Source organism: Saccostrea cucullata, unplaced genomic scaffold (assembly GCF_032062105.1).
Source record: "Saccostrea cucullata isolate Sc308-1 unplaced genomic scaffold, CSIRO_AGI_Scuc_v1 ctg406, whole genome shotgun sequence".
NCBI lineage: Eukaryota > Metazoa > Mollusca > Bivalvia > Ostreida > Ostreidae > Saccostrea > Saccostrea cuccullata.
Window position 1 is genome coordinate 576,760 of NW_026930103.1, and position 72,089 is coordinate 648,848.

Sequence of the window (72,089 nt, forward strand, 5' to 3'; positions counted from 1 at the left end):
TTTACAGATTGAAGTGTAAATTTTACAGATTAGAGTGTAAATTTTACAGAATAAAGTGTAAATTTTACAGATTTAAGTGTAAATTTTACAGATTTAAGTGTAAATTTTACATTTTAAAGTGTACAATTCACACTTTAAAGTATAAAATTTACAGATTAATGTGTAAAATTTACAGATTAAAGTGTAAATTTTACAGATTAAAGTGTAAAATTTACACTTTAAAGTATAAAATTTACAGATTAAAGTGTATAAATTTAAAAAAAAGTGAAGTGTCCAAGTGGCACTTATACGCTTCCGTACATAATATTTGATTTATTTAATTATCAGTTTAAAGTACCGGTAAACGCCATTGAATTTCGACGTGACTTTAATTCACAGTCGCGGTGTTAAGGATTTGCGCGTTTCAAGATTGTCAATCATTTGTCGCTTAAAGTTTTTATTTAAAGATGCCATTCCCAAATCGCTGAGAATTTCTTCAGTACGACATTTTTTCTCCCGACATTTTTATAGTGCTTACGGATAGCGGAAAATACGTTATGCTCATATATATAAAGGCCGAGGATACCCGTGTTCGCATATCGTATAATATTTAGCGAATCAGACTGGTATGACCACAGATACTTGTGGACAGGACCCCCCCCCCCCCCGATATTCAACCCCAGGGCTTATTTGACATTTTTTAACACAATTTATATTTAGTACACTTATTCAACAAGTTTGCAATAGGAACAAATCGCCACCCCCCCCCCCCCCCCCCCCCCCCAAATAATCGCTCCTCAAAAAATACCCCACTATACATTAACATTATAAGAGAGATACCTTTCTCTCTTATAAAAATTGCTGTTTACCTCATGACAAATATCTTATTGAGTAATAAAGAAGTTCATCAGATACACGTTATTGACAAACAAGTTGATGAAACAAGAATTTCAGCAGTCTAGTTTAAAGTCATTATTCTGTAATTTCTAGACCGATACAATGACTTAACTGTCAGCAAATACAAGTCTTTAAAATAATATGCCAAAATGCAACCGTAAGTCTTAAATATCTCTCAATAATTAAACTAACCCTATTGGAAATAAAATGCGAAGAAAACTTGATTAACCAGATGAATAACAAGTTATATAATTTAAATATTTTGTAAAAAGATTTTTGAAAATTTATATTTTATAGATTCCACTTATTCTGAATCCTTAGCTGAATAAACCTTTTTATGCAAATTCAAACTTTACAAATTCACATAATCCAAAGACTTTATAAATTCAATTAAAATTTTCACGAAAAACTAAGATCAATATCAGTGATTAAAATACATTAAGAAAGATACAACCTATCTTTGTACTCTTCTTGAATTGTTTTGCAGTTATCTCTCTTTACATTTCTAGAGCAGGTTTAATTAAAAACATAGCGTTGCAAAACAAAAGCAATATACAATTCTCTCTTTTTACAAAATCTTATGTTGACTTATTTAAATAAAATTTTCAATAGGATACAATAATACTGAATTTTTGGTTAATTTTTTTTTTAAAAAAGTCATTCTGACATATAAGTGATTACAGTTAAAAAAGTTCTTGAATTCATAAGTACCCAAGAGACTTGTCTTTAGCGATATAAGGAATGAAGATGAAAAATTTGAATCTAACAGATGGTAATAAATACAAAATATACAATAATTGTATCTTTGACACGTTGACACATTGTCAGAATGGATTAAATGTATCAGATCCATGCTAAAATCACGTATTGAAAGATTGAGTGGCAATATGAAAAACCATCTATCCTTCCGTATTCAATAATCCAGAAGTAAAAAAGAATTAGATAGATTACATTATCAGTACGAACTGGTCCCTGCGGACAAAACAGGTAACAACATTTTCTTCGTTTGTAAGGCTCATTACATAAATTGTACTTAAGAAGAACTTGGATTTAATTCTACAAGTGGCAATCCAATCTATACTCATATTTCCCTTTCAAAGGAAAAAATTCTTCAATATCATATATCAGTTTCGAATATTTTTAATATCACTAAGAACTGAAGTGAATTTTAAATATCATTTATATATTGAATTCGAAAGTTTCATAAGAATCCTTACAAACAAAGACACATAGCGGGTTCCAGTAAATGTTCAACCAAACCTCTTTCTTTACTCCTTACGAAGATATCAATAGTAGGGGAGGAGAAACTTCAAGAGTACTGTGCAACAATATATTTACGAAACAGCGTAAATCAAATTTGGATACTTAAAAAATCCTAGGAACTTTTCGACAATTTGAAATCACAATATTTCACTGAAATCAACAGCTTGAAAACTTATGACTTTTCAACTTTATACACAATCATTCCCCACGTTAAATTAAAGTCCAGATTCTTTGATATCATTGACAGTTGCTTTTTCAATAAAAATAGAACTCGTAAATTTACTTACCTTATCATTGGTCATTTGCAAAATTATTTTGTTAAAAAACATTCTGAAGTTGACATCAAAAAGAAGCTTGAGTTTCTGATTGACATTATCTATGTTGTTTTTGGAGACCAGGTCTTCCAACAATCCATTGGAATTCCTATGAGAACCAATTGCGCCCCCCTCTTATCAGACCTATTTTTGTATTCCAATGAAGCAGAATTTGTGCAAAATCTTATGCGTGAAAAGAAGAAAACACTTGCAGTGGCTTCATCTCGACATTTAAATATATCGACGACATGTTGTCATTTAACATTGGTAATTTTCATTCTCATGTCGATACGACATATCTTAGTGAGCTTGAGTTAAAGGATAAGAGTTTGACACATCAGTTTCATATTTGGATATTTTACTTGAAAAAGACGTTAATGGTAATCTAACAACCAAGCTCTATGATAAATGTGATGACTTAAACTTTTGTATCGTCAACTTCCCTTACGTATGCAGCAATATACCTTCATCACCTGCATACGGAGTTTATATATCTCTGTTGATTCAACACGCAAGAGCATGCTCTACGTATAAACAATTTCTAAAAGGAGGTACATTATTGACAAACAAGTTGATAAAACAAGAATTTCAGCAGTCTCGTTTAAAGTCATCATTTTGTAAGTTCTATGGTCGATACAATGACCTTGTCAGCTAATATAATTTATCACTGAGTCAAATGCTGACTGTTTTTTCATACTATTTTTTTAGTCCATTACTTATTCACAGAATTGACGACGGATTTTTCCCTTATTTGACAAGGAGCACACGGCGGGTGTGACCGGTCGGCAGGGGATGCTCACCCATCCATGGCACCTGATCCTACCTCCGATGATTTGGAGGTCCGCATTTGATCTGCTCATATTTTGTTTTGTTTTATAGATTTTTGATCTTGAATACTGCTCGTTCTCTCCATGTGTTTCATCCTTGTGATAAAAGAAATATGCTAAAAAGAATTTCAAGTTATATTATTGTTGAAGTATTATTAAGAAATGACTTCGAAGTTTTTATAAGAAGATGTCGTTTAAAATATTCCAAGAAAACAGATCTCATTTCCATTCCTTTTTTGTTGTTGTATACTTTAGTCTCCTTATTTAAAATGGAAATATTATGAAAATTCAAACAAGAAAACTACATTAACAGCAATAAATGTCGTTATTTGTTCATTATTGTTTAAATTGTATATTCTAAATTATGTTGCTAAATTTTTGTAAACTAGGTCAAAATGTGTTAACATAATTGATTTTCTTTAATGTTTTCATTAGCATGATTGAGAGCGTATCAACGGTTTAGATTGATTATTTTCGATGTTAAAAGTCCATTTTCATCTCATGCTTCATTCGTCTTTGGGTATCAAGAAGCAGCCTGTGAATTAATGTATTCGTGCAACATTCATCAATCATCAAATTAATTAATTATTTATTTTAACAGAATAAATCTTTAAAACTTAATTAATCTTAATATCATTTTTGAAGGTATTATAAAAGCAGTCTTTAATTAATAATAAAAAAAAAATACCCTGGTATGTACAATGATCTGTTTGTAAACAATAATTCTGAATAGATTGATAGTTCATATCAAAAAGATACAATTACAGAAGTATCCATTTTCGTTCTTAAAGCTATTTCTTTAATGAATATATATATTTTTTGCTAATAAATAGTCTTATCAGCCATATTTACTGATATATCTGATGATCCTTTTGAATGATACTCAGTATTATATGCTTACTAGTTTCAAAAGATATATATTTTCTTGCTCATTTTTAGGCCCCTGACACTTTGGTAAGTATAATCAGAGGATTGGATAACCACAAAATATTAATTACCATTTGTAAAGTGTATAAATAGTTAACAAGTTGTTATTTCTTTGAAAACTTAGAAAAATATGTAACTGCGCCATTTTTTGTTCTAATTTATGTAGATATTCCTTGCTTACAGCACTGAAGGATCTATTACGACTCACAAAGATGTTTATGTTATAAAATATTGCATATTTGAAAATTTATATTATTGCAAAAGCACTGTTTCTGTGCCTTCTTTGGGTCAAAAACATCGATCATTTAAATCAAAGCCATGCGATTCTAGTTATGTTTAAAATAATTATTGCTTGATGCAGAATGGATAAAGCTGAGAAGGGTATTTTTTCTTTTTACATTTCAATTAACTTATTTATAGAATGCAAAAAAAAAATTCTGTTTTTTAGTTCTCCTGCCAAACGACTGAGCTTGTTTTTTTGGTTAAAAGCAGGTAAAAACAAATAACATGTAAAAGTGAGATAAATTTCTGTTGATCTAAAAAATTATTTCTATAAAAATGCACAGTCCGTCTTATTATCAACCAATAAGACGACTTTGTCGAAAAAGCGTGGATAACCTAATATACTTAAATCATTTTTAATTTTATACTGTCTACGTGAAATGTGTTTGAGTTTCATTCGCACATTGAAACATTCTAACATTCGCACATTGAAATTATAAAACTTTCACAAAAATATCTACTAAAAGAATATCCTCATTTTCTGTCTTTTTGTGGATGTAAATCCATATACAAGATCCATTCCAGCATTGAAAGCCGACAGTTGTTAAAGAGAGCCAAAAAAATATTATTCCGGTGCATAGAATGTTTTATGATTTATCTTACAACTAAAACAACCTCAAAGTAAATTTTTATCTCTCAGAACATTGGATATGAATTTATCCGCTCTTGATTATTATTTTTAGATTTCTTGTATCTTTGTGCGGTAGCTTAAAAGCATTCAGTCATATAAAGCGTTTAAGAATTATACATGTATTCTCTGACACGACTGTTATTAATTTGACCACTTGAATCTTCCAAGGTCTAGGGTACCTGGCCAGCATTTACTGGGCCAATGCTTTTAAATACTGTCTCTTTGATATAGTTCATATAAATTTCATTCATTTGAATCGTGGATGGAATATTTGATGATTACGTAAATTGGTATTATTTTTGCAGTGTCTGGCCTTTGTTCTTGGCAGTCATCAATTGTTTTGCCAAAGAGACAAACAGCATAGATAACCTTCTATTCACAGATAGTATTCTATTTCATTTGTTTGTTAAAAGTCTTCTTTGGGAATTTGTCACTCATATTGAATTGCCACCAATTTCTTATGAAAGGCTGTCAATAAAGACCTAGGCCAGGAACAGCGGCCAGCAGCCACTTTTTTGTGCCAGCACCTAATAAGCCACAAGAGATCGGTTTAAATGTCAACCTTACACGATGGACCAGCCTCCTTGTCACTCAGTGAATTCAAAATGGCGACGTTAGGATCACTTCCTTACTCTGCAACTCTATAGTAAACTTTCTATCTAACCACTATGTCACATGGACGCCCACTTATTAACTTGTACTTGTCTTTTGGTCGCTTGCCACAATGAATAATCTGAAACAATTGCCTTGTAAAGTATGCCCTTAACTGAGAAACCATATGAACCATGTCTCAAAAGACTTACTCCCCTACACTCTAAGTTACAGCAAAGCGGAAGGAAGCGTATTACAATTGATATTTTTTGTCTAATCGATCTTGATCTGAAATCTGCATGTAGCAATATGAGCAAAAACTTTTACGTCATTAGCACGCGTCAGTTTGAAATTTAAATCAAAGCTTTGATATAATGTTGATGAAAAGACTGAGATGTCGCAAACAAATAACCTGTAACCACAAAAATGTTCATTGATTTTTTCCAAAAATAATTCATTGATCTTGTGTTTTATAGTGTTGAGGTTGAAATCCTTTTAGGTTTATTGTGGCTTTAAAAAAAGTCTTTGGATAAAAAAGTATAAGTGAGCCTTGTTAGTTTATTTCTTAAAATATAAATATGACCAGAAGCAAACCATTTCCTAGTAGAGTGTGATATCATGTTAGAGGTCACGTGCTCTAAAATGTTGTTTTTTACCTTAAAGTTAACCATGTCCATTAATTTTTTGAAATCAAATATTTTATGTGCATACAGGTTTTAAAAATAAGAATCATTTAAATCAACTTAAAACAAAAAATAACCAGATAGATAAAAATGAGGAAGAAATAAGTACAAAAATATTCAAATTACTATCTTTCTTTGAAATTGTCAGCGCGTTGACTGTAATCTCTTTTCTGTTCAGAATTACGAAGTAAGAGATTCAAACAAGGATGTAAAAGCTGAAATTGATTAAAATCGTTTTCTTTCTGTTCATTATTCTTTAAGTTCATATATGGACTTAAAACAAGTTCTAAAAAAATTAAGGAGAAGACATTTTATTGAAATTTAGGAAAGGTTTGATTAGGTTTAGAACGCGAAAAATGTATTTTAGTATCATGCCGATTTAGCTCCAAAAGAGAAAAAACGTCAAAATAATGAGCTTTCAAATGTTTAAACTCTTTTTGGAATAGTCTAGTATATGATTTTAATCTATATATTTAGAAAACATAGGCAAAATTTGAAAATAACGATCCAAACTTTACACTTTTTTAATACTTAATATAATGTAAATTTGCTGTTTTTTCAACCTAACTGAATTGTTGAGTAAGACTTAACATTTTCTCTTATAACTGTATTGTCTTGATATTTCAAACGAGTGCGAAGAAGTTGAAATAAAAATGTACAAATGTATCTTAAAGTTTAAAATTACAGGTAGGCGTTATTCTTGTTTCTGATATGGTCAGGTCGGTTAACCGAGTCATCTTGTTCTAAATACAGATTTTTTTCTCCTTTACCAAGTACTTGGAAAAGAAATATTGAAAACAAAAAGCCAAAGAACCGCAGACTTTGAAATCTTTTGATCAATTCAAAGTTCAAAGAACTTATTATTTCTGTGCACTCTGTTTTGAAAGATAATTTCAACTTCATACAATTAATTATTATAAACCTTTATTTGTAAAATGAATCAAATTACCATAACGAAAAATGAATGCAAATAAATATCTAATTTTATTTTTGGTAGCTTAAATAATCAAAACACCATTGAAATAAAAAATGGAAAAAAAAATTAATGGAATGTATAAACAAGTTGTTGTTGCCAAGAAAAAATAATTAATATGTAATAAGTGTGAAAGGCATTCCTCTTGCAAAGTACTATGAAGTCCAACTTTTGGAAAATCTGAGAACAAAAGAAATCATTCTAAACTATTGTGCCTTTATGTCGCATCGGAAAAGGATATGGGAAATTTGCATTTTCATTGAAATCTCGCGGTTTTTTGTCATCAAATTTGATCTCGTACATGTCTGTTATCACACAAACTGCAAAACTGTTACGTCAAAAAGTGTTCATTGTTAAATGATGAAATAAATCAAGTCTCCAATGAAATGATGATCAAATGATTGATTTTAGTATCATCAACAAACAATGGAACCGCAGGAATGTTTATTGAAATTTGCTTAAAATAGAATTACCTTTACAGAAGAGACACTTTTTTTATCGTGGGTATCTTATTAATAAAAGAAGTACAAGTCACTAAATATTCACGTGATTGTTTGAAGTATATGTGTATTTTAACTTTAAGATTTTACCACAAGCGTTAGTAATTTGCAAAATTAATAAGGGGGGGGGGGGGTCATCATTAAAATCAAAATTTATCAAAAAATGATTTTACTCATTCTGTCTTCTAAATCAAATCGTTTTTTGTTACTAGAAAAGCAAATACACCCTTTTCCTGGCGAAAAAAACAACAAAATGTACATGGATTTAGGGTTTTTTGACACATAAAACAAGATACCGTTGAAAGTAGGATATGTATTTTATGCATATATACTAGTTTAATCTACATTTAGATCAAAGACAAACATTTAAATTTTATATTCACATAATACTTGGCCAAAACACTGCACATGATATAAAACAAATTCTCAATTTAAGACTCAAAACAAATGATACATGTAATTCAATATTAAATATTAAAATAAAAAAAGAGTATACTTGACAAATGAAATGTCATTATACAGAAAAAATGGTCTGTTTATGCGACAAGGAAAAGATTAAATAATGTCAATATACATAAAACAAATAAATATTTTTATTGAAAGAAGACAATCGAATTCGTATTAAATCAATCGATGTCCTTAATACTGCACTAAAAATACACCATAATATGAAAACACATATGCATGGGAAAATGTCATACAATTAAAAAAAAGTTTTGTTTTTCAGCATATTTGTTTCAAATACAATTACACAAATAGGTTTACAAAGTCATTCAGGTTTTAACGCAAACCTGTACCAATTATTAAACTACTGCACTTAAAAACCTGTCAAATTGAAGTACCAATATTGTCTAAAGTGCTTCAAGCCCGAAATACTACTTGATAAATGAAAAGGTAAAAATAAAATTGACTAAAAATTAAATTTGAATAAATCGCAAACAATAAATGAATAGAAATAGACAAGAGGCACAAATGGGTACACTAGATAGTGCTTTGATTCATTTCTTTCTATATTATTATTCGTAAACAAAAGCAAACTACCATAAAAAACAGGTCATCCAAAAAAAAAAAAAAAAAAGAAAAGAAAAGAAAAAAGAACAAAAATGCAAAAACAGACCTAGGTCCTTTTTTATGATTTAAGTAGAAAAATACAAAAGCAAACTATATTTTTAGTGTATTCACATTTTCAATTTTATTTTTAAAAAACTTACAAATTACTAGTATCTGAGTTACTTTAATCTTTTATTTGCAAAGTAGGTTCTTATATAAAAAATTATATCCACATAAAATATCATTTAATAAATCTTAAACTGGTTTAAGTGATTTAACACTTTTAATGCCATATTAGATACCATTTGTATGATAGTTATGATAAGTGCTTAGTATTTGTATCGTTAATCGTTATATTAAGTATCAGATGTAGCAATTGCTTTTTTAAGTAAATGAAGAATGACCTTAGCCTAATGAGGAACCATTCATCATTTATGTAATTTAATGCAGATTTTACAATATTAGCTACACATACTTTTGATAGTATTTGATTGATGTTTAACTTGCATGTGGTTATAACTTATGTCTATGCATGTTTTCTGAATAATTACAACATGTTGAACGAATAATCGTTATTTATATTTCCTATGATGTTCTTTACACAGAAGAATAAATTTTTTACTTTGATGCAATTTGAATGATTAATTTATTTCGCTGTATTCTCTTTTAAATATGTACGTTTTATTTGAAACTTTTTTATGCATTCAAACATTCATCCATCTCCCGATGAAGGTCTTCAAATTTAACCTATATTCGGCACTCTGAGATATCGAACACTGAGGGGTTTTAAGTGCAAACGCCTACCATGACACGGTACATCTGTTTTTAAGATTTTACAAAAAAGATTCGTGAGATTCAACTCTAATACCTGGTGCTTTGTGAAAAAACATCATTAATTCATGTTAATATATATTTCTTAATTCTCTTAAAGAATAAGAATCGATTCCGGATTTGAAAGAAAACATATCTTAAATCTATCCAGCCCGTTCTCAATCCCTATGTAAGATTTCTAAGCATCTCCTTGATAGTATCCAAATTTGAAAAAAAAACTAGCAGCACTTATATCTAATTTTTAAAACCAAAAATGCATGTAAAAACTGATTTTCGGTTACCTTGTGCAAAAAAGGCAAGCTTTGAATAAACTAACGGTTGAATGAAATATATGGAGATAACAACCAGTGATCAAGCTCAAAATCCCGTTTAACAATACAAAACAGGAGTAGAGCAAACTACGGACCTCCAAAACATCAGGAGTTGAATCAGTTGCCATGGAGGAGTTAGCATCCCCTGCCAAAAGGTCACATCCGCCGTTTGCTTCTTGTCATGATCGGGAAATAACGGAAAAATTCGTCGACAATTCATTCCGTATATAATGGCCAAACAAATTGTATGAAATACGTCAGTCAGCATTTTACTTATTTTTTTAAAGAAATTGTATTTGCTGACAAGGTCATTGTATCGACCATAGAACCTACGAAATGATGACTTTACACGAAATTGTTGATATTCTTGTTTAAGCAACTTTGGAATAAATTACCTCGTTTTAAAAGTTGTTCATTCTTAGAGCATGCTCTTGCATATCGAGTCAACTGAGAGATATAAATTCTGTATGCAGGTGATGAAGGTATTCTTTCATAAGTAAGGGACGCTGACGATTGCAAGAGTAAGAGTCATCTCGTTTATCAAAAACCTTGGTTGTTAGATTACCATTAACGTCTTTTTCAAGTAAAATATATAAATACATGTATTAAACAAATGTATTAGACCCTTTGGTATCTTTTATTTCTAGCTCACTTTGGTATATTGTATCGACATTCGAATGGAAATAACCATTGTTAATTGAAAATACGTCAATATATTTAACAGTCGAATTGAAGGTCAAAGTAAGTTTTTTCTTCATTTCACATATAAGATAACAATCTGCTTCATATGAATACAAAAATAGGTCTGCTAATAATGAGGGCGCTTGAACGTATATATGTATGTATGGCCAGTTCGTTAGAGCGTTCAAGGTATATTAGGATGAAATATGTTGTCACTTGTAAGACTGTATAACTGGATTTCGTTTTAGAATAGGCCATTGAGGTATTTTACCTGCAAACATCTACTGAGATATGAAATAATACGGATCCAGATGAATCACATTACAAAATACCAAAAGTTTAAAATGTCAATATATTTGTGTTGTTCTATTTTTCGATTTATTTCCTGCACTACAGGATAAAATTTTTGATATTGCAACGGTTTTTCCTTTTTCTATTTTAAGACAAAACGTCATGCTTAAATTAAAGTGATAAATGCTCTAAATGAAGTCTTCTCTTTTCAATCTTGCGAACTGAAAATAATTTCAAACTGTCTCCAAATATTTTGAAAGTCTATGATGATTAAAATCCATTCTTCACATTAAAAATAATAAGATTGAATTAGTAATCAACTCGTTCATGTATTTCTTTGCAACACAATATTTGTTTTAATTTCAAATCAGAGGCAACTCTGGCATTCTCACAAAATCCTCTCATTTGCATTTTATTCAACAGGATACAAAATTCCGAAAAAATATGCATGATATTACTGAGTATCCTTTTTTTATTTAATCACATTCCATTATCCAACAGCTGCACCTTTCATTGATGAGAATATTTTTGAAAGGTTTGTGTACTAAGTTTAACACAGAACACAATATTAACCAGTTTCCTTACAGCAAAGTAATTACCAACACAATGTGATGTCGACAAGGAAAAATAACAAAGAAATAGGAAAGAAAAATCTAATTAATCTTATATTAAATGTCATAAATGAATAAACAACTTACTCCCCTGCTATTAGATGTGCTAAACTGTAATAGTCTGATGTTTTTAATAAGTTCTCTTCTGTTCTGTTGAAGTGACGCAAAAAATGATACGTTATACGGTATTGAATGCCTTGTTTCATATTTGTTTATTTTTGTTTTAGTTGTTGAGTTCTAAGGACTAAAGAAATAGAATTAACACATCATATCCTTTGATACTAACACAGAATTTGATCAAAGTAACACTTCGTTCAAAAGGCGCATCAGAAGTCTGGCTAATCAAATCTTTAAAAACAAGTTGATGGTAGATTCATTATTGTATTCTGTAACCATACCTTTTCATGAGCTGAATCTTAATATTCAAACGCAGAGACATGTAAACAAAATAGGTGGATGGATTCTAATATTTATTGCAATGCAGGATACATACAGCTATGCGTTTTCGTAAGATTTAAAGGCAAGAAGGATATCGTAGAAGATGTTTTTGAAAACACACAAACCAGTCTGGCTGGCGTTTTTCCTGAACCATATCAAGTAAACATATTTAAGAATTTCTTTTACTTCCGATAGAATATTAAAAAAAAGATATGAAGTGAAAATTGCACATTTGAGCTTGAGACTGGAGCAAAAAGTACTTTGGAAACATAAAATGTTGTCTCAGGTGCCAGAAATCGTAAGCATTGCTGCATTTATTGTCGACAGGTCACATCTACCATTTGTCTTGATCGCTTAATCTGAGCAATCCATAGAACAATTTTACAATATATGAAAATAAAACAACTATCACTAGACCTATTAATTGGGTTTATTCATAAATAGTTTTTTTATTACTGTAATACGGTAAGCAAAATTTGATGGAATTGTTAACCCTTGCAACATAAACTTTTATGTCAGTTGCCATTTTAAATATGAATTAATGCAGAGTATACATTAAGTATCAAATCAAATGAAAGATTTAAAAGGGATATAAATTAAATAATAAGTACATAATTAAAAGAAAGTAATAGAAAATTTAAATCACCAGGTTTATCAATACACAATAATCGTAAGACTGCCATAAATGCCTCTTCCTAGTAAAACATTTTAATATGAAATAGCTGTGTTAGACTCTGTGATTTCATCTAGTACGTGTTAACTTACATATATCGAATCATAATTATAAGTTGATGAAGTACAGCTTAAACAGAATATCTGAATGTAAAAATGAAGGTCCCAACAAGACATTTCTTTCTTTTGTCAGGAATCTATACTGTGAAAAAATAAGCCTTTATTTTTATAATAAAGTAAAAATTATAAGTTCCTTTTGAAGTTTACAGTTTATTTTCAAATAAATATGGTAAATCAATGAAATATAAAATTATTTTTACATCACCCAGATATACTTATAAAACACGTCCTTTCATTTCCTGCACAGATATACTATTTGATGATGAAATGTTCTATCACCTCCGTGTGCAATTAACGGTAGCTGATGACCACGTTTGCAATTAATTCCGCATCAAGCGAGAAAACGCAATGATTTATGGCATTTTTAACCATCAATCAATTAAATCAAATGAAGTTCCATGTTTGCACTTTACGCCCAATCATACGGTTAACGAACATTTCTTGACTGTAGACGAATCTATGTTAAAAGCAGACAAAGTTTATGCCCAAAGTGGGAAGGAATCAAGGTCATTTAAATATTAAAATTTGCTGAGTCAAATGACACATATTAATAGGGAAGGATAATACTTTAATATTTCTAGCCGAACGTTTAAAAAACTTTAATAATTTTAACGTTGATTTTTATTCCTTTTATCTTTCAAAAACCGCTTTGCACCTTATTGCCCATGGAAGAGACGAAAAGATAGCTTGCTATGTCTATAAGGTACAAGCCAATTTTAATGCACTTTATTCTGAGAAATGGCAACAATCATTGTTGACTTTTGATCCATTAATGATCCTTTTTAATAATGAATGTGCTTTCAGAATGTAAAGAAAATTACTACATTATGGAACAGCTGGCTTTCATTTTCTCTCAGGATTTTCCAAAGGCAATTGATCGAATACCATAATCGTAAGAACATGTCTTCAGGTCTATGATGAGTTTAACCTTTGGTGATATATGACGTCATAATGATCGTCGATAGTTAGATTTCATAATTAAATACGAGCCTCCAAGCATTAATATTTGCATAATGAGGAAAATGAGGGAGTTTTTGAGCTTCTCCTTATTTGTCATGTCAAGGACTTTTGTGTGATACCATGACATACTAGAAAACACATTAGATCATTAATTCTGTAACTTTGTGATGAAGTACCTGAACTTGTAATTAGTTTGAAAGAGATAGAGAAGGAGATATCTTTATGTGGATAGCAAAATAATATGCATTTAATCATTATCTACTTACATTATTTGAACTACATCTTGTTCAAAGGGGAAAATCTATATGATAACTGAATATTGATGGTCATAAGTATTATTTTGTCAACGTACAAACAATTTTTGGAATATTGATATAAAAAATGATTTAATAAAAGAAACGTTTTTTATGGTTTTATCGAAGGAATCCTATCAAAACTATTGATTGATTGTTACTAAGTAATATACGTCACTCCCTCGAGATGTTTCACTCATATACTGTAGAGACATCATTCTCTATTTTATTTATTATTTGTTATATCTTTAATTCATTTAGAATTTTATCAAGATTGAAAAGTAATCCATAAAATAAAATATTTTGATAAAATTTAGATAAAATGCTTATAAAATTGTATTAAACCTCTTAAGATTACATTAAGCTAAATTAGGTATTCACAAGTAAATCCATGTAAATCCAAACCAAAAATCAGACTATAATTGCTATCAAAACACACTTCACACCTATTGTTCTATACCTAATTATCAAATGTGTGCAGTTATGGCAATTTGAGCAGTGAGGGTTCTTTAGCACAGCAACGCCTATCGGAACGCAGGATCTCGGTTTTAAAAAAATCTTTTCCGAAAGATCTATGACTTCCACTTCTACTATAAGGTATTTGACGAAGAAACAGTCACTATCAATGTTTATGTCTTAGGTTTGACGTGAAGTCAGGTACGAATATCCAACCTGGGTCTCCTAATCACGAGAATACAGCCTTAACAGGTTACTATGACATAAAAGTAAGGACTGGAGTGTACTTCATCTAAAACATATAGAAAAGATATATACACAGATGTTATCATCAATATATTTTCTTGTCAATGTGTTTATCAAACATTCTTCCTCTGTGAAATGTTAAAAGAGACACGAAAGAGAATAGTGCTTTGCAAACTTAATATCATTGAAAGTTTTGAATTCACAATATCCGATACACATACACAATAGTGTATAATATTGTATAATACATACGTATGTCTTATCAACGATTAAACCCAATTCAATGACGAAGAACTTTTTTTTCTTTTTTATTCATTAAAAACAGATTTTTGTTATACGCTCATCATGTGATTGATGATAGAAAAATATTTACAAATTACATGTAAAAAATTGATAAAATAGATGATTCTTTTAGCCCGTTAGTGTTTAACATACCCACAAATATGTTTGTTCATTCGGTGTTGTTTTGTGGAAATTATCTATCAAACATAAAAAGAAATCGAAAATCGAAAGCAGAATACATCATCACCTGTTTCACAAACTTAAAAAATTTAAAGCAAACCATAACACATGTAAAATTCTTTTTTTTTTTTTTAAAGAAAACTACAGATAATTCAATTTTATTTAATCTTAAAATAGCTTGAATGGCCGCTAGAGTAAAAGTATTATACGATCGCTTAAAACGTAATCAGTGAGACAGTTATTTTTCTTAAAATGAATCCTATATTAAGAGTATGTCAAAATGAAAGACAGTAAAATGATTTAAAGAACGAGTTTGATTTATGCTGGTGTGTTCACATTCGATGTGAAAATCAAAATAAATTTACTTCAAACTTTTTTATTATAATGAAAGTTAGATTCAGACGTTGTAAATTGATACCTATTTATTTGACATTTCATTTCCTTTTTTTCGAATAATTGATTAGCACAAAGCTTTTGATAAGATCTAGGTATACGGTAATATACCACTTCCGAAATATGTCTCTACAGACAAATCATGCGTTTTACATTATGTCTATACGAAACATAAGACCTGCATTAATTGAGCAATATAAAAAATAAGATAATGTATTACATTGATCAATAATTGTCAACTGTTAATAAGAGCACTCTATTATTATAATTTTGACAAATTAAAATTCATTATCTGTAACAAACATATATGTATTCTTGTTGCTTTTTTTCCCTTTTATTTGTCGCGATACTTATATTGTCTACGTAAATGAACATTTAATAATAAAGAAAAATATTTATTAATTAGCTATTCAAAAATACATAAACACATACAATTTAACAGTTTGAAGAAGAAGATACACGTGTATAAAGTACAAACTTCATAAAAAAATTAATGACATGACATGTCGATTAGAGAAATTGTAATTTAAAAAGTCATTAAGTAACCAGGACAAAAAAGCTGACATGTCTTAAATCATTGTGATATTTTTTTGTTTAGCTGACTAACGACTTTACGCCTAGAAATATGAAGCCACAATCAATGCTACGATGCACATACAACTTTGAAACCACAAATGGCCAGGAAACGTCCTTCTAGGAGATATATGTCTGGATTTTCAAATCACATAAAAATAACCATGAAATAAAATATGTTTCTGCACACAGCAATACCAATTAATTTGTTAAGGATACATAATAGTAGTACTACATGTTAACAGGGATCCATTGTATTCATTACAATTTAAGTAAAAACACAACGGTAACGACCATCAATGACTTATATAGTCTTAAACAACGATATCACAATTTGAAACGCACAAAAGAGGAAACCGGAAGTGATAAGACAGATGAGTAAAACCAGGAATATAGTCCAAAAAATCTGCTAACAGCTTTTAAAACCGTCCCCAATTTGCAATGAAACATACAGGAATTGAGGTCTGTGACAGAAGCAATAATTTAGAAGGAAACTACATATATATTGAGAGCAAACTTTGGGTTTCCAGACAGAATATAAACCTGTAAGTAAAAAATATTTCAGTAGACATATTAGAAAGAAGGTAAGATATTCATTCGCTACAATTACATTGCATGGACAGCTGAAGTTATTTTTACAGTTTTTGTAGGAAGAAATTAAAAGTCACTTTAAGTGTTAAAAAGAATAGCTTGTTACAAAATACCAATAATTGATATGAATATATATAATACAATGAAAATAAGCAAATACAATCAATCATAATTGTATTTCAACATTGCTTCGAAGGACTTCCGAGTCTGCTTCATTAATAAACAAGTAAATCTGTAAGGGTATTTTTCATTTAACTGCCTATTACCTAGAATTGCATGTGATATATTGTTTTTCGTGATTTTTATAAAACAAATTAAACGTATCTTTAAAGACCATTAAAAGAATTAACCTTTTAAATATTTTATACCGTTCCATTAATTACTAGTATACAGAGCCTTAGAAGAATCTTTCATCCTCATCTACAAATCATTTTATTGAAAAAATATTCCTTTTTCTTTTTTTCTTTGAAAAAACAATTTTTACTTTTGAAAATAGAATGAAGATAAAATTCCGTGCTCAAAAGACATTAAACAGTATTTTTATCTTTATCAGCTTATAGAGTGAGGAAATCAGAACCAAACTCGCAACAAAAGTTGAAAAATAATTTTAAGGAGATGGGATTTTTTTTAGAAATAACAGTCCCAAAGAAAAAAAACGGAGGTCAAAATTAGGATCCTTAGGAAGTATTAGCCTTTATTATTTGTTTTCTTTCCTTTAATTGCAGAATCCTATGCAACAAGTCGTTTTATGCATTTAGGAAGTTTTTGACGCTATTTTATTCGATTTATTGTAGTCAAAAGTAAATGAATAATCCTAAGTTTAACAAATGGAAATACTTCAATAATATTTTTTATATCAATTATCTCGCACAGGTAAATTTAGCTACGACATCACGAAAATTCCCACATATGCTAATGGCTGTCACGTGATAACTGATATATTTAGCATTTTGCCAATATGTGCTGTACTTAAGCTGTTCCGTATCTTCAAGAAACTCCATTGTGAAATTAACGACTTAAGAAGAATTATGTCATACAACAAAAACTATTACTTATAATTTGGAAACTTAACTTTAAAACTTAAAAAAAGTGTCAGAAGAATCTTTGGAGACTTTAAACATCGAAAAGATTTTATTGAAATTTTTTTCCTTGACGACTTAAATATATTTTTTATAGAATTTCGCACGGATTCATTATGCCGTCTTTATATTTATTTTCAAAATGTGTTTTATTAATCTTTTGTTCTTTATTTGGGGAAGTAATTACAGATGGTAAGTTTACCAAGTATCATGCAAAAGATTTAATTTAATTTGTGCTTTACACTCAAGAAATTAAAAACATTGGTATGTATATGATTTTTTTTTTAATTGCAGAAAGCGATCCTTCAGATATCGTTATCATTGAAGAACTAGAATCCGAAACAGAAATCCAGAAAGCAGGTGAAATGCCTTCAGCTCTGGGCTTCAACGTCCGTCTTGTACATGGTGAGTCTCCAGTTCATCTGAAACTGAAGAGAAATTCCATTGGATACGAAAAACAGAAGATGGTCTCTATTCGTCAAAATGCTACCACTGGAGAAATCTATTTCAAGGAAGAAAATATACCACCATTGAAGGTAAGATATTAATCAAATCATAATAAATTAAATTCTTATTCGATTTTTCTTTAAATGTAATGTTTTATGTTAAAAAAGAGAATTATATTTCAATTTGCTAAAATGAGAAGATTTTATGCTTTAATGACTCTGCAAAACGAGACTGACATTTATACAAGTCACTGTTCAAGTTTTTTTCTTCAATGAATTTAAAAATGCACCATCAGGTATCGTAAAGATTTCTTAAATTTATCAAGCATAACTTCAAATTTAACTTAGGTATGTAAAAGAATGTGTTATTATGACATATTAATGGGTTTTTTTTTTATCAAATCATAATTTACCATTGATATTTTAGATGGGTGTGTTCATTTGTTTTTTCTGCAAGAAAGAAATTAATTAGAACTGTATTTTTTGGACAATTTACACACATGTGTTACTTGTGTCACGGTTCAATGCGCACCTGCCACAAATGACATTGTTCTTGCAGTGTTTAAATTAATTATGAAAATATTATAAATCAGAGAACATTTCCTATAGTAAGGTCATAAGGTTTTGCTAATTATAGAATATATACGTTCTCATTGAAACATAAGATTATCATTATCTACAGTATTAACACATTTTCATTTTCATTTATTTATTGTCTTCGAACATTCAACATAATTTTGACTTTCATAGACACTTTTCATTTTTCTAAAACTGTGACATAAATAATTCTTAAGTTATACAAATTAAAAAAAATCAAACCCCATTATACTGGGTTTTTGCCTTCAAGATGATTGATAGATATGACACTTCGATTTATTCATTTGGAATCAAATGTCAATTGAAGAAGTGAATCATAATTTTAATGAATCGACAACAATCACTTTCTTTCAGGCCAGTTCGAAATGTTTAATGGCAAGATAACTTTGTTACTATTTCAAATGAATCATAGAGGTTAACCACACGACAATTAACAGTGCTGAAAAATTATGTTCATTGCATTATACATAAACCTAATAACCTCAATTAATTAATTTTCTATCTTTAAACAACAATTTGATTTAGTAAACTGTCCTCCCTTTGCTTTCTTGACATGCTAGAAACATTATGAATAGAGAGTGCAAAAAAGGAATATGCATTAAATCGAGTGAACAATTTTAAAATTTAGTCTGATAGAGACCATTCCAATTAAAAAAATATTTTAAAGAAAAGATTGTAATTTCTTCTACCATTTTTTAAATACTCCATTATTTACTTTTTTGATTATTTAAAGTTGCATATTTAAGCAAACGTATTAAAACGGTATTTGGCATACTATTTAAATCTTTTATGTACTGTCAGTTGAAATAGTATGCTAATATCTATAAAATTTTAGAAGTTGTTTCTATACACGTGCTGGGCATACATTATTCCCATGCAATTACATTTCACTTAAATGTGAATTCCCAAAGATAATTATATAAATATAAGGTTAGGATAAAGAACCGAAATCAATTCAAAGATATAAATCACTACCTTTCCCTTTGAAATAGTAGTTAAATAACATCCTGTGTGATTTAACTTGTCCAAGAAATTAAAACAATTGAGATGACTTATTATACATGACACAAATAAATGTCACATGATAGGCAAATGATCTAGTCGTATAGTTGTTTAAAAAGAAACTATTATTCTAATGCTATAATATTTTATAATGTCAGGCTAACAATTAATTTTATAATTACAGAACGTAGCCCTTTACCAGGATAACGAAACTCAGGCTGCCTTTACAGTGACCTGTGGTGAAGATTCGGAGGGGCACTGTATCTTGGTAATGTCTTCAATATTGAAATGTACTCGCTCTCTAAAAGAAATGCATCAGAAACTCCATAGAACACTCTGTAAATATTAACAGGTAATTGATTATGTACGTTTTCCATTTTTATAGATTGGAAGTTTGAATGTAAATGGTGAAGAGTATGATATAACACCTATGGAGAAAAATCCTGGAACAAGAAGAAAAAAGAGACATGCAAGAAGATATGGTGAACCGAGACAATCGCGCAATAGTTTGTTCGGAGAATATAATAACCCTTATGCCCAAGCCAACAATAACAATATAGTCCATTCCAGAATCAGCAATAACAATCGTGCCCAGCCCACTCAAAATGCTCATTATAATCGCCACGTTCAGACTCATAAAGTTCATCACAACCATTACATTCAATCAAATCAACCAATCCGAGAAACTATCCAGCAAGAATTTAATCCATTTGCAACCAATCAAATCGATCATGATCTAGAAAAGCGATTACTGGAGTATCCAGGGGAACCTGTTGTGGGGGCTGCAACTGGAGACTTTCAAGGGAATGAGATATACCCACCAAATCCACCTCCCAAACGAAGACAACTGTATGCAGCTTTTAGGAAAGATCCCAAGAAAAAAATTAAAGGAGACTGTGTCGGTCGAAGTACGTCTGTAGCCAATTTAAGCATATTTTGATATCATGTTTAGAAAAATAAACAATAAATACACCTTAAGTAGTAAATTATCAATAACATATTTTTTTTAAAGTTCTTTACAATACAATATTCTGTTTTGAATTTTACAAATCTTAAAATTGAAGTACACTAGCACGGTGCTTTTTTATTTTAGATTCCCTTCTGGAAAACGTTCCATTTCAAACTCTGGCCAGACGAGAAAAACAGAGGGAGGCAACATTTCTTCAGGGAGGTTTCAATCAGCAAGTCGGCCAGCACAATAGGGATAAAACAAGAGAGGCCTTCAGATCGTTCTCAGGATCTGCAAGTGACTACTACTTAACGCTAGTAGTAGTGGTTGACTATAGCATCTATATGAGGTAGGGCTGGACACTTTCTGAAGCTTTCCAAATAATTCATCGTGGTTGTAAAGTTTATGAAGAACTTTGTTCATTAAGAAAGTTTACCTTTTCTGCAACAGGTTTTACAATGCAAGTACAGAGACGAATGTAAGAGCAAGGGACAGAGATGCCAAATCTAAGATCAGAATGTATTTTGCTCACATTGTGAATGGGGTAAGGTTTAATGTACTTATATTTATGAAAGGTTGATCATGCTAACAGTTTTACTACAGTAAACAAAAATAGCATTTCTGATATATTTGTTTCAATTATAGATTGACCTTCGTTATGAGAACATCAGGGATCCTACTTTTGCCATCAAGGTCACAGTAACGGAATATGTTATTGCTGATGTAAGTTTTGTTTACCTTTTCTGTATGAACAAAATATTAATGTATTTTATGAATGCAGTTATTGACATTTGATTGTCATTTGTAGCATCCTAATTTTTCCCCTTGGACAAACACTTACGTTAACCCCGAGTACAAATACGTAGCAGTTTGGGATGCTCTCAACAGATTGGTTGACTGGAGAGAGACCATGATTAAACATCTTCCTGAACACGACCATCTGATGTTATTTACCGGGTATTTACATATTAAATTTAACTTTAAAACATCTAAAAGGCCAGGCATGTCGACTTATCATTATTTATGATGTCAAATAGCTCATTTTGAAATACATTATAAATGTATAGCATCGTCCTATCGTGGAGTATGATAAAAACCGCAGTTTATCATTTTCACAAATATCTGTCCATTTTGCATCAAATTAGACGACTTGACACACTTAACATTAAATTGTACTTAACATTTTTTATTTCCTGTTTTTTTTTTCAGAGAAGATTTATATGAAACACGTTCTGACGATCCAACGGTGACAGGTGGGGACTTTAACATCTTAACATCTAACATTACAGTTTTGTTTTAGAATAATTTTGAACATGCTTTAAAGCTCCTTTGAATTCTAGATTTTCAAAATGTAAAGGGTCTAATTGCATTTGATAAGCAATCAGGAGAAAAGTTCATGCTGTTTTGCTAATCTATTTTGTGCAGGAAAGCATTTTATGCTATTATATGCTATTATACATATTGCTAACCGATTTTATGTGGTTCTCTATACAGGCTATGCCCATGTCCGCACTGTATGTACAAAGAAAAGTGCTTCTATCAATGAAGATCATGGAGGATTTGGAGGGATCATAACTGCCACCCATGAACTGGCTCACAGGTATGGCGGCGCATTTGATTTTGGACAAAACATGTTCATTATTTTCATGTGTTCTGCTCTCAAACTTTAAAATGCACCATCATGATTTCAATTTGTAAGAGCAGCTTGTTCAAAACCATTTTTTAACTTCCTAACTACGATAATTGTATTCTTCGATTAAAAAATCTGATAGATCAATCATTTTCTCCCATATGTCATATAGATATATTATTTTAATTATTCATTCTTTTGAAGTGTATAATTGCCTTACTTATATATTGTAATCACACAATGGGACTATTGTTTTCTGACAGTTTGGGTGCTAATCATGACGGGGAACAGAACCATTGTCGTCCGGAGGATCAATTCATAATGACAGCCATGGGAGGGGACACCAACCAGGCCACAAAACTCAACCCCTGGAAGTTCTCTGAATGCTCCGTGGAATACTTTAGGGACTATATTCAAGAGCTGTACGTCTTTATATTTTAAAACTACACCACTGGTTTGATGCAAAATGAAAACTAAAAGGATATGTTGATATTTGATAAGCAAGTGCCCTTTCTGTGTAATTTATCTTTAAATTATAAATCTCTTTTCACTACATTTATTATTTTTTTAAAATTTGGATCTCAGTAGGTTTCAATGGACAATTTCTATAATAAGAAATTCAAAAATATGCAAGATTTTATTTAGATTTTTATGTCCTCTGTTTTTTATTGCTTATATTTTCATTTCCTTCACTAAATATGGATATATTTGTTCATTTTATATCCTTAGTGAAGATTTTTTATGATATAAATATAAATTTATCAATCATCCAATATAAATGAAAAGCTTAAATATATACAAAAAAATGCTCTAAATTTTGGAAATATTTAAATAACAAAACTTTGATAAGGTCATCATTCACATTACATTTAGATTTACTTCGCCATAATATAAAGATAATTTGTCATTCTGTCAGCTTAGAAAGTTATCAATTGCCCTGCGACAATACGTTCAATATACTTGCATAATTAGAAAACCGCGAAATCATGGGCGGGTAATAAATTTTCATGACAAATTGATCACGAAATTTCGAATGGCCATAGAAAAAAAGAAATTTTAAAGATGCAATTTATGTATATTTAAATTTTTTTAATTGAAAATCGAGAAAAATGATGCATACTAGTATTTAAAATTACGCTATAAGAAAAATTTAGGTATGTGTACGTTATTTCCATTATCTTTACAGGAATAACAAAGGAGAAAACTGTATGCTCGAAAGACCTATGGACATTGATCCAAACTTTCGCGAAGCTATTAAAGACATGCCTGGACAAATCTTAGGACCTAATGAACAGTGCAAAGAAAAACTTGGTCAAGGGTCATATTATGGCTGGGTATGTTTTCTGAAAGCATTTTGAATGTAGAGTTCGAATGATTGATTGTATGTTTTGCATCCCATTCTGTAGTATTTAATATGCAAAAGTATGTATGATGGTAATTTACATAAAAACAATATTATTTTTTGATAGGCTGGTGGTCTTGGAAGATATCAAGACATTTGTACAAACATGGCTTGCAAAAACCCAAAGAAGAAAGTGAGTTTCCATCTTTACAACGCGGCAAGAGGAACTTCATGTGGAAATAAAAAGGTACTTTATGAGTTACATGACAGAATTTAAAAAAATCAATCAATTTTGAAGAGTTAAATGTTTATGCAAGAAAATATGTTTCATACTTTGGATTTATTTTTAGTGGTGTATAAATGGAGAATGTGTGTTCGACAGAAAAGCACCGAAAAAAGACGGTGAGCACAATTTACAATTTCTCTGAATGAATAATGTTGCATGCATTTATTCAGATATTTGTATTCCTTGCTTTGATTTTATTTTTTTTAGAAAAATGTGTTCATGGGGATTCTTTGAAGCCGTTTCCAAATAACGCTACATGCAGTGAGCTTATAAATGGTAGACCTTCTAGATGCTACACAAAAGAATACAGAGAATTCTGCTGTGAATCATGCAGCAAGAAATTCACCGGGAAAAAGCGTAAGTATCACTCTTGTCACGCATATCATCTAAAATGAAACTATTTTTAATAACGTTTTCTGTAATAGAGTGCTTTTCATCTCAAATTATTTGTTTCATTTATTTGTAGGTTGTGAATATGGAGACAAAATAGCCTCATGTGTTTTAGTTAAGTCACGACCTTATCTCTGCTATGATAACAAAAATAGCCAGCTTTGTTGTATTGGATGTGCAGGATTACATACTGGGATACAAGGTACATTAACTGAAAAACTGTTTATCTCTTGATAAAATTAAGTAAGAAATTTATGAGAGGGATTCTAATCAAACATTTGTCCATTTTCATAGGATGCGAATATGGAGATCGTAAATCAGGTTGTGACAAAAGACTATGTCACACTCGAGATCATCAATTGAACTGCTGTGGAACTTGTGGTAAGGGTAATCCAACCACGAAATCAACAACTGTACATTCTCAACCATCTCCCATACCAACTAGACCCGAGCTCAGGCCAACACCCAGACATATCACAAGAGAGAGAACCCAACCAGAACCAACCAGACAGACTGTCAATTTCAGACCCGCTCAACACGTCAACAGACACTCAATTCTTCCCACTACAACGCATATGATTCCATTCTCATCTACGAGATTTAGTCTGAAGATCGGAGGAAACAGACAGGAGGGTGTACCATCTCAAAATAAGCAAGAAGGGTTCGGAGGAGCACCTCAAGATATTGTTCCAACAGAGGATTTGATCCCAGATCCTTTTGCACCTGGATTTTGTGTGAAGAAGAATGCATTTTATAGACCTGACGTTCCTTGCGAATTTTTATCCAAATGGTTGTCGTTATGTACAGAGACAAGATTCAAAAGTGCATGTTGCCAGACATGTAATATTGATCGATCCAAAAATGTTAAAAGTAAGCCTCTTTTATGAGTATATCTTAATCATTGTTGTATACTTCTGTTATTTTGTATCTACGATTATCAATAAATGAAATATTCATGTAGAAAATATAAGTCAGATTGAAGCCTTGATATTCTTTTGAATGTGCTCCTTTCTGTCAGCAAAAAGCTATCAAAAGACAACAAGACAACACAGCGTTGTGAAAATCAATTTTTTGGCGATCACCTTACATTTAATACCAATACATAACGAAATACATGAAGCAACATTTCTGCTCATTCCATTTACTTGAATGAAAAACGTCAAAAAATATGTTGAACAATTCTTTATTATTCTTTACACTCGCTTATTATACACAAAACATTAAAGGGTCAAAATCATTTGAAACTGTATAACATTATTTCTAGTTTGTATATTTTATTATCATTCACGCCCAGAAAAATTAACATCATAATTGTCATATATATCTTTCTTATGTAAATATTTATCTTTTTATTTTACTTTTGTAATTACTTAATTGGAATGATTGTGTTTGTTGCAGCTGGGTGTGTAGACAGTCAGTTCTGTACAGCTCGAACAGGTGCAGATTGCTACAAAAAAGCAACGAGAGATAACTGCTGTGCCACTTGTAGCAAGTTTGAAACCGGATTCATGTGTAAGTATTTATAACTAACAAAAATCTCACCTATTGCATGGATCCTTCATCTATCTTGCTTTCAGTTTGACCTAAATATCTATTCAGCTTGCATTATAAATCATTAATTCTTTCGTTTCAGTGTGTCCATATGGAGATAAAGACGCTAGATGTGGTCTAATGATGAGACTGAATAAGAAATTTTATTGTGAAAATTACGGGTCCACATGCTGCGAATCTTGTTTCAAACTTTCTCGACGACAAGAAGTCACGACACCATTTCCCGTTGTAATGAGTGCACGAAGACCAGACACAACAGCTTCAAGAAGCAGAAGTCAAACTCAGTCTCGATCAGAACCGAGAGCCGCAGCATCAAGGAGTGCTACCTCATCAACAAACAACCTTGAAAGAGTGAGAACAAATTTAAAACGATTCGTTACCTTCATTAACCAAATTTTCTCTAAAAGCAAGAGTATAGGATGAGGAAAAGTATTTATTATTACTTTGGTTTTTGTTCTTTTAATTAGATTGAATTTTGATATCGGAGTTTATGTCCCATGCTTCTGTATTCTTTCTCAACTGGGAAAGTTGTCTTGGACAGAAATGATGCATCTTTCATAACATTCTGAAAGAAATTGCGAAGTCTGATCATGGAGATGCTAGATGCTTGACGTCAGTATTCAGTGATACCTTTTCTCCTAATGAAAGAAAAGTGTGTTATAGATGATGTCACATGTATTACCTGTCTCTCAGGCATGTAATAATTTTTTTTTAAATTCACCCCTTAGATATTTATTTTGTATCTATATCTTTAAAAGTATTTGATAAAAAGAACATTTCATGTGCAATTCCGGCGACCTCTCAGAACGATGCACTTTATGACTGTACCATCGGTCCGTTACTTTCCTCCATAGTCCCATTAATTTGATATGTACTTTCTTTGACATATTGATTGTTTTATGTGTTCCATATTCAATACCTGTCTCTCGGAGTTTGATATTTATTTCATAACTTTGCATGTAATAATTTTTTTTTAAATTCTGACCCCTTAGATATTTCAACCTTGTATCCATATCTTTAAAAGTATTTGATAAAAAGAACATTTCATGTGCGACTTGTCTTTAGAAATGTATGTTTCCGGCGACATTGCATCTACATTGTCAGTAAGCACTAATGCATTATTCGATTTTTTTCAGAACTAAACATTGTGGATCTGTAAGATTTTATTTATTAATTTATCAAATTTACTGTAGTTAAATAGAACTAGTATTTATTACAATTTTTGTTGCTTTCTGAAGTTCATTTGTTTTGTTGATCTTGTTGATCTTGTTTTTTTCTTTTTATTCAGTTTGATTACCTTATTTATTTGTCACATTTATGCATATTATTGTTCCCTTCTTGTTTTACATACAATAAAAATTATTTTATTAATTGTCTCTTGTATATTAGTATCGTCATTAATATGTGCTTTTTTCCACAAAGTTGAAAAATTACTACCTGATTTTTTTTATGAAATCAAAATACCTCAAAGCTTATAAAATTTTAATTCAAATCCTCTTGAGAGGGATGTTAAATAGTATACAATCAATCAAATCCTAATTTTTTTGTAAATTGAGGAAATTCAGATGTATTGGAAAAATTATTTTAAAAATCCTTTTAAATCTATTCCAGCCCTGGTGAAATTGCATGTGCATTTTTTCTGTTTTATGCTTGTCACGTAGCTTTATCATTTTATTTCTTTTGACAAATATGTATCTTAATTATAATTCACAGGCATGGGAAGAAGAGCATTCCCCTCATTAATCAAAAAACCAAAGATTCATGAATAAATAAATAACTTAAACACATTTACAAAAAAAATGGCAAATTAGAATATACCTGCGAATTTCCAGTTTTAAAAGTAGATACTCAAAATACTCAAATATGGATTCCAATGAATTGATTTTGTTCAATTGCACAGATACATGTAAAAGCCATGTCAGTGCCTGATCTTTGTTTTGTCATGTTCCTATTTTCAAAAGGGAATAAGGAACAGGTGACAACAGAAGGAACTCCATTTTATAAATCATCCTTATATAATTATGCTAATATAATATATTTTTAATAATAGTATGTTCAACATTTAATATCTATTTTGCTGTTTTATTGTGCTCAAAATTACACACTCTGTATGATTAGTAAATTAAGTCATCATATTTCTTTGCAATATTCCAAAAGAGATAAATTGTTGTGTTACTAGTTTAATGAGCTGATATGACATTGATGCTAATTGTTAGAAATTGACTGATAATATTAAATATGCAAAATTGTAATGAATACGTAATATATATTGTTCTAATAAAATTTGAAAAATGGTACACTGAAGACTTATTTTTATCTATACATTTAAGTATCTTATGAAATCTGCCTTTGGCGCTTTTAGGAATTGGTGATTTCTCACTAAGAAAACTGTGTCTTGTTTCCAGTTGACACTCTGCATGTCTACTGTTAATTGAATTTATTCAACATTCAAATTTGAATATAAAGTAAATTCTATTTTTATTTATACATTAATCTTTCGTCCATGTTGTGACCTGTTTTCATTCAGAATGTGTCTGCTAAAGTGAATCAAAAATACCGTGAAATCACAAATATTCTTTGGGGTTGAAATTTCATTGCTTTTGAATCTATGACCATCAAGAAATTTAAAATTTCTTATGCATTTTCAGTAATCCTTCTCCAATCTCGAAATCAAGTCTTTAAACCTCGAAAATTTGACTCCACTAATATATGTGATTTTACAGTATCTTTTACCAAGGCACTACTTTTATACAGTTCATTCATTTACAATCCAAAGAAAAAACGTGTTTTCCTGTCTTAAACACTTTAAAAAGCTAGATCCACAACGATTTGTAAGCCTTGGTTACATATGATCCTTGTTGACCTAGTATTAATTTCGTTAGAAAGATATAATGTCTTCATCTGCTACTGAGATGCTATCTTCCATAACAACAGCAGAGCTTCTGAAATATAGAAAATGGAAAACATTAACAATTTTAAGATGAAATACATGGAAATAACGAACAGTACTCAAAATCAATGGTCCATGAAACAGTACAAAATAGGAGAAGAGCAAACAAGGACCTCCAAATCATCGGAGGTGGGATCAGGTGCCATGGAGGAGTATCCCCTGCCGACCGCTCACACCCATAGTGTGCTCAATGTCATAAATGGGAAAATCCGTCGTCAATTCAGTGTATAAATAATGGACTAACAAATAGTATGAAAAAGTCAGTCAGCATTTAACTCAATGATAAATTGTATTTGCTGATAAGGTCACTGTAGAGACCATAGAACTTACGAAATGATGACTTTAAACTAAACTGCTGAATTTCTTGTTTCATCAACTTGTTTGTCAATAATTTACCTCGCTTTAGATATTGTTCATACGTAGAGCATGCTCTTGCGTATCGAATCAACTGAGAGGTTTTATATGGGTTGATTAATTGTATGTTGTTTTAAGTCCCATGCGAGAATTTTTCACTCATATAGAGACATCCCATATACCGGTGAAGGGCTCAAAATTTTGACCTTTACTCGTCACTCAGGGCCATTGAGAAGTGAGGGATCTTTATCTTGCCAATTCCTGCTGTGATATGGTTCACTGGTTTTTAAGGTCTTATCCAAAGAACCCGCAACTTTCACTTCAAAGTGCCGAGTGTATGGCGAAGGAACAATTGCTACACATTTTTTTATCCACTTAGGTCAGTCGCGGCCGAGATTCGAACTCACGATCCCCCAATCATGGAGCGAACGCTGTACCGACTGAGCTACCGTGAACGGTGGTTTTATGTAAAGGGTGTTAAGAAAGTTCGTTCCCCATTTTTCTTTCATTTTCGACAAGAAATACGATGAAAAGATATTTACAATTTGTGATATTTCATGTTTAAAGAGTCCATTCTTGCTAGTGGTAAGGTTTTAACTGTCTTTTGTTGAATCAATAAGGGTAGGGTAGGTATTAAAACAGATGATGTATGTTCAGAAAAATTAGGGATGAAGCATATTTGTGACATATATTAAGCGCAAAGGTCTAAACATCTTTTTAAATATTATGCAAAAATTATCAAATCTGTTAAAAATTTCAAAATGACATACTATTTTTTTTTGGAACGTGATCTATTGTTCTTATACATATGCTCATCACCTTGTCTGATGCAAGATAATCTATGAAGAAACAAAAGTAAATTATCCTTTATTTTCACTCAAAATAACCAGCATTTCTATCATTCGGGTGTTGTAAAGATGTTATATATATTTCCATATGGAAGAAAAATCCAATATCTTCCTGCTAGGAATGAATTGCTATAAATCCAAAGCACACTCCTGTAATTTTATCAGACTTGAAAATTCATCTCTTTACTTAAGCACTACTTTGATATTTTTGAAAATATTTCATCATGGAACGAACTTTCTTAACACCCCTTAGAACCAGATAAGCTTGAAGTCTTAACATACCATTTAAACAATTTTTTTCTGAGTTTCACACCCGATGGTCTTACCAATTTGCACTTTCGTCTATATACATGTAGTATACTTGTGGGCAGCGACCTATATGAAAATTTGGCAACCACTGCTGAAGAAAGAGCGATGTTGTTATTGAAGAACCGATTAAATGTTAATCCGGACGCTTAATTATGTTACATTAATCCGGACGATTTATTCATCCGGAAATATAATTTTATACGGATTGCTTAGCCATTTAGTTACACACTTGAATCGTTTACGGATTTTCCAGTCTGTCCGAAATTGACAAGAAATACACGGCGGTGTGGTCGGTTGACAGGGAATGCACACTCCTACGTGACACCTTATTCCACTTCTGATGTCTAGAAGTTCGTGTTTGCTCTTGTTGTGTTAAAATTGACTTCTGAGCTTATTTGCTTCATCGATAAAACAAGCGTCCGGATAACCAACCTTCCATTTTTAAATAAATCTCAATACTTCGTCAATACATCATACATTTAATAATAATTTAAAGCCCTTTCTAAAACAAAATTGAAAGGTAAGTTTAACACAAGGTTTTGACAATGATGCCTGAAATATATGGGAACAGAAGGATTCGTATATCGTCTCTGTTCAAACAAGGATTGGTTTTCATTTATTTATTGCAAATAAGAAAATTCCGTTCATTTATACTTATATGGCAAAGGACAAGGTAGGATAACGGTCAAAGCTGGCCTCTTATGACGTAAAAATCAGAACATTGGTAAAATTTTGATTGTTTGTATTCATATAAAATACAGTTTGTATATTAAGAGCTTAAAATGCCCAAATATCGCTTATAATTCAAGACAGTTATCATGTATTTTGTTTATCCTGCAACATATTAAAAATTTTCTTACATTTAAACGTCCAAAACTAGCTGTTTTTGACATATTTAGACACATCTCTGCAGATGAAACTATGACGCCATCAACAGCAATATATTTCACAATGCATGGAATACAAAGAGGCTTTATTAGGGCAGTGACCGGATAAAGCTATGGTTTATTAGGTTACCTTTATTAGGTCAATGCTAGGGGTAGTTGCAGGATAAAAGAGCTTAAAATGATGCTTGCTTTAAAACCAGTGCGAATTTGGATTCAAAGCTTACATGGAAGCCACTAGGGAGTGCAGAAGTAGCGCAATTCTGGTAGAATTTCATTATATTTGAAATACTTTAATCTTCGGAAAATATAGAACACAAGCTTGCCTTTCTGAGATTTTTACATATAAACTGCATCTGATACTAGTTGATAAATTACATAAATTTGGTAGCTATAGATAGGCAAGCTTGTGCTCTATGTTTTCCGAAGCGAAATGTGCTGTAAAGTCAATGAAAAATTGCATAAAAATGAGAAAATTCGAAAATTGATCTATTTTCTGACCTCTCTGTGACCTCTGCGTATTTCAAAACCTAGACTCATTTTGTGGCAGGCATGACAACATGTTTCTTTGGATAAACTGTTGTATCATTCTGAAAGACTCCCAAAGTCAGGCACCAAAAACGGGTCTTACCCTATTATGACCTTTCTTTGTCATGATTTACGATAAACTTGTCGAAAATGTACATGTACTAAGAGTAGAAAGACCTGGTCAAAATTTACAAAATAAATTGAATTTGAAGCCCTGGTCAAAATTTACAAAAAAGGGTTTTTACTTATTTTTAAAATTACACACGACATACCATAAATGTATTTGAAGATTATTTTGGGAATGACTCTAATTTTTGTCCAAATTATTCGAGTATAACCTGGTTTGGGTCAGTCTACCATAATTCTCGAACCTGGTTTGGATCAGTTTACGCTTTCTAATCCGCATGGCGGATAATAAGAAAGCGTAAACTGACCCAAACCAGGTTATACTCGAATCATTTGGCCAAGAATTAGAGTCATTCCTTATGATTTAATTTTAAAATCATTATTAATCAACTGTGTGTGTAAAATTTCGTTGCTTTTTATTAGTTCAAATTTGCCGCTCTATAATACAACCATAGTAATTGAAGTGATGGGAAGCGAGGGGAAGTAAAAACTGATTCATAGGCCAAGCAGCCATGTTGTTTGTTTACGTGTGGTAAGATCGAGTTACTGTTTGAAGTAAAATGTACATTAATTGAATCTAGAATTTTCCAAGAATTCCGATGATTGGAAATGAGAGGATTTCATGGTTACAGATGACTCAGCTAGTTGTCAGGAGGGGGGGGGGGCCAATACTAAACGAGGTTATACAGAAATAATTTGCGTTCCTTTTTGGATATTACCAATCAGAGGCTAGGATACAAACAAAATTGAATAATTCAAAGTTAGGCAACAATTTTTTCATTTTTTGGGGGTTTTTTTACATTCCTCTCCAAATTTTTTTTCACTCATTTTAAAAGTTTTGAAAGAAGAGTGAGGAAAAAAATTTCAGACTGAGGGCTGCATATTTAGACCTACATGTATACTCGGCACTGAGGGTAACTGGGCAATGAGGGATCTTTTTCTTGCCAGTAACTTCTTCGAGACGGAAGCTTGATCTTATCCGAATGTTCGATATCCACTTCGATCACATGACATTACTATATTAACAATAGAATACTGAAATGAAGTACATCCCATGGCATCATACAAGTTCTCTGAAGGACATTTGTGTTGAAAATGAAAACACCGACCCACATAAAGGCAACAACCGAAGAGGAGAAATAAAGTAAACACGCATTTTATACTATAATAGAGGAAACGTTTCTTTTATCATAAATGGCTTTTTTGGTACATAAAACTGTCAAAGATGTGACACATTTCAATCATTATACTCCCAAAAAGATGGCCTCGTGTTGATGTCTCCAACTTACAATCACAAAATGTCATCCTGCCCTCCTGTGTTACTGACAACCTCATCTTTTTATGAATAAAAATTAAGCAATTTTTTTTAGTATACTACGTAAAAAAGATTTGGAAACAAGTGTTTGTGCTTCAATAACCTTCAAAAATTTCTTTTAACTTACAAAGCCTTAAATTGATAATTCAATAAGCAGACCTCGCCAATATATCAATGTTTATGTATATTACGTACATTACAGAAATAACAAATAAATGTACAAATTAGCACAATAAATGTCAAGCAGTATTATGTCACTTTATATAGAGACATTCGATATTTTTTCAAAATTATATCTAATCTGGTGACATGCATTGAATTTTGTCATTTCAATCTGTTATGTTTTTTTTATTATAATGTTATGATTAAATCAATCACATTTTAAGAATTTCAAAGTTCCTTTTAATGTGGACTCAGATGTACTTACATGATTAATTTTTAAAATTGCAATAATTTTACATAATATACATACCTGCTTTTGAATATTTTTATTTAGGTTTAATTAATAAATAACTTTTTGTAAGGGTAAAACTCGTAAAAATATAACTTTTTTTGGCAAATAAACAATGAAATAATTATATTTTTAAAGATAAATTCAATAGCTTATTTAGAAAGTTAACTTACCCAGTTCTCTCTAGATTTTATTCACTGTCGTGTCCTGCTTGTCAACACAATCTGACTCTTCGTTAGCAACTCTTCACTGCAATGTTAATTTCCTATTCTGAAACATACTTACGCTACATGTGTCATAATTTTAGACATTCGTAGGCAGTAATTTGTTTCTCTACCAAGCTTATGATAGTCATGTGAATAATTCATCACGAGATATTAAAACTGAAAAGCGTTGCAAAGGTATTTCTGTTGGAGTCAGGAAACAATTTTTGAAATGCGTTTTGGGCGTCAATAGTTTTCAGTTTTCATAATTTCATTCATTCTGTATATCTCGGAAGTAAATCACATTCATTTCAAAACGAAAATATTTTTTTCTGTTAAATTTAATCGATCCACATGCATCTGATTGATGGTTATTTTAACCGATATAATAATTTAATTTATGGTTATAAACAGGCGTCTCTTGGTCTCAAAAGCAACTTCTGGATAACGTTCTCTTATTACGATGGTTTGTAAATATAATACAGCGATGCATTTAATACTTCGTTGCTTATACTAATGATATATCATGTAATATTATTGATAATAATATGTTTTATGCATACATATGTAATTTTCCATTTCTGTGGTTAGAATGTAGTGATTGTAGTATATTTTATGTATATCTCAGGTTTCAGAGATAGGACGTTATGTAATGCATAGTCTCAGGTTTTGGGGCTTTGCGTTGATTAGTCGTTAGCTAACGTCAGAGATATCACGTGATTGTTATCGCTGGTGGATGCTGCAAGTGTTTGTACACACCATTTTTTTGTAAGAAAAACATAACGATTTCGGATTATTCATCTTGATCAATGCTTAAGAATCAGTGGATTAGCAGTGCATAGGACTTTATGCACAGTTGATATCATACATGTATGTAAGTGGTGATATTTCGGATTCGCTTTGTGACTGTTTTTCGACTCCATCGGAGCCTGGGTACATGCAGGGTGTTTCAAAATGGCGGACATGACGAGGGTTGCGCTAATCGGCCATTCGTACATTAGAAGGATGGACAAGTATATGAAAGACAATATGTGATACAAAAATCTTTGTTTTGACCGAAATAGATTCTCATTGTTGATCCGTGGCCAAGGTGGGTTAACCGTTAAGGGTTTGGCGACATCGTGAACACTATGTACTTTCTCCACAGCCCCTGACATTTGCCTTTTTCAAATCGGTGGTAACGAACTTTCCTTCGACCCCCCCCCCCCCCCAAAGATTGTAAGGTATATCATTTCTTTTACGAACTTCCTGATTCATGGTACGAGTGTGAAACATGTAATTGTTATGCAACTTCTCCGACGGGATCCTCACAACTTGCCACCGGGATGCAAAAAAGTTGTTATTGAGATTAATCAGCTTCCAAACTCTGTGTCTGAATCCTTACCATATGTCATTTTGGAAACACCGGTGTTTTGGGAGAATTATGGTTAGAACGGTACCTAGTGAAAATGGCACCTGGTGAAAACGGCACCTGGAATATGCAAAACGGCACTTGGTTAAAACGGCACTTAGAGGAAAAAATATATAATTGTGTTAAGATATATATTTGACATAAACATGATAAATTCTTTTTTAATTCAAAATTTAATTTATTGACTTTAGAATTTTTTTTTGCTTCAATTTTGCTTTATTTTCAATCTTTTTTTAAAGTTAGTATTTATAAGCTATAACGCAACAATATGTGGGATTAAGAATAATTATATTTGTAGTGTAGTGTTGATACTATAAAAAAAGAAATGGTGTAAATGATTTTTTTTTTAAATATTTACAGTGAGAGTCACTTTATCTCACATTTCTATCTAATTCTGTAGAAATTATTTTAACAATATCAACATTGTATCATCTTCATTATAAAAAAACAAATGTTTTGTTCTTTTAAGCACATTGTTATTATATTGTTAAATGCTGTATGGCTATTCATATTTTATGTACAGGTGGGAGAGGAATATCTAAGTTTTTCTAACTTGTTTACAATCCTTTTGACATTTTGTCTAGAAATACACAATAGTAGCTGTATATGATTGCAAATTGATGATCAGCAGATTATTGAAGGGGAGGTGTGAAATGGTCTTTTGTTTCCTATTCCTACAAGTGTATTCTAAATAAACATACTCTAACTGGCTTCTAATTAGTCAACTGTGACTGGCAACCCCCAAAACAGAGTAGTATACATATTTGAAACACTATAAATTTTTAAATTTCAAAGGATCATATAGTATAACTGGGATTTGATCTCTTTTGTAGAAAATAATATTAGATATATAATTTAAAATAGAAATACATTTAAAAAATCTAACCACTGTACAAAAGTACAATAATTTTCAAATGAATCAGTTTAATTTTTCTCCTAAAATATTTTTAAAACATTTTTATCAATAATAATATACACATTTATTACTATATATGTAATATAAAGATCCAATTTCTGTATAAACAATATCAAATTCTCAAAATAAAAGAAGTGCCGTTTTGACTTTTCTAAAGTGCCGTTTTGACTACTCTCAAGTGCCGTTTTGCATATTTCCTAAGTGCCGTTTTCACCAGGTGCCGTTTTGACTTGTACCCTTAGACTAACCTACATTACCTGATGGAGTTCACCTATCTACAAAATCATGCAGTACCGATCCAGTACCTATGGTCAAAACCTCAATAGTATATCAAAGATGCAGTGGTCAACACTTGCAGGAGGCAAAGGCCAGTATAAATTAATTTGAAGTTTGATATAATGATATACATGATATATGAGCATAAATCATGGAAATTAATAGATGCATATGTATAGGACAAGAGTCAAATATCTAGTAAGATATTCAGAAAGATTTCTGTTCTAAACATTCAAGTAAAAAAAAAAATTATATACTTCTTTTAAATATATATTACTCCATGAAAACCTGCAGAACATGATGTCAAATTTTCCATGCTAATGTCTCAAAGTTATTGTTCGCAGGGTAAACTTACAGTATACATATGTCAAAGTTTTCCATGTTAATTGCTGTATTAAAGTCATTGGTTCGCAATGTAAACTGGCAGCATACATGATGTCAAAGTTTTCCATGTTGCTGTATCAAAGTTTTTGGTTTGCAATGTGAACTAGCAGTATACATGATGTCAAAGTTTTCCATGTTACTGTCTCAAAGTTATTGGTTCGCTATGTGAACTAGCAGTATACATGACGTCAAAGTTTTCCATGTTACTGTCTCAAAGTTATTGGTTCGCTATGTGAACTAGCAGTATACATGATGTCAAAGTTTTCCATGTTGCTGTATCAAAGTTTTTGGTTTGCAATGTGAACTAGCAGTATACATGATGTCAAAGTTTTCCATGTTACTGTCTCAAAGTTATTGGTTCGCTATGTGAACTAGCAGTATACATGACGTCAAAGTTTTCCATGTTACTGTCTCAAAGTTATTGGTTCGCTATGTGAACTAGCAGTATACATGATGTCAAAGTTTTCCATGTTGCTGTATCAAAGTTGGTTCTCAGTGAGTACTGGGTAATTCATGTGGCTGTCTCAAGGTATAACTAAACTGTTATCTATTCAATACAAGATCAAAAGCAAGTCTTTATAAAAAAAAACAAACCATGCCTTGATTTATCAGTAAAATGTAACAGTTATGAAGCCACTGTTGTTGAAATCTTCATCATTTTATTATCAAAGTATGCAATTATGAAAGGTCATTACCTAAAATGTTGGTGATACCTTTCAACATAACAGCAGAAAATACATGAAGTAGTTTGCTTAAAATATATAGTCATGAATTATATTCTAGATAGAATTCTTTCAGCTTTAATCATGCCAAAGAGACGACCAGCCACAGACGAAACCTGGAGTAGAGGAAAGAGTCTAAAAAATCAGAGTGAAGTGTAAAAACTGGTGGAGCATCCATCCGCGCAGATTGGTAATGGAAACAAGCAGACAAAATTCTTAAGTAACAAGGTAGTGGCGGAACCTTTTTGAGATGCTACAAGCAATATATCAGAATTACTCAATCAGTTATTAAGTTCAGGTGAGCCAGCAACCCCAAAAATGGCACATAGCATATCAACATTGATGGGATTCCGCTCGATGCAACAGTAGCACAACGCATAAAGCAAAAAATCTGGGAAGATCAGTATTTAGATTTGCGTGTGCTGCTGCAGCAGCAAGAGGATCCAGTATCTTTTTAATATTGCTGCTGGATAAGTTACAATACAGTTAAATGCAACAAAGCCGAGGGCGTCTCTGTCCATTAATCAGTGGACAGATGCATCTTTGATTTTGATATTCACAACAATCTATTTGAAAAATTCCCAAGTGAAGCCCAAAATTTGTTAAAATATTGTTTTTTTATGAGCAAAATGCATAAAATTCATTTAACAACCAAAGCGTCAACAACCACTGGGGGGTCTTCGACTTCCAACACCAGTCAACCCAAACAAATTAAGTGAATTTCTAGTTCATTATGATAGATCTCTTTCAAATTATTTAGTGCAGGGTTTTAACATGTTTAAATAGGATTTTCGCCTGGGTTGTGTTGCAAACCCCATCATATCCGATATAGTAAGTAATCATAAATCAGCAAGGGAGCACCCAAATATTATCAATGATCATACAGGAAACAGGTCTGCAAAAGGTAGAATTGCTGGACCATTACTTGCACCCCCATTAGATCACTTTATTGTATGCTATCACCCCTACTGTGGCCCTGAGTTTTTTGTCAAAAGGTAATTCAGGTAATTTCGGAATAATTCATGACCTGTCTTTTCCAAAAGACCAGTCCGTGAATGCCAACACTCCAAAAGAGCTCTCTGCTGTACACTGTGATTGGATTGTTAATGTTTGAGGTTTGGTTAAAAAATTTTGGTCAAGATATTTTAATAGCAAAGTCTGACATCAAAGAGGCCTATAGAATAGTTCCAATTCACCCTCTAGATCACCATCTATTAGGTTTTCATTAAAAAAAATCATTTTTAATATTATGATATGTTAACCAATGGGAGCAAGTAGCAGTTGTCAAATTTTGAAACATTAAGTTGTGCACTACAGTGGACAACGGAAATATTTTTAAAGCAGCAGGGGTCTCTCATATCCTGGACGATTTTTTCTTTGTGGGCCCACCAAATCCATCAAAGTGTAGGTATGTTCTAGCCAGTTTCTATTCGTATGTAGGCAAATTGGGGTTCCTTTTAAGATGCAATAAACGCAGACACCTACAACTAAAATAATTATCTATTGGATAGAAGTAGATACTGGGATAATGGAATACAGACATCCATATGAAAAAATTTTCAGAAGTGCAAAAAGCTCTCATTGAAAGAATTGCAGTCAGCACATAAGTCTTCTTGACTTCACATGTGGGGTAGCTAGTAGTACCTGGTAGGGCCTTCTTAAGGCGTTTAATCAATCTCACATTTGGTTTGATGATTCTAAACGATATGCTAAGATAGAGGGGAAGCGAGAGCTGATTTAGCTACCTGGTCATATTTCCTGGTCATATACCATAAATCATTTTCATGGAAAATCTGTCTTCCTAAATAAAGAATGGATGTCCTCAGAACATCTAAATCTGCAAACTGATTCCTCAGGGTCACACAGTTTTGCTGTAGTTTTGGGTTCAAAATGGTTTGTGGATGGATGGCCTGATGCCCTTATACAATGTCAAATATGCATCAAAGAACTTTTTCCAGTTGTTATTGCATTTAGAATTATGTGGGCACAAGCTTCAAAACTAAAAATACTTTTCTTATTTGACAATAAAGCAGTTGTAGAGGTCATAAATAAACAGTCATCTGGAGGAAATAACCTCATGAAATTATTATGTCGGCTTGTACTAGTGGCAATGCAGTGCAATATTCACTTTAGAGCTAACATGTTTCAATAAAATCTGATGTACTCGCTGACAGACTCTCTCAAACAGTATTCAGCAAGCACATTGGCATCACATGTTTCGGCCATTTAATTTTTCATAAAATTTTGAATTTGCCAGACCCATCTCAGAATTTTTTTTTTGTTTTGTTCAGAAATTGTTAAAAAGGTGTCAAAAATTATGCCAAGGAACAGCCTCAAGACTCCAAATAACGAGGGAAATTCCTACAAAAGTTATAGAAGGTATACGTCTTCCAAGCTCTATTTGGAATAATCGAATTCTTTTAAGAGCATTGTTTCTTACAGCATTTAAAAAAAAAATTTAGATTGGGAGAATTATTTGTTAGGAAACTGCAATCTATGAATCAAGTGTTTTTAAAGTCAAACATACATTTTAAAACTGATAAAGGAAAATTGAAAATTGTAAGTTTAATTTTATGTCACACACAAAAACTAGCAATCTGGTCAGTCAGTTACCATCTACCTAGAGGCCCAGCCTGAAAAAGAACTCTGTCCTGTGTTTGCCATTATTGAGTATATGTGCCAATTTAAACATTCAAAGGGGACCCCTTTTTCAATTTATTGATGGCACTCAGGTTTCACAGTCATTTGTTTCAAAACATTTAGATGCAAGTATTACATCCATGGGTTTGAATAAAAAATTTACAAAGGTTATGCTTTTTGTATTGGGGCAGCAACTCATGCAGCTAGGTTGGGTTCTCCTAAAAATGCAATTCAACGTATGAGTAGATGGAAATCTGATGCAGTCAAGAGATATATAAAGACAGGATCCTTTACTCTTTCTCTCCCGTAGTTTGGTTTTTTTTTCACGATTGATTGAATTGATAAGGTATGGTCTACCACCCTCTCCTAATGATAACAGTACAACACAAAACATCTGCTTATAAAGGTCGTCCTGCAATCAATTTTGTCTTAGTCAAATTAATTTTGTCATCTTCATGGAGGCTGTCCCTTAATTAACTATAAATGGGTCAGATTATGCCTGTCAGGTTCATGTAGGTTGACCCGTTGTCCTAAGATAAGCTGTAAATGGGTCAGATTATGTCGGTCATGTTCATGTAGGTTGTGTTTTTTGAGTATTGTCATGATGTTATTTTAAGTTTTGGGAGATCCATAACAAGGTGTAGATACAAATTGTAGAAAGTCATAGGATCTCCCAAATTTCATGTGTTTCATTTGTGTCATTAATAAATGACATATTTACAGCAATTCTCATTCTTGGTTTTCATTCAATCTGAAAAATAACAGAGCTGCGGGAAACTTGGTTTTAAATTTGCACTATTATCATATGGAAGGCATAAATACAATATTTATTTCCTCAAAAACAAGAAATTTACAGGGATAAGATTTAATTTTGTTTAAAGTCATCATTTTGCAATAAGTTCTATGGTCGAAACAATGAACTTGTCAACAAATACCATCTATCATTAAGTCAAATGCATATATAGATTTTTCATACTTATTGTAAGAGTATTTACACATTGAATTATCTACGGATTTTCATATTATATCCTGATTATGATAATGAATTCGCGCCGGGTATGACCTGTCGACTGGGGATTCCCACTCCACCATGGCACTTGATCCCAGTACTGATGTTTTAGAGGTCTGTGTTTGCCCTACTCATAATTTGTATTGTTTCATGGACATCTGAGCTTAAATATTTCATGTATTTTATTCAACAACCAACAACACCCAGTCAATGATTTGGTGTTTATAAAAATTATATTTATATTCATAAGATATAGCTCTAATGATGAAATAACAATTGAAAGTTGTTTGTGGAAAGTAGTTTATTATTCTTTTCGCCATTTAATTAGAAATGACAGTTTAAATACTTTATTTTTCTTGCAGGTGAAATAAATTACGGTAATTTATCAGAATGTGTATATACGGAGTGAACAAAACACGACAACTCTTGTGTCATTCTGAGGATGTTCATAACCAAATGTAATCATGCAGATGGACTGAGATTTGGACATTCTTTTGCAATGTTTTAAAAGTGTTTGAAGATTTCCAAACACAAAAAAAAGAAATTTCGAAGTTTTAAGTAATGCAAAACAATGTAATATATAGATAATGAACAATTCGTATGCTCGAAAGTCCACTTAAATAATGAAAAGTTTGAGCATTACCCACACAGGCCTTTAATTTGAAATCAGAGAAACACACAGAAGCCATAGAGAAGTACGAATCCTCTGTCGACATGTGTCGCCTGCTGTGTTCCCCCTGTCATGATCAGATAAACGGGAAAGATATGTAGAAAATTCAGTGTAAAAATAATGGCATCATTTTTTGTTAAACATAAAAGATCGATTTAACAGCAAGTTGTATATTCAAACGATAACAATGCATAGACCATACCATTTTTTTTAAATCACTGATATCCTTAAAACACAAACTTATTTTACCAAAAACCTAATTTGTTTTTATTAGAATTTAATTGAATTTAATTGCAAGTAGAACAGCTCTTGTGTATCAAATTAATTTTGAGACAAAAATACCATCTTCATTAATTTGATCAAAGCACAAATAAGATAGAAATGTTGAAGTCATCGCAATCATTGTTATTTCCCATTAATTCTCTCCTCATGTAAATATGAAACAGAAATGAATGAATCTGCAGGGTCTTTTGTTATGAGTTCAATAGGTAACCTTAATCAATTAATATTTGCTTATTTTTGTTCATAAAAGGTCAACGGTAAACCGAGATATAACAGAAATATTTTAAAAATAAATTATTGATTTATATTGTGTTAGGTTTACGATAAAATGAATCAGAACAGTTAAAGAAATCTACATTATTAGATCATGTTTTGTTTTTATTCCTCTATGCTTTATTTATTTAGAAAAATAATATAAGATGTCAACTCTTTATCGATGAATCCTCTGATGAAACTTTAATTCTTGTAATTTATCGTGTTCTTCAGGGGTAAGAATAAAGAATTAACAGTACTTTCAACAGGATATCTTTTATTTTGTTTTCAATACATATATCTAATTCCATTTCCATTAATGTTTGCAACTCTTTCTCCTTAAGCTCTGTCGATGTCAAAAAGTTTCGTTTCTAATCCCTCAGAAAGAAAAACATTTTAAGCACATATTTTCAGCATCATTCAATGAACAACTGAATTTAAATTAATGAAATTTGATTCATGTAAAAGACTTCAGCTCCATATAACATTAACATAATGTTATAAACAAACATGTTTTTAATTACCTTGTAGATCTGAATAATTGACATGTAAAGTTTGATTGTCAGGAAACGTATTTGATTGTGTTATACACAGCATATCACGTTTACGTTTCCAAGTTCTACAGTAAAAAGTATTATACAAACCAACACCTTCAAAAGAATAAATAGACAAGCAATGGTAAACTGGTCAGGAAACATCTCGATCGGAAATTTTTAATCTCAATGGATTTTACTTGCAAATGGATGGAATTTCAATACAAGTCCTCCCAGTTTTAAGTTGTACGATATCCAGATTTTTGGCGGAGAAATCACAATGCATTTTGAACAGGAGTAAAACATTGCACAGAAGGGGGGGGATCTCGTTGAAAAATATTTTATGCAGATAAGAAAATGGCAATTTACAGTGTTTGCCTAACATCTAGATTCGTATTTATGATGGAATTCCAATTTAAAACATGAACATTCAGAAAAAAAAACTTTTTTGTTCTCCTTAAAATTCATGTTAGAAAATATGGGATATGTAAATAAGCTTTTGTTTTCTTTTGTGCAGAAATTCTTCGAAAAGTGACGTATCAATACAAAGTGCTGAACCTTTATGTGACATTAAATTGAAAGTATGAATTTCTTGTTCTCTGAGTATATAAATGCTTATGTTCAAGGCACCTGCACCCATTTCTGCATTACCTCTGCTCTGAGCAGATAATCTGTGTCTTAACAGTCTATTTAAAATTGATTTCACAAATGAAATAATTCCTACTGAAAACAGGAATTCATCTAAAATTAATCCGAATACGTAGAATATCTTGATCTGAACTAAATATGACAAGCGTGATTCCCAAACCTGTTTTTGAAAAGTGCATATAGATATAAATGTCTTTTTGAATAACTGCTTTGACACTATAATATGCATTTCAGGAAGTTTTCAAAAATCAAATATATGCAATATGATATAAACAATAGCATTTTTACCTGTTTTTGAAAAGTGCATATAGATATAAATGTCTTTTTAAATGCATCATTTGAATAAACAATAGCATTTTTATATCCCCTAGCCTTTTGGCTATTCGATCCAGGTAAAAATGCTATTCTGCTGCCTAAAATCACATATTCCCTTGCAATTATTTGTTGTCATTATTGTCATGGAAACAAGTGTTATTATCAACATCAACATAAATGACCTCTGCATTCGTGTTAGAGTTTTTTGTGCTGTTTTGCCGAGTGAAACCAAGAGAACCGAGACTGAAGGAGGCAGGAAACATAGACGTTGATATTTTCTTTTTCTTCTTGACAGGAGTAAGGCTGGAAGCTACAGAAAAAGATAAAAAAAATATTACAATACCAGCATACACAGAAGATTCATATTTCATAAGATTTCTATATGTACTTAAAGTTGATGCAAAAGTTGAATTGCTCATCTAAGGGAAATTTGACTAAAACAAATTTTGCTCATTTTGTGACTAGCATTTGTTCAATTCTACCTCATGAATGCTCATTACATGAAATAAAGAAAAGGCTATAAACCTTCTTAATTTTCATCATTTGTCTCTTTAATTCCAAAAGAAAGTGATGCAAAAAATCACCGTTTTATTTTTATGACTTAATTATTCTTTATTCAAAATCTTGTAGTCTCCCTTAATGCGTATACATGTACATGACATGGAATAAGATACATTGCAAGAACTGTAGTCTTACATCAGATTGTAAATAAATAATAATGAGCGGAATAACTGAAATACTGAATAATTAACCTGAAATGAACCGGCCATTTAATGACAAGGGAATACATATAACGTGTTTGTATTACATTCTGCAGTATTAATCCTGTCTTTATATCTAATTATTTACCTATTATTTCATCTAGTTCTCCTTCTGGAATACCTGCAGAGACAGCTCTACTGCGTAATGAGTCAATGCAGGCCTATAAAAAAACAAAATATTTTCTCAAGACATTGGTGATCATTGTATATGTACACGAACCTAGCATAACCTTAGAAGCTTGACTACCCGTATTGTTGGCACCGACTCATCCAAGTTTAACGTAAAATTTAGATCCAACATGTATAAGTAACTGGTATGAATTTCTATTAAGAATTATAAAATATTCCTACAAAATAAATCACATTTGTATACAAGGGTTCATAGACGTGTAAAATCTTGCTCTTGTGTGAATGCGTTTTATGGAAGTGTTTTCTTTTTTCTTATATCTTTAAAGTGAGGGTGAATAAAGATTTTTTTTTTCATTTTTCAAGAAGAATCTCACTTCATCGCGATAATAAAATTAAAATAAAATACCCGTACCTGAAGTGCCTTATTGTCTGCTTTAGACGTTTTAAGATCACTGGCTACTTGTTTTTTCTGCTTATATAAAAGCTTCATCCTGAAGTGCTCGTGATCAATAACTGCTACCACCAAACCTAAGTAAGGATAAAGAATAGGGTTAATATGATTGATTGCCTTCAGAAATTGCATCATTTATTTATTGTTCATTCAGGGCACTATCACCTCCAGTCGTTTTTGTTTTATAAAAGAATCTTCATCTGTCTGCCATCAAATGTATACAAGTAAATGGTCAGAAAAGATTCGTACATATTTCTCAGTTACAGTTATCCTTCCTTTACAGTTCGTAATAACTAAATTAACCCATTTTATAAAGATTCGCATTTGAATCTAAGCTCAATTGAGTACTTTGTATTATTTCGATAGAATAAAGCGACTATGGTTTGGCAGTTTTTTGTCATGGCTTTACTTTTAGATAAATTGAGAAATGCATAATCATACAATGAATATTTAAAATGATCAATAACTGTTCAATAGTTCAATAGTTGCAAAGATCAATAATATATGTAATGATCAATAACTGTTCAATAATTCAATAGATGCAAAGATCAATAATATATGTAATGATCAATAACTGTTCAATAGTTCAATAGTTGCAAAGATCAATAATATATGTAATGATCAAAAACTGTTCAGTATTTCTATAGATCAATGATAAGCAATGAGTTCACAAACAATGGTCTACTGTATTATCCACATGTAATACATTAATTTATACTCGATTCTCATTATATCGCGGGTTTCATTGTATCGCGGTATATTCCAAAAAATCAGATACATAGCTCATATTCTTTTTGTTGAAAAAACTTTCTCTCTGTTGTCTAAATGTAATTCTTTGTGATGATTAAAATGCATGGAAGATGCCTCGAATTTTTTTTTTTTGTTGAAATAATAAGTAATTTTACAGATTTCCGTTTTCGTTTTTATTATATTTAGACCACTCAATTTTTAGTCTAGTAAAATCCATAATAAAGTTCATGTTTTGAAAGATTTTAGTTTGTACTATTGTTTATTTTTTGTGTAGAATTACATCGTAAATTTAAAAATAAGAATTGAAGTCTATGTCAACCATAAGTTTCCATGTTTTTCCATACCGCGATACTAGGAGACTCTCCAATTCAGTAGGTAAATAAGACTTCCTGTTTAAAAATAAACTACAAATTAAACGATGCAAGATTGGAACATAATTTGACATTAAAAGCTTACGCCATAGTTTGGTTTATGAATATCATTTGAAGAAAGTTAAAGCAAAAAAAAAAATGAATTACACTTTTTATGCAAAAGTTTTAAGTACCGCGATATAATGAGACACCAGTATACATTAGTTATGCTTTTGAAAATATATTTATGCAGATCGTGACTGTTTAACAGAAACCAAATGAAAAATTCAAATTCTAAATTTATATTAATATGATCTATATATTTCTAATTTTAAAAAAAACTTAAAACATTAATGTTTTATTATCATTATTTCCTTACTGTGCTTTATTTGTATTATTTTGAGAAATTAAACTTTCAGATGTCACTGGGAAATTGGAAAAAAAATTCGCAGTTTGAAAACAGAAGCTACACACGAGGACCAAGATAATTTTTTTAATGAAACCATGCAGGGTAACGTTTCAGGTTGTACTCGTACATGCTTGGTCATTCTGTCGCTTAACTATTCGTCAAATGGTTGTCAGGAGTGGTCGTTTGAATTACTTCCTTAATATGTATTCATAAAAATATTTACATACATATAGGGGTTGTAAATATCTTGATGAGTTGAAATTTATGATAATGTTTCTATGGAAAGTCATTTTATCATACTTGAACTATAATCAAAAGTACAATTACACAATAAAACTTTTGCGAAAAGTTGAGAACCTTTCTCAATCAGATCCAGATATGAACTGTAACACTTGCACTTTCAAATAATCCAGAAAAAATACATTCTCATCATACATTTTGTCTTCATGATGTATTTTTCGATCTGCTCCATTTTTAAAAATTGTTCTTTGGGTAAATTAAAACTATTACAGGTTTGAATCAATTTGTTATAAATATGTATTCATAAAAAATATTTACATACATGTACAATTACTAAATAAAACATTGGGGAAAAGTTGAGAACATTTCTCTTCCACATCCAGATAAAAACTTATACACTTTCACTATCTTATAAATAATGCAGAAAGCACACTATTTCGTAATACATTTTGTCTTCATGGTTTGTTTTTGGATCTGCTCCATTATTTAAAATTGTTCTTTGGGTAAATCAAAACTATACCACAAAAAATTATCTTTAATATATTTAAGAAAGTAAATCAACCGATTTTGTGGCCATAGAGTTTTCATCTTTAAAAGGACATTCCTTCTTTCTTACTAAACATGTAATCTAGCTTGTACAGCGAAAAATTAATTAATTAACACTGTGCTTTTTACTATAATTTCGAAATTTATGCTCCCAGGGATAGGGGATCTGGAACTAGGGTGGAGCTTTTTTGACACTTTATCAATTTTTAAGATGCTTATTTTTTCGCTGATAGATTACATGTTTAGTTAGAAAGTAAGAATGTCCTTTTAAAGATGAAAACTCCACGGCCACAAAATCGGCTGATTTAGTGTATAACTCTAAATTTTTTCTTCCATTTTTAAAATAACAGATAACCAATCAATATTATACTTACTGTTGACCACTCGAATGACTCTCCATGGCACAAGAAATGCCAAAATAACCACGAATTTCTGAATTTTGTAGGCACTTAGTCCTCTTATAAAAACTAGATCCACCACAAAAGACGCCACCACGATAAAACCATCGAAGACCTTGAAATAGATTATTGTTACCTTATCTGCATGTTCATTTCAGGAACATGAAATATAGCTGCATTTTGAAAACGGACAACATAATGGTATTTGCAACAAACAACCAACTCATTATTGTAAGTTTGTGATTAAGGATAACAACAGCATTTCTTTTTTTAATCCATTAATTGATGTAAAATTATTCTGCTGTATGATGTACATGGATATCCTTTTAAGCTTCCAAATGCATCGTGAGTAACTTAATTCTGTACTTTGTTTATCCTGACATATTATCCATCAAATCAAGCAAAATGACATCATAACTTAATTGTCATTACCTCTAACTTCTTTTCAAAATGTTCTTTTCCACCACATATTACTTTTAAAATATTCTGAAATAAATTAGAATATTTATTTCAATGTTTTCCTGTATTTGGTATGTAATACTACACATAGTAGTCTAGAGCTGATTTTTAAAAATCATGGATTGATAGAACTGTAACATAAATCTAAATCATAAACTTGGGATTGAACTATCGATACCTCCACAACCAATATGGCAAGGATAGAAATGCTGCAATAATGTAGTTTGTGAGCTAGAATCACTTCTAAACTATGTGAGTGATCGTCGTGTTGAATTTCTGGGTGACTCCTATTGCTAAAGTTCCACTGATCATTGCTGACATTTGATGACCAAACTCCAGATGAGTTGTTAATGAAATATTCAGAATACACGCCAGTAGTCTCAAGGGACCGTTTGTCCAATTTCGGCTGTTGTTGATAATTAGTTTCATTATGTTGAGAATCCACAGAAGAAATAAACGCTAAAGGACTGTATGATGCAGAAGTTACCGATGTGAAATCCACTCGAGACGACAGAATCATGGAATGTAAAACATTGATGTCTGTTTCATAAAGGTTGTGTAAATCCTCTGGATATGTTGATTTCATTGTTTTCACGAAATATAAGTTAGCCATTTCTTCGTGGTCAAGAACTCCTGGAAAATCATGTTATTGAGTACATCATAGAAGAACACTCTAAAGCCACTGCAGAAATATGTCAATATTTGGCCTATGCTTAATAATTTTCAACAAAAGTCACGTAATGAAAAAATATGTCCCAAATTTAAAACCAGTCAAATAAATCAAAGGTAAAGCCTAGCTATATATTGGCTAGTTAACTTAAACCATTATTATTATTTCTCGATTTTCTTTTCTACTGCATTAATTATAGAATTATCTGATTTGTTAAAATTGAGCTTAATGTGAGTATAAAACAAAGAAAGATTGGGTGACCGTCTAAATTTTGATATCAAAGAAAAAATATACTCACTCTTGAGATAGAATATATCCAATATGAGTTCCCCAAGCACGAGGACACAGTCAATAACATTTAAGATGACAATACACATCAACACATGTTTGGTATGCATTAAATTGTATCCCAAAAATCGTGACCTGTAAATCCAATGAGAGTGTATCACACAGCGATAATATATATGTTAACAGAGTTCAAATGTTTCAGAATTACATTTTACAGGTCTTTAAAACAATTAAGAAACATCAAGCGAGTTTATTGATTTTGGAAGAGAGAGAGAGCACGCTATATATTAAAATGCATGCAGGCTAAATTATGAAAACTAATGTCTGACCTGCCAATACATGAAGATGGTGGTTTTCGATTTTCCCTTTCTATTTCATATTCTAAACTCTTCTCTGTTTTGTCCAGTTCGGCATGAGCTTTTGCCATAGCTAAGACACCTGACGCCAGCGCCTAAAACATACCATAATAGATACTTCAGAGGGTAGGTAAACAACTGAGGTTAACTAAAAATGTTTAAACAGAAACGCTATATCTTCTGAAACAAACTCTCATATTTTGTTTAAGTATTTTGGAGAAATGAATATTTATTTATTATTCAATCACAGTTTATTTTTGAAAATTTTTTTTTACAAGCTTTAGATGCATTTATACAACAGTACGAAGAAGACTTGAATTTCAATCAGTTACAGTTAGTAACTTTTAAAGTAATTTATCAATAAAGACCAACCTTTAAGCCTGTGAATTCCTGCCTTCTCCTTTTCCTTTTTTGAGATAAAATCCCCATTTTGGTGTTTAGTCAGAATTCTACAAGAAAAATAAACCTTCTGATTAATCCATATTTTATTCATTTCCTACTGTCGCAGCTATTTGATTACAAGAACCACGTGGTAACGATAAACTCCAATTAGCAAGGAGAAAGAGCAAGAGGAATTTGCACATGCAATTGTTGATGATTTGTTGTGACAAACATTTGAATAATTTGCTGTGATGTGTGTATCGAAATTTGAAAGAAAATTTCTGGTAATGTAATTATTTAGACGCACATTTTTATTAATTTGTATATCTAAAATGTTGATAATATTTCTAGATTTCGATATTTTTTTCTTTCGACCTAAACTACAGAAATATTACTGACGGCAAGGTTGATTCAATTCTATACTTGACCTGTAGAATGAAGATGGGATTTTTCATTGCAACATACTTATTGCATTATGTAGTTCATATGAATTGAAACTTTGACATTATTAAACATCTGTCGTTAGACATGATAAAATTACGCAAGCTAGTTTCATTTTATTGATTGATTGATTTTTTTATACAGTATCACATACTTTCAAAAAATTTTAACTTCAGAATGACTCAGACTCTTGTCAACTGAAAAAAAGTTGGTGTGGTTCTAATGTTGTGAAATAATATGATTGATTGCCTAATTAAATAATGAAATATTACAATTTACACAAAAGAAAAATTAAAATTTCTTGGAAAGTACGTATATATGACATTATTCTATCAAAATAAAACATCCATCACTTGAAACTTACTGGGGCAAGTTGATGGCTTACCAAAAAGTCCAAATTTAAAAAAAACGCAAAAATGAACGTCTTAGGATACATTTCATAACCTTACATCACATCACAGGTACTTTAACTTTCACACCCTTCCACCCCTTTTCACTTTCAAGATTAGTGCAAATGATTTTTTTTTTAGAAAGTAAGAGTCCTTACACTTTTTAATGCTATAGTTTTATTTTATCCAGATGCATTCATGAAAACATATGATCATGCAGTCTATATATTAAAAAGATTAATAAAAAAAAACAGAAGAAATTCTTTGTTATCACTTGAACATGGAGAAAAAACTAATCAGATTTCTCAATTATTTCATTTTTGATCATTTTACTGTATTTCACACATTATACACAATGCATAAAATGCAGTAGTCCTAAAACGCAATGCTTTATAGAAACTAATTTAAAAATGGCTGTGAATTTACTGCAAAAATTACTCTTACCATCAACGTTCTTCTCTCCCTAGCATAATAGGTAAGTGACACTAATTTCAGATGTTTTGTTGAAATTTTGTACAAATAACATTAGGTTTGGCGTTGATTAAACTGGGAGATGTGTAATGGGATAATTATTTATATAAAAAATATGCATTAGAATTCACCAAAATTCTTTTTATTAAATGTAAAGCATAAAAAGAAGTGATTTACATTTCTGGAGAAAATGCAATTAAAGGGTCAATTGTTTTGTAATACTATGTTTTATGACAGATTTGATTAATTATTAAATTTGTTATTTTTTACAATTCTCTTGTAAAACTTCATTGCAATATAGTTCCGGTAATTCCCTAATTTGTACAAAATTAAGGAATTTTATTTATTATTAACATAATACAGGAGAGGGGATGGCGATTTGATGAAACGTCCTTTCACAAACAACCACCAAATGATCTTTCTTCAATGAGATTTAAAACAATGAAGCTCGTAAAAAAAACAAAAATCTATCAATTATTTGGACAAAATTTCAAAATAAGAACCAAACCAAGGTGTCGTAGAATACATGTATCTATAACTAAAAGCTTATCAGCTTGGCCAAATTTAATTTGGTAAGAAATTAAGAAATGTTTACTAGGAGGAGTAAGTATGCTCTGTAACACATGCCGTTAACCTATATATTGATCGGGCAGACGACATACATCAAATGAAGTAGAAAAGCATGGACCTAACACATGATACATGTAAGACAAAACACTATCCAACGAGACGTTTCATTTCACAATAAAATGTTATTTTAACAACTATGGAAGTTGCGAGATCAGTGTTTTTAAACCCTTGAACATAAGCTTATTTGTCAGTGGCTTATCTAATTTAAAATTGGTTGTAATAAGGGGATGCTTGCACATCGATTCAGTTTGAAGACATAAAAATTATATGTTTTGGTTTTGTAATATTGCTAAATAATAAAGGAAAATTGACATTAATTCGGTGTAAGGATATGGGTTTTTATTTATTTTTTATTTTTTTGAAGCGCCTAAACGTTAAAAATCTGTTTGTTTGATTATTATGACTTTCTCGTAAAATTTAGATTCTATAATTAACTGTATATACAGGATGTAAATTTGAATTTTTAAGAGGAGGTTACAAATATGAGGGATAATAAATGAGCCTGTCACCGTTTTCTTAAAATATGAATAAATAATGAATGTATCTCCATGATTCTACATTTATGTTGATTGCATGTTCAGTAAATGAAGTTTTTATTTGAAAACGCATGGAGGAAAGTGGCATGTTCAATTTTAATACTAAGCAGAAAATATCAGCTTGCAAATTCGTTGTCATGTATAGGTTAAGGGCAAAAGCGTACAAGTTACATCATGACATTATTTGATGGTTGATTCAATTTCGAAAATGCTGACATTAGAGATCTACTGTTTAATGCCCTTTCTTCACCAGTATTTCGAGACTGAAAATACTTTGCATAGGCTGTGGATTTGAAACAATATGTTTGGTACTGATAGAAGATTTCGATCAGTGCCAATGTGAAAAAAATCATATGTTGAATGAAGTGCAAATTAGTGGGTAATCCTGATTGGTAAATATCAAATGGTTGACATTTCTCTGATAGAACTGAATATTATTAGAAATATTTCACTTTTAATAAAATCCTTGTCATATCAATATTAAACTATAAAAGATGTGGACTATCGAAAAAAGATACATGTACTATTATAGGATTTGACATGTCTATATGGTCATAGGTGAAATGAATGCCATAAATACACAAAAGATTACCATGAAAACATCTCAATGAGAACATTAATAGTTGTAAACAGATATAAACATATCTTTTACACACCGAATTCGTCAATGGATTATTTCATTCTTTCCAAAACTTGACACGGAGCACACGGCGGATGTGACAGGTTGGTAGGGGATGCTCACCCCTTCATTGCACTTGATCCAACTCCTGATGTTTTAAAGGTCCGTGTTTGCTCTGCTCCAGACTTTGTATTGTTTAATGAACTTTTGAGCTTGAATATTGTTTTCCATCTCCATATTTTTTCCCTTTTTTATTCCGACTGACAAACATCGGTATCAAATGAACTTGATTCATTTTTTTAAAAGCTTATAATCAATTAAAAACATTTGTTTATTGAAATTTCACCCAATTTCATACTCTTTCCTCGCCCTTTTTAATAGGGAAGGGAGCACCTTTGATTCTCGATTCAAACCTATGACGTAAACAACGGTTTTGATATTCCCTCATCAAGTCTAGAAAAAAAAGTCAATGTTCATTTGGATGACATCTTAAAACTGATGTCCCATGTCACAGTGGTGTTAACAAAACAAAGGACTCTCACTGCTCAAAGGCCCCGAGAGTCAAATGGAGATCTAAAATTGATTTAATGATGACTCTATTTGAAAGCAAAAAATCTTGAGTTGGACTTAAAACACCACAAATACAATTAATCTTAATCAATTCTTTTCTTGTTAAAAAAATACGGTTTTTTCAATTTTTCCAGGAAAGCCGCGGCTTATTTTAAGTTTTGGTAAGAAAGTTGGGGCTTATTTTCAAAACCGGCTTATTTTCAAATTCCGGCTTATTATCAATGCAAAAAACTGGTAAGAGAAGAGAGCACAATTTCGGTTTATTTTCAATACAATCATTGAATAAAGTGTAATCGATAGAATAGGAAGTACTTGTTCGATTTAAAATTAAACCATCATGAATTTAATAAAATAAAATAATTACAATAATACTTTGTTCAGTATCTTGCGTGTAGAAAAAAAATACTTAAAAGTGGAAAGTTTGACAAGGAGGAAACATTAACGAATGACTTTAGCTCGTCAAAGTTTTCTCTCGTCATTTTTTTACTCATTGGCATTCCCCGGTGTATGTTTTCTTTTGGTCTATGGTGTAATCGTCTACTTTATATTTTGAGAATGTCGATCCCGAAAAGATAATTTCATTGTTTACAGCTTATAAATTTACATGAAATATAAACTTGTTTTTGAAAAGTAAAAATAAAATATAAGATATCCGCTTGTAATTGAATCACTTGATAAATTAGTCAAACAAACACATATTTAACCAACTCAATTATACGGTACATTGAAATGTAATTACTACCAAGCCCTGCTGATTAGCACGTTTCTTGCCTCGGGCAGTGTTACCTGACAGTTAAATGCTTTACAAACAAAATCTTCCTTTTATCCGTTTACTTATTTAATTATAACAATTTTAAACACACTGTTAGCTTGTACAGGTCTGGATGAGATAATTATTGTTTCTGACAATTTTATGAAAAAAAAATTCACCATGTTACTGGTTCCGCAATGAATTTTTTTTAGCCAGCGTAACATGCTTACTGGTAAAAAAAATAACAACTTTAAAAACTACCCACTATTAGGAATTTTACATAAGTTCATTTGTTTCTACAGACTTAGTTCGTATCATGTCGTATGCAGAAATTGGTAAAGGTTAAATGAATTAAAGAAAGATAACTCAGTTTATTTTGCACAGTAAAAAAAATCGTCGAAGTTTTCAATCGTCAAATTTTTAAGACGAGGCAATCGTCAAACGTTTAACATCTTTCCTAAATGGCATTGTCATGACCGGCTTATTTTCAGAACTGGCTTATTTTCGAGTAATTTTTAATGCAAGAAATAGGTGGCTTATTTTCAAAACCGGCTTATTATTAAATCCGTCTTATTTTCAAGATTTTAGGGTATGACTGAAGTGGAAAAATGAGGAAAACTTAAATGTTCGAGCCTTTATCCACATATTATAGAATTGCTCTATTAAAATATCATATTATATCAAGGTAGGATTCTTCTTTGGTTTCTGAGTAGATGAAATATTCAATGTACTAGTATATTCATATATATATGTCTTATATATTTAGGTGAAAGAGATTTAAAAGAACCACATTTTTCTTTTCTCATCACAATTGCTCAACCTTATATAGAAATGGTAAATTGAGTTCGAAAACTAGCAGGTACAGCGCATATATTCATATTTATATATGTCTTATATATTTAGGTGAAAGATATCTTCTCACAATTTCAACCAGAAAAGATGAAAATATCTTCTTTTGATCACGTACCGACCCACTTCAATTCCCATTGAAGTTTATAAACTTGTTATTTATTACTTATATATACATTTGAGATAGACGATTGAATATTTTCGAATAAAATTATTGCACTAACCGTCCGTCGTAGATTTTAAAAGAAGACGCAAGGTGTAAATCGGCTTGAATGGCGGTTACGCTTCGAATTCATCTGGCTAAGGATTTTATTTCTAAGGGACTATTTTGTGAAAGGCTACTTGTGATCAGTTATAGTGAACAGATTGTTGTCTGGGAATATTTCTATTCGTGAAATTGAATATCAATGCAGAAAAGACACAAGAAACACGTCCGAAGATCAATGATAAAAAGTTGGAGGAATTTCGGTCGCCAGAAAGGGATGGATGATCCGATGGATGGAAACACTTGACCGTACCAGTTAATTTGCAATCAAGTATTTAAGATCAAAAACATTACCCTACAATTTCAATAACTAAAGACATATTCATGATGTAAACAAAACACGGGGACACTAGCAAAAGCTTACATTGAACTACGACAGCGATGAGGTGTTTGATAGGCCTATTTTACAACAGATTGACACATTCATCGTAAGTAGAATTCGATGAAACAAGCTAATTCAGAGAATTCGTGTCCCCCGCTTAGGAAAAAAGTCGGATCCCCCTGACTGAATTTGTAGAATTATTAAAATTATACATGTATACTGAAGAAATACATGTATGTCAATATGCATATAAAGCTTATTCTTTATTATTCTTTATTATGTGTATAGAAGATTCTTTTTATATGGAATATTTATCACACTGTAAAGATGATTTTATAACCACATGCTGAATACTATCATTTAGTAAAATAAAGAAAAGTTTTGTTTTTTTTAAAAAAAAAAAGAAAGGATCGACCGAGATTCGATCCCAGGACCTCTCCCATGAGAAGCGAGAGACATACCACTAGACCACGGAATCGCTTTACATGGGGTTAAGTATATGCAGAACTGAAGTTACATACATGTATATATTCATGTTCGGTATTCTCGAAATTTTACACGATCCATGGTGTTTGATAAAGTCCGCCGGGAACCTGTTTTATACGCAATAACTCTCCTCATGCCCCTGTGCTAAAAATAGCGACATGTAATACTATAAATACTAATAAAACAAACGAGGCGGGGCACTTTGAGAGGGGTGAGAGAGGTTCTAGGGAGTTTTGGTGTAAGATTATATTGCATAAGCGCAAAATCTTCTTGAAATATCGCCCGGAAATGATAGTGTTACACACAGACAGAATGTATAAATATACGACCTTGAACTTTGACCTTTTGACCTCAAAATCAATAGGGGTCTTCATTAGGCCACAGGGAGTTGTAATGTAAAATTTCATTGCGATAGCTCAAATGGTTCTAGAGATATCGTGTGGAAACGAAAGTGTTATAACAGACAGACTTTGCTTATTTATGACCTTGACCTTTGACCTTTTGACCTCAAAATCAATAGGGGTCATCTTTAGTCCATAGGGAGTTGCTATGCTAAATTTCATTGCAAAAGCTGAAAGGGTTCTCTAGATATCGTGTGGAAACGAAAGCGTTACAGACAGACAGAAAGACGGACGGACGGACAAACCCAAATTAATATCCCCCACTTTTCAAGCGGGGGACAAAAAATGTATGAAGTACTTGTTAACGTTGTAAATAAAATAATTATTATTTCACTTGCATATTTTGTGCATTTTTATACATGAAAAGCAAGTACAGCAAAAAAATTTATATATATGTTCCGGTAGATATTATTGCGCCGTGTGATTAGGTCACGTATTGACCTCTGACCTCAGACAAACTTCATACAGAATTGAAGATATTTGTTCTCCGTATGTTTATATAATAGAGAGATACCACAAATGTATATATTATACAATGAAAGACTTGAAGTTTTTATGCGCCCGGATCAATAGATCCGGGACGTATATTGTTTTGTCCTGTCTGTCTGTCTGTTTGTCTGCAAACTTTAACCTTCGCTTTTGAACCATAAAAGAGAGAGACTTTAATTTGGTATGCACACTCCACTAATAAAATTCTTTCAAATGACACCAAGGTCAATGACTTTGTGATTTTGACTGTGACCTATATGCTAAAAATAGTTTTTTTATGCAAACTTTAACCTTCGCCGTAACTTTTGAACCCTGAAAGTCAGAGACTTCATAATTGGTATGCATACTCTACTAATCAAGCTCTTTCAAATGACACCAAGATCAATGACCTTTTGATCTTGACTGTGACCTATATGCTAAAAATACCTTTTTTGAACCTTCATCATAACTTCTGAACAATGAGAGATAGAGACTTCGTATTTGGTATGCATACTCCACTAATCAAGTTCTTTCAAATGATTCCAAGGTCAATGACCTTGTGATCTTGACTGTGACCTATATGCTAAAAATAGCTTTTCTTCGAACTTTATTGCCGCCGGGCGCATAGTGTTTCACAAACACATCTTGTTTTCAAATGTTATCTAAATTAATAATTAGGGATTAAAGTTTTAAAATATATCAAATAAATATGATTTTCCAAACAAACTGAAATAAAACTTCCAATCTAAGTACAGATATGAGCCAAAAATCCGTAGAACGTGTTTTTACTCACTTAGTAAACGGTCAAAACTTTTTGTTTTTACATCATTTTGTATCTCTATATGAATTCTTTACCATAGGTGAAAATAAGAAAAATTTAAACATAGGGCGCATATTGAATAACTTAAATATCCTGAAAATGTAAGAAAAATAAAGAAAATTCGGATTAGGCAAAATCCATTTTGTTAAACTATTTGTGTCAATTTGGTCATATCATCTTATAGATTCTATATAGTAATATCTTTTTATGCAAAAAGAAAAACATTTAATCTTTTGATATAGAAGACATTATCACATGATTGGGTGCAATCATTTTTATTCTTAATGTCCAGGGAAAAGGTAATGACCTTGACCTGACTTTGACTCTAACGTAAAACGGTCAAAACTAATCTCACTGATACCATCAATTAGTAATATTGTCTTCTTGATTCCGTGAAAATTTCATTAATTTTTGAATACAAGAAATACAGTTTTGTGTGAGAAGAATCATACCTTTAGCTTTTATGAAGCTCAAATCTCAAAATACACGATTTCACTTTTACTGGAATCGATTTGTATGGGCGCATTTAAAGTACAACATCATTTAATACAAGAATTTGTTTGAGGAAACCATATTTCTGCTGAGCTTAAGATGAATAATTTTTAAAACATTCCTCTAATGGTAGACCTTTTTTTTAAAAAAAAAAATGAGTTACCTTCCTCCAAATTAACAACTCCGTTTGATATATTTGAAATACCATACAAATCTTAAAGAAACTCTTGATAAAAAATGAAATCTAACCTTTAGGGAAAGTAGGTTCCGTTATTGGGCTCGATATAGTCTCTAAGGAATGAAGCCGGATTTTCTGTTTTCGCATTAAATATTAAGATGGGCCATAAACTACTTTATTATCAAATTATTTCTTTCTTTTTCAGTGGGTGAAAAAGTTCTTACAGCCCCTCATCAGTCATCTTGGGGCGTACGTAAAAGAAAAGTTCTTAGGAAAACACACACAGGAAAACACACAAAGAATTGTATTTGGTTATTTTATTGAAATCTGTCAAATTCATCAGTTATGATAAATTTGCTTTAATTGACAATAAAATATGATTAAAATGTATTATTATTATTTTACATTAAATTGTTTTAAGAAATTGTCATATATTAACAAGGGCAGAGACCCCTTGAATATAATTCGGTCTCCAGTAATCGTCATGTATCGATATTACAAAAAATATTTCTTATAAATATGAAAGTAGAAACATGATGTTAATTATTTCTCATGAGTTGCCATGAATTGAAAACATAACTGTTTCAAATTATCCTCCAATATTGTCAGCATCATATTAACTTAATATTAACAATGCAATGGCATTATGAGTTGCGTAGCTATGTCCTTAATACCCATATCATAATTTGATGAATCAAAACACTTTTTCAGGTATATCTGTTTATCTCGATTTGGTGGCAACAAGATTAAACTTCGATGATTAAAAAAAAATCAGTAACAAAAAGTAGATGGGATGCCAAATCACTTCGACAATGCCCATTAGTCGAAATACCAGTTTTCAAGATAATGAAGTTCAACTGTGTTCAAGTGTGTATTTTTAAAACTATTTTAAGTTATTCATTTTATTAGAAAAGCATGTTGAAAGACATTAAAAGATGTTACATAATAATTTTATCAATTGTTCGTACATACACATAAACAAACTTGATGGCATACAAAGATGTTTTGTTCATTTCTTCGTCTTTCTTTTCCCTCCGGCTATATATTTTAATGTATATATCATAATTAACACTTTACTTCTAAAACAAGCAACGTTAACCTTTCAACCTTTGCAACCTCGTAACATTCTAAAATCCATTTGGGGAATCCTAAATCATCTACATATAAATATTTGCACTGTCACATAGGCGTTCCAACTAATATTTTAGTCGCCTTCAACATATCTACATATTCCTATCATTTATTTTCTTCAGTTTCCTTATCCACTGTTATCAGGTCAAATTCATCATATCTAAAACTCAACATATGTTTTGGTTATTTCGACAAAAACAATTCACCTCAACAAACGGACTTATTTTATCGACACTCAACTCTTTATTGTTCATCATAGCAATGTATCTTCAAATAGGTCTATGTGTAGTTTTCGTCTAGCTATGCAGGAATACCATGTTTAAAAAAAATTATTTTAAAAAGTACTTTGTGAGCTTATGACTAATACCTTCTATTGCCTTTGCCTCATTTAACTCTGCCTTGTCATTATCCATATCTACATACATTACATGTCGACACGAATTAATGTTAAGTATTCAAATTCTTATCATAACTATCAATACTAATTTTGACCAAAATCGATGTGCAGACATCAGTAGATGAAATATTTATCTCGAAAGGATCAAATATCCGCGAAAAGTCCAGAAAGAACCACTTATTCTTGATTTTGTGACCTAATAATAATTGAAATGTTTTTTTTCCAAATAACCTCTCCCTCCCAGAAAAAGACGACTTTCAAAGAAAATTAAAGAAACTTGACAAATTACTTTTTTCATTTGACCACGTTTTCAAAAACATATTCGCCTGATAACACTTACTGTCTTTCTAAGAACCAGACAACATGATAATATTTTACAGAACGACAAAAATCTGTTGTGATCATTGTGCTTTGGTTAAACAGGTCTACTCTCCAGAATGAACTGATATAAGTTCCGAGGTTTCTGAAGAAGAACTGATCAATCTCTCAGAGCGCTTTGTATTGTCATTAGATGATGAATGTCCAACTAAAAACGAAGGTAGGAGAGTATGAACTCCACCTGTCAGGTGATGCTTTTCCTTTTTCTTTCCTACTTGGTAGGCTGCTACAAAAGTATTTAAAATAAAGAAGAATGGGGAAAACGTTAATGTGTGTAAAATATTATTAAGACTCGGATACCTGTTGTTTTCTATAATACCTATTTGTGCATCTATATCACTTTCTGGAACCCCAGCACTTAATGCCAGTTCTCTCAAAGACTGTACACAGTCCTGGAATTAAAACGATATATAATTAATTTAAGATTTGTAGATGTCATAGAATATAATTAAAGTACTAATTTTAAACACAGAATTAATTAAAATTCATATTTAAATGTTACACACACAACGGTATTAAGTTTTATAATTTAATTATTAGTACATGTTCATCAGCTTACCTGCAGCGTTTCGATGTCAGTTTTACAGGTCTTTAATTCTTGTGTCACATTTTTCTTCTGTTTGTAAAGCAATTTCATTCTAAAATGGGCGTGGTCTGTCACAGCAACTATAAGACCTTAAAGAGATAAAAAAAAATTGTGTTTGATTTTCAAAAATAAAAATATCTAATACTAAAGCAAAAGTATAAGGGCTAAAACGATTAAAATTACACAAAATATTAGAATGTATAGTATCTTTCATTGCCTGTGATTGAGAGTATTTCTTTTTATTACCTGTTTTTGCGACTTTATAAAAATCTATGTAAAAATGAATTAAAAAATCATATCCAATCACAAAACAAGAGAAATAGATATTTTCTTACTGTTTACAACTCGAATAATTCTCCATGGAACAAGAATAATCAAAATGACAAGAAATTTCTGGACTTTGAAAGAATGGACTCCTTTGATGAAAACAAGATCCAGGATGAAGGAAAAGATTACTACGAAAGCATCAAACACCTAAATGAAAATGGTTAGAATTAATAAAAAATTCAATGCTTTAAATTCCAAAAACAGATATGTAAGAGAAAGAACCGAGTATTCTCTCTCAGAATCAATATTTTGATACGTCTTTCAACCAATATCTTTATTGTCCTATTATATATTGGACAGAGAAAAGGTTAAACCCGAGAAAACGGTGACAGTTTTTTCATTTGTTGAAAAGGTTTATGAGTGGATTTGTTTCATTGGTAGCATTTTTTTTAAAGAGAGGACAGTCCATGGAAACTTAATTTTAAAAAATAAGCAATAAATCCTTGGTGTTATATTGTGGACAGTACCAGTTATGAAAGAATTGTATCAAATTTGTAAACTTTCAGTTTTTTTAACTGATTTTAGAAAATGAAATAAAAAAAAAACCATACCTCTATCTTCTTCTCAAAGAATTCTCTTCCACTGCAGAGAAATTTAAAAATGTTCTGAAACAGAAATTTTTGACATGGAATTTTTACATTGAATCGCAAAAGTGACTCAAGCACCTCTCTCCTATTTTAAAGGGTAAAAAGTAAAAATTGCTTTAGTTCTGGGATTCCAAATCATGGATTAAAACAATCAAAAGCTTACCTCAATAACCAGTATGGCAAGAATAGATAAGCTGAAGTAATGGAACAAATGGGCTAGCTTAACCTCTAGTGCGTATTGCAAAATGACACTATTTTCAAGTCCTATTAATGGTATAGTATCATTTGGCGAAGATAATTCATTTACAACACTTCGTTTGACAACACCATGATTTGAAGTTGGAAAAACATCACTGTTATTGGACGTTGGTAAAAATTCACTGTATACTGTATCCGAAGAATGGAGAGCTGAAATCACATGTTGATTGTCGGTCGTCGAAGTGAAGTCAACATTGCCTGATAAAATTCGATTATATAACCCATCGATATCAGAGACTGCGATATTCATTAATTGCTGAGGGTATAAATGCTTCATTCCACCCATAAACAAACTGGCGCTTAGCTCTTCCTTATCCATGACTCCTGAAAAAGTATTCATTCAAAATATACTAGTATGTAACTGTATCGTTATCTCCATTTATTTCAGCTCAAACCTTTAACATCACATACACATTTTTTTCAACAATTTCTCAGGTTTGTCTAAATGAGGCTTCATAAAAATTGTTCATTTTTTTCATAGATTTTGGTCAAGAATCTATAAAGACAGGAATATATCAAAATGTTATAGAGGGTTGAAAAAGGCATTCAACTTCACAAAATAATTTTGCAAGTGACATCTGAATGAAAAAGTCTTCAAATAATAGGAATGCAAGCAATTCAAGTAATTTACCTTTAAGGTAATATATGTCCAGAAAAAGCTCTGCTAGAACCAGAATGCAATCTAACACATTCAGTACGACAATAAACAGTAAAATGTTTTTGGAGTGCATCAAGTGATGGCCATTGAACCTCAAACTGTAAAAATATAGTTATTAGAATTCTATGTGTCATTTATATGTTAAATAAAATTCTTGTATGGAAGACGTTTATACTTTCAGCATACAACCTTGAACCAAAACAAAAATGTTCATTCAATTTTCTTGACACTGCTTTAAGGAAATTTTTAAAATAGTTTCTGAAAACTCAGAATAAAAACAGGTTATATACAAACCGTCCTATTTTGGAGTCTGGAGGTTTTCTGTTTTCCTTTTCTATCTCATTCTCAAGGAATTTTTCTGTCTTCAGAAGTTCAACGTGGGCCCGGGCAAAGGACAAGGATCCTGCTGCCAGAGCCCGCAGACCCTGACCATTTCCTTTTCTTACAGAATTCCTTGATGGTAAAACCATGTTTCTACTATTTCTCCAACATCTAAAAGCGAGGATAAAATGGGTTGAATTCTGAATCCCTTTTGTTGCAGAGAATCTGGAATGTTGATTACGGCTACACTTGCATAGCTTTAGTTAAAAAAAAAACATCAGTAATAGCGAGTATGGGTATCAAAATGTTTGAGAAATGGAATCCTAAAGTTTCCTACTTGTGTTTTAGAGTTGTTTGTTTTCTCGGTTTTAATTGTCTCCTAAATCAGTTTTGTTTTATTTATGAACTCTGGGATATCTTAATGGGCTTTCGCTCAAAGGAAAATCCCTTATGAAAATTCTCTTCACTGCATAATTATGCATATATTTAATGCTATGAAATCAAGGTGTCATAAAGTTTCCTGACCTTTTCAAAGTTCATGAACTTTTTGTTCGTTACTTTAACAAGAACTCTTTTAAATTCAATGAAACTTTGCAAATTTTATTCCAAACACCTTACATCTTTTCGATCATGTTGGGATTTATATGGTGGCGCAATGCTATTCCAACATGAACCGATTCCTATTTGCATTACTTTCCAAGGAAGTTCGGATTCTGCAGCTAGATACACGTTTGCAATACAGCATTTACAAAGATGCTTTATCAGGTTGGTAGTAGAGTGTTTCCCTAGCATTGAATAGCTGTTAGTTTGAATGTTTTGAGTGATAACATTGGGATAATGTTGGCCAAGTTATTTTACTGTGAAGTAAATGATGGTGTTCTTGTAAGCTGCTGACTTTTACATTGGGCAAACGCTGATTCCATGTTTGTAAAGCCTTCAAACTTGATGGAGTTCCTGTAAGTTGGGTTCCCAGTGTTGGTTCAATAATAGTATTTAAAGTTGTTTTTTATTGAAGAGACAACACTTGATAAGAGACAAGATAATAAAGTCGACATTTTCTGTACATGTTTCTTATTCATAGACCAATACAAATTGTAAATATCCAACCAACCGTTTAACTACATGTATATCAATAAACGATCAATCTTAATAACTGACTGCAATCTTGTCTCCTTCTTGGTTGATGGATATTTATGATATCTACACTGGCTTAACAATATCCTATCAACTGAGAGCCATCTTTGAGCCAACCTAACCAACAAGTTTGCCAGTAATGGTTTTTTAGTTGGCTAAAAATCATTCCTACAATGACTCAGTAATAATCATCATTTTGACCAACTTTGGCGATGAGCAAAATGATTGTTGGACAAGGTAGGATTACAATACCCGGTAATACAAACAGTGAAATAAAATTCGACAACCGTAGGGCAAACGTAATTTTTCTATTTAGAACCAAAAACAATTTTATTGTCATTATAAAGAAATAAACTACAACTCGCAAAAGTCCCATTTATCTTCAGTTTTGGTTTTAAATATTTTCAATTACATAATACATGTATACTGTTTTGTATCGGTGCAGATAATTTAAATATTTAAGTCCTAATAAATTTCCACAAATGTGCACTTTGATAAAAATTCATATTTACTTGATATCTCCGTTATAAATCATAATGTCCATCTAAAATGAACCTCTAATGAGCAACACGGCAGTTAGCAATCTCTGAAATGTCTATTCTCTGCTTTCTATACTAAGTAGATATGATACAATGTAATAATGCATTTGCAACTTTTATTAGGAGACCCAAGAGTGTAATTGTTTTCAACACCAGGTAAACAACTATCAATACATGTTGCAGAGATCTATAAAAAAGAGTTATAATGAGAGAGGTATAAAAAAAAAAACCTTACCGTTTGTGTGTGTTTGTCACAGAATGTTTAATGACTAATTTGTTTCACACAAAAATTATGCATACCATGTGGGTTCATGAACAATAGTTAAATAGTTAAAATAAGTAAGACTTGTTTCTTTTTAGATGATTGAACATATGTTGTAAATAAAGAATATCAGAAGATTTGGACAATGTTATGAAATTTGCAATCGGTCATAGTAAATTATACGCTTTAAAATTTTATTTTATGTAGGTTGTTGCATTACTAATTCCCCTATAAACAATTAATGCAATGTAAGCGTTATGTATAGGTTGTTGGATTACTAATTCTCCTATAAACAATTTGGTATCAATGTAAGCGTCATGTAGATTGTCGCATTGCTAATTCCCCTACAAACAATTTACTGCAATGTAAGCGTTATGTAAGTTCTTGCATTACTAATTCTCCTATAAACAATTTAGTGCCAATGTAAGCGTTATGTAGATTGTTGCATTACTAATTCTCTGATAAACAATTTAGTGCCAGTGCAAGCGTTAACATATGTAAAGATCACTGAAGACCATAAAGGGACCTTTATAATTGCCTCAGCGATAAAAAATAAATATCTCCTATGGAACGCCATCACTGCCTTATAGCATACAACTATGCATTTATTATGTCAATTTATCATTGCGTGATGTGAACATATCTTTACGTTATGTCCATTTTTTTAAATATATATTAACATCATGTCAATGCTGCATAACATGAAGTAAATACATCCTTTCATTATGTCAGCACTTCATAACTTGAAGTAAAAAATTCATTATGTGAAGTGATAATGTGTTTACATTGTGTTAAAACTTTATCATGTGAAATGAATGTTTCTTTACATCATTTCATTTCTTTAATATGTGAGGTTAAAATTGCATTACGTGAAGTAAATTGTGTTTTATAATTAAACTTATTATCACATGAAGTCAAAAGCCCATTCCTTTTTGAGAGTGTATATTTCTATTATATCAAAGCATTACAACATGATATGGATTCATCTTTATTTTACGGCGAGGGCATCATGATGTGAGATGAACACATTTTACCTTTATGTCAGTGCTTGATTACGTGGTGTAAAAAGTGTATAACATAATGTGAACATATCTTTATATTATATCAACACTTTATTACATTATGTCAAAACTCCATTCCGTGATGTGGATATATAATTACGTTATGTCAACTCTTTCTTGTGTGATTTAAAAATGTCTTTATATTGTGTTAACTCTTTATCATGTTTTGTTTTGAACATATTTTATTGACAATATGTCAAAGGGATTGGACACAAGTTCCAAAAACTTAGATATTCCTCTCCCATATCATGTTGATTCCCAAAGTTCATTGCCTGATGTTAAAATACATTTACATTATCTCAAAGCTGTATATATCTAGTATTTATTACACACTTAGTAATAAATACAGGTTTTTTGCATATGCGATATGGCTGACGTCACAATAGCCGTATCAGCCCTGCAGGGCTGATATCCGTATCAGCCCTGCAAATCCATATCAGCCCTGCAGGGCTGATACGGCTATTGTGACGTCAATATCACACTCTTAGTAAATTAAACCACAATAACAGTACTTGTGATCATACACAATTTTTGGTGGGTTCATATTCTCTTAATTTTAACTTTTTGAAAATAAGGTTAATCATAATTTACAAATACGTGTAATACTATAGAATATTTTCAAATTACGGATCAAGTGCGTTGAAACAGAAGTAGAAACAAACCCAAATCGTATGAGACATAAGACTATGTACATGTATGTAAGAAGTCCATGCATGATTATATACTTATTTTCTTCTCAACTGAATGTGTTCTGTATTTTATTACTAAGTATGTAATAAATATAATAAAACATACCCTTTTCCACATCACATCCTGTATCAGCCCTCGACCAATATCAGCCCTCGGGCCTTCGGCCCTCTGGCTGATATTGGTGTCTCGGGCTGATACAGGATGTGATATGGAAAAGGGTATGTATTATTCTCTATATAATGAATGTTGACGACCGTGTTTTAATGACTGGTAAGAAGGGGGGGGGGGGTCCTGATTGATTAGGACGAATTACAGGCACATAATATCAACCCCCCCTCTTTTCCCAGACATAACTTTACTATAGAAAATGTAATGTACGTTGAAACTGTACAGCCCCCACCCCCACGTTTTGCTGAAGTATAGTCCACTAAGGGTACTGTAGTATATCTGAAATAGGAAATGTCATTAAGAGTTTGACATAATGTAAAGGAAAGTTAACACAATGCAATAGTAGTGTGGGTTAATGTCATAAAGAGTTGAAATAATGTAATGGAAGGTTGACACAATGCAATAGTAGTGTAGGTTGATGTCATAAAGAGTTGACATAATGTAATGGAAGGTTGACACAATGCAATAGTAGTGTTCTGCTATAAGGCAGTGACAGCGTTCCATATCTCCGTTTAAGTGATATATTACAAGTACAAGCACCTTCCTTCTAAATACGATATATAGATAGTTGTTTTGAACAGTTCGAACTAAAGCCAGATATCTGGTACAAAGTAAAATACTTTAAACTTTCTATTAATATTCGCGAATTTTTTATTTGCAATCATTCAGTTTGAACCATCAGCGACTAGGAAACTAGAAACCTTTCTGAATTTTGATTAAATTGAAATGTTTCTTAAGACATGTTTCATAAGTTTAAATATCATACTTAAGTCTGTATACAACTGAGTATATAATATTGAATTTGGGATTATTTCTGATTTTTCTCTGAGTGAAAATTGACTTAACTTGAATTGATAAATTAAAATGTTTCAGAATCATTTAGCCTAGCAGGAACAGCTATCTATTATACTGTTGAAAAAAATGATACGTAGAGGTTGTAACAGTATCAACATTGTAGATCATTGTTAAAAAGATTTTTAGTCATTTTGGCCTTTTGTGGAAGTGTCTAAGAATATGCAATTTTAATCTGCGTGTGTTCCCTGTCACCTTGATCATAAAGACTTTTCCAGTATAATAACAAAGTAATTTATGCACATATGATATTTTTAACTGGTTTAAATAAACCAGTACAAGTGTACTTGTAAAATGATATTGCTTATGCAATTTCATAAAACAGCCTGTCAGTGAGTCGCTTCGTACATTTTGGGTCGATACAATAAACTTGTCAGCAAATACAATTTATCATCAAGTCAAATGCACATGCTGACGGACGTTTTTTCATACTAATTGTTGGGCCATTTTTACTCCCTGCATTGTCGACGGATTTTCTCACTATTTCCTTTTCAATACAAGGAGCAAACAGCGGGTGTAATCGGTTGGCAGGAGAATAATCAATCCTCCATGGCACCTGATCCCACCTCTGATGTTTTAGAGGTCCGTGTTTGCTCTGCTTCTATCTTGTATTGTTTAATGGACTTTTCAGCTTGAATACTGTTCGTTATCTCCATATATAACACAGTAGTGAAGAAGAATCTTCATGAGTACTGTGTACTGTACAATAGCGTATTCAAGAAGTAGTGTAAATCAGATGTGAATATTTATTTCCAGTAATTTTATTTTGGAAAATATGAAATCACAAAATTCTTACCAAGATTAATAGCATCAAAACTTACGGATTTCTAACACTTTATACGACTATTGCCTTCAATAAATGAAAGATGCCTACAGTTTTCTCTAATTTAAGAAATGTATAGACGGCTGCTTTTTCAATAAAAATGAAACTCGTACACACATTTACTTTTTTCTTGTTCATTTTCAAATTTATTTTGTTAAAACACTCTGGGTACCAATGGGTGTAAATTACATCCCGTTGTTAGCAATTTTTATATTAACATAAAGCAGCATTTATTCAAAAACCTTTGCGCGAGAAGAAGATCACACTTGCTGAGGAGTTCAACTGGACTTTTAATATATACAAGTATCTAGGACATATTACCAATTAACACTAGATACTACCACCCATCTCTCCATATATCCCAGAGAGCTTGAAATAATAGATACTACAGCTTCTGACAAATAAATTACAAATTTGGATATTTTGCCAGAGAAAAACGTTTAAAATAACCTAACAACTTAGCTTTATGATAAACGTGATGACTTCAACTTTTGACACGTCAATTTTAATTAATTATGTAACAATATAGCCTTATCAAATGCATGTGGAGATTATGTTTCCGCATTGTACTAACAATATATAAACGCGGCCAGTTATTGATAAACAAGTTGATGAAACAAGAATATCAACGGTTTTGATTGAAGTCATCCTTGCGGAAAGTTTTTTGATCTATACAAAGGCCTTGTCAGCAAATACAACGGTAACCTATCTTTGAGTAAAATGCTGCAAAACTTTTCATTTTTTTTAATTTTTAGTCTCATTAAAATATTCACACAAGGAATGGTCTTCGATTTTATCATTTTTCCTTTTGGTTCTTGGTAGTGGCCTTTTCCAGATCATGAATTTGTCCAAAACAAAGAACATGTTGCGGGTGTGAATTTAACAACGATAATTTCCATCTTTAGCAAGCTTTAGGAGAAACTAACTCCTCATCATGCAACGATATTTTTTTGTTTATTCAATACCAATTTTGATGAACAATTTTTAGAACAAGGTAAATTAAATTGACAAACAAGTTGCTGAAGCAAGAATAAAAGCTGTCTCGTTTTAAGCCATCATTTCGTAAGTTTTGCCCCATGACAAAGAACATTGTGTTGCAGGAGAAACTAACTCCTCCATGGAACGTGATCCCAATTTTGATGTTTTAGAGGGTCATCTTTGTTCTGCCCCTGAATTGAGTTTGAATACTGTTTGTTATCTTCAAATATTTCACTAATTCATAAAATCGCGGTAATTTGTTAGTACACAGTTCTTTCAGTAATGTTTTAACATTTGATGAAAATTCAAGATATCTGTGATGTTTTTATGCCTACTGATTGAACAGATCTTATGATTCTGCAAAATTATGATTCCCGTGAAAAAAGGTACTTACTTTATAATATCCATACAAAGTAGCAATTTAAATCAACCAAGAATGTTTTTGTTTTTAATACATGAAAAAATCCAATTTCCGATTTTCAAACTTCAAGTCACGTTAAAGAAACTTGTAAAGAAATTAATAAAGTCGGAAAATCAGGAGAAAACTAATGTAGTTTTAATATCAACATGCTCTAAAATATGAATAAATGGCATCAAATAAAACTAAAAATATACTTGCAGGTACATGTAATTAGTTCTAATAACACAACAAAATGCTTTTATTTGCAGATAAAGAAGTGAGCTTTCGAGTATACACGTAAGTTTTTTTTTTCCATATTCGTTTTAAGTATCAAGTTTTATGCAAATCAAACAATCAAGAAACATTTTCTTTTTCATTCGACTTCCTAAAAATGGTTTACGCTGTCTGCCCCGTTGGTGTCTGTGTTATAATTGGGGACATTGCTGTCTACGGTTAAGCTGCTTCCAAATGAACTGCTAGAAATCTGTCTGTGGATACTCTGTTTAGCAAAAGACGATGCGAACCCTGCTAACCCTTTCTTCTTTGATTTTGCATCCGGGTGCAGAGCTTTAAAATATACAGGACATCAAAAACTTTATATTTGAGACCATATTGATTGTTACATTTGCACGTTTTAACTAGAAATTTATGAAGCAGTTTTAAGTACATGTCGTGATTTACCATTTATGGCGTCAATTTCCTTTGCTGACACACCTGCAGATGAGGCAAGCTTTCGCATTGCTTCGAAGCAAATCTGAAATGATAATGATCTACTTAGATTAAGGAAGTCAGATGTGCTCTCTAGTAAAATTGAATCTTAAAGTTTGATGGCATGAGCCCATCTTTAAAAAAAGTAAAGAGCATTCCCTAGCACATAGCAACTTAACACACAATGCTGCTTATTTATTATATTGCAGTTTCATGTATCAACTTTGTGATGTCCTTTTTTGTAATTAAATCATATATGTTTTAAAAGACTATTAAATATTTTGACTAAAATGCCTTATAACGATCATACCTGTAAATCTTTAGTGTTTGCTTTTGCAGCTTTAAGTTCGGCAGCGATTTGTTTCTTCTGTTTGTACATCAACTTCATCCGGAAGTGCTCGTGGTCGATTACAGCCACAACCAGACCTGAAAAGGGGAGTTAATCTGGCATTGAGAAGCAATTCTGATTTCATCATCATTTTCACAAGATACTGGTAAACGATAAACTTCAACACATATTTTAAAACTAAGGTTTTCAGCTGCAGTCCATTTTGTTCCTAAGTATGATGAACTTAGTGGACCAAAAACCTTTGGTTTGCTCAGATCTATCGCAGTAGTAGGAGATATTTTGTGTATAAGTAGCTTACCCACCATCTTTTATCTTGATTTTTATTCAATGTCCCACTACTATTAAAATGCCTTTTTATCATACGGGTGAATTCACTTATTTTTCATCGAAAATGATTTATATACTAGTAGATCTGTTCTTTTTGCAGGATATTGAAATTATAGAGGATAGATATTCTTAATA

General features: G+C 31.3%; 3 protein-coding genes and 2 long non-coding RNA genes across 9 annotated transcripts in view; 1 reads left to right on the plus strand and 4 right to left on the minus strand.

The window, feature by feature from the left end:
- The first annotated feature begins 16,772 nt into the window (after positions 1-16,772).
- Positions 16,773-27,467, plus strand: LOC134282887 (uncharacterized). 3 transcript variants are annotated; one of them, XM_062765297.1, is made up of 20 exons: positions 17,907-18,117; positions 18,220-18,461; positions 20,155-20,238; positions 20,356-20,878; positions 21,064-21,268; positions 21,370-21,463; positions 21,565-21,642; positions 21,728-21,876; positions 22,129-22,172; positions 22,414-22,519; positions 22,813-22,971; positions 23,736-23,883; positions 24,019-24,138; positions 24,242-24,293; positions 24,385-24,534; positions 24,644-24,769; positions 24,862-25,437; positions 25,966-26,079; positions 26,201-26,469; positions 27,255-27,467. In XM_062765297.1, the coding sequence occupies exons 1-20, from the start codon at positions 18,042-18,044 to the stop codon at positions 27,258-27,260; spliced, it is 3,321 nt and encodes a 1,106-aa protein (XP_062621281.1). In that variant the 5' UTR covers positions 17,907-18,041; the 3' UTR covers positions 27,261-27,467. The 3 variants fall into 3 exon arrangements, with proteins under 3 accessions (XP_062621282.1, XP_062621281.1, XP_062621280.1); XM_062765298.1 differs by lacking the exons at positions 17,907-18,117; positions 27,255-27,467 and adding an exon at positions 16,773-16,800 and having other exon boundaries at positions 26,201-26,566; XM_062765296.1 differs by lacking the exon at positions 27,255-27,467 and having other exon boundaries at positions 26,201-26,566.
- LOC134282888 (uncharacterized) lies at positions 26,375-34,273 on the minus strand. 2 transcript variants are annotated; one of them, XR_009995382.1, is made up of 5 exons: positions 34,057-34,273; positions 33,407-33,452; positions 28,982-29,060; positions 26,562-26,683; positions 26,375-26,460 (listed from the first exon to the last, which is right to left on the minus strand). It is a non-coding gene; the product is annotated as an uncharacterized LOC134282888 (long non-coding RNA). The 2 variants fall into 2 exon arrangements; XR_009995383.1 differs by lacking the exons at positions 26,375-26,460; positions 26,562-26,683 and having other exon boundaries at positions 28,860-29,060.
- Positions 34,274-43,084: 8,811 nt separating this feature from the next.
- LOC134282843 (uncharacterized) lies at positions 43,085-50,405 on the minus strand. The gene is made up of 10 exons (XM_062765229.1): positions 50,324-50,405; positions 49,925-50,046; positions 49,606-49,730; positions 48,816-49,270; positions 48,611-48,664; positions 48,155-48,293; positions 45,447-45,562; positions 44,994-45,066; positions 44,118-44,454; positions 43,085-43,989 (listed from the first exon to the last, which is right to left on the minus strand). Exons 1-9 carry the CDS (start codon positions 50,378-50,380, stop codon positions 44,267-44,269), a joined length of 1,329 nt encoding a protein of 442 aa, XP_062621213.1. The 5' UTR covers positions 50,381-50,405; the 3' UTR covers positions 43,085-43,989; positions 44,118-44,266.
- Positions 50,406-61,497: 11,092 nt separating this feature from the next.
- On the minus strand, positions 61,498-62,449 carry LOC134282844 (uncharacterized). Its single transcript, XR_009995367.1, has 3 exons — positions 62,391-62,449; positions 61,848-61,986; positions 61,498-61,601 (listed from the first exon to the last, which is right to left on the minus strand). It is a non-coding gene; the product is annotated as an uncharacterized LOC134282844 (long non-coding RNA).
- An 8,261-nt stretch (positions 62,450-70,710) lies between these two features.
- The window catches only part of LOC134282845 (uncharacterized), a 6,696-nt gene continuing 5,317 nt past the window's right edge, over positions 70,711-72,089 (minus strand). For both annotated transcript variants that reach the window (XM_062765231.1, XM_062765230.1), the window contains 3 exons: positions 71,589-71,704; positions 71,252-71,324; positions 70,711-71,137 (listed from right to left, as the gene is read on the minus strand). In XM_062765231.1, the coding sequence (XP_062621215.1) occupies positions 70,956-71,137; positions 71,252-71,324; positions 71,589-71,704 (371 nt within the window). In that variant the 3' untranslated portion in view covers positions 70,711-70,955. The remainder of the gene's footprint in view (positions 71,138-71,251; positions 71,325-71,588; positions 71,705-72,089) is intronic.

Bases quoted from the DNA above. Each gene is read 5' to 3' on its own strand.
- LOC134282843 (XM_062765229.1), bottom strand. From the start codon at position 50,380: ATGGGGATTTTATCTCAAAAAAGGAAAAGGAGAAGGCAGGAATTCACA. The intron at 49,731-49,924 runs GTCAGACATTAG...TTGGATTTACAG, and splicing joins CCATCTTCATGTATTGGCAG to GTCACGATTTTTGGGATACA. The intron at 45,067-45,446 runs GTACGGGTATTT...GTTTTTTTATAG, and splicing joins CAGACAATAAGGCACTTCAG to GCCTGCATTGACTCATTACG.
- LOC134282887 (XM_062765296.1), top strand. From the start codon at position 18,042: ATGCCGTCTTTATATTTATTTTCAAAATGTGTTTTATTAATCTTTTGT. The intron at 22,173-22,413 runs GTGGGGACTTTA...TTCTCTATACAG, and splicing joins TGACGATCCAACGGTGACAG to GCTATGCCCATGTCCGCACT. The intron at 24,139-24,241 runs GTACTTTATGAG...ATTTATTTTTAG, and splicing joins CTTCATGTGGAAATAAAAAG to TGGTGTATAAATGGAGAATG.